The 72,089-nt window shown below is 37.4% G+C and overlaps 1 protein-coding gene across 1 annotated transcript; it reads right to left on the reverse strand.

Moving 5' to 3' along the window:
- Nucleotides 1–10,936: 10,936 nt before the first annotated feature.
- Nucleotides 10,937–32,453, reverse strand: MYCT1 (MYC target 1). The gene is made up of 2 exons (XM_001501630.3): nucleotides 32,253–32,453; nucleotides 10,937–13,508 (listed from the first exon to the last, which is right to left on the reverse strand). The coding sequence occupies exons 1-2, from the start codon at nucleotides 32,449–32,451 to the stop codon at nucleotides 12,997–12,999; spliced, it is 711 nt and encodes a 236-aa protein (XP_001501680.1). The 5' UTR covers nucleotides 32,452–32,453; the 3' UTR covers nucleotides 10,937–12,996.
- Between the last annotated feature and the right edge of the window lie 39,636 nt (nucleotides 32,454–72,089).

The following is a 72,089-nucleotide window of genomic DNA, read 5'->3' on the forward strand; positions in this document are numbered from 1 at the left end:
CTGACAAGAAAATTTTCACATTTTGAGGTACGTGGGGTGCTACTCTGGTTTAAAATTGATTCAGCTTCAACTAAAGAAGACTGACTTTGACCTATCAAGCATACATTATACATCTGCTTTAACCGTTAAAGAATGCATCAAATGCTATCTCAAATAAAAGAATGCGCTCTGTGAAGATAAGAAGGCATACTTCCCCTCCTACAATGTCAGTATCGGTAATGGCTGTAACAGTACTCCGGAAGATAAGTTCCCCTTCCGGGACATCAGGATCATGTTGACCTGCTAATTTGCAACTGAATACCTCTTTGAAACTTTGATGAATATGTATCCTGGGCGTGTTTACTGTATGTTCTTTATTCTTTTCTTTTTCTTATGTTCTTTATTCTAAAAGATATAAAACTGTACTAAAACCATGCTTCTCTGTAATGCTTTTGTCCTTTGTGGAGACTGCCTTCTTGGCTTATAGTCCTCAGCCTGACTCAAGTAAAGGTCACTTTATCTCTTTTATCTATAGAATGGTTATTGGTTATTTTGTGTCAACAATACAAAGATTGAAATTATGTCAATCAAATGTTAAAAAAGAAAATTCAACTGAATAAATTTAAAGATCTAATTGGCTTTATTAGGTGATTCATGAATGGGCAACATTCCATCTAGCAACTAGAAGGGCAGTCTGAGGGGTTCTACAAAATGGAAAGTTTTTATAGGGAGAAAGACGGGGCAAGGGAGCTATTAGCAAAAGAAAAGAAAAGATTATTTTTAGGCCAGGCTATCTCCTCTTGACAAAAGGGAGCAGCAGGGGTCTTTATCATGCAGATCGCTTCTTCTTCTGAGGCATAGAGAGGGCCTATGGGATAGAGGACTTTACCCATGCTTGACCAGAAAGTTCCAGACTGTTCAATCAAGATTACATTTCTGAGGGGCCAGCCCAGTGGTGCGGTGGTTAAGTTCATGTGTTCTGCTTTGGCAGCCTAGGGTTTGGGGGTTAAGAACCCCAGCGCCAACCTACACACTGCTCATCAAGCCATGCTGTGGCAGTGTCCCACATACAAAAATAGAGGAAGATTGGCAGAGGTCTTAGCTCAGGGACAATCTTCCACAAAGAAAAAAGAGGAAGAATGGCAACAGATGTTAGCTCAGGGCCAAACTTCTTCACCAAAGAAAAAGATTATGTTTCTGAGAGAAGTTAAAACTGCAATTAGATTAAGCATTAAATCTGGGTTTGGTATCATGGGCTTTAGCATGAGTGATGCCATTTTAGATTTTCTTTTTAACACAACACGTTTGATCTTGATGTTTATGTGGGGGACTGGTCTTGGCCATGCCAAGATATGTCTCTTTGGCATGAGGATTATTGGGCTGGTTGCTTTTGATAAACTGGGACAGGGAAGGAGGCTCTGAGGAGTGGAACTTGCTTGCCTTTTGTTAAGAGACATTTACATTGTAAAGGAAATCTCCATCTGTAAAAGTCTCTCCCTCTCTGTACCAGGAAGAAGAGGGGGATGACTTTATCTATAGAAACTCTTAATCAATACCAAAGGCAAGGATTTAAATCTGCATAATAATCTTATTTCTGTTTCTTGTAACCTCCTGTAACTGACTCTGCCCACCCCCAACATCCTCCTTTGTCTTAGCTGAAGATGATATTTAAGGTGGGGGCTTCAGCCATTTTGGTGAGTTGCTCAGCTTGCCTGACCACTCTCACGTATACATGTTATAAAGCTTTCTTTAATTTTCTCCTGCTATTCTGTCTCATGTGGATTTAATTCGTTCTCTGGCCAGACGAACCCAAAGAGGGTAGAGGAAATGTCTTCCTCCCCTACATTTATCACACATGAGCATTCCATGACTCCAAGACCTTTTTGGAAAGGATTTGAACAATAACTCCTCCACTTATCCAGAAGAAATAGATTTAATGAAGTGGAAGATTTATTCTGAAGAGTTGGAGGACTGAAAGCCTTGGAATATTGGTCCATATTTTGAAATTGAGATATGGTGTGGCATCAGTAGGCATCCCACATTCTATTCTCACAAGAGATTCATGGTTGGGGAAGGGTATGCCATTAAAATCCGTCAACTCCTTCCAAAGGATGGTCTTAACTCCCACCTGCTATTTCATGTCATAAGAGAAGTGGAGCCAGGAGAAATCACTGTGTTGACACAAATAATCCATAATCAATCTATAAATCAAAATTGGGGTGAGTTTATTATATGAGCCAATTTGAGGACTATAGCCAAGGGCTTCCAGAAGAAGCAGGGTATACAGAGTCATTGTATACCCTCTTGGAGCAAAGAACATACATCACATAAGACAGGAATACCTCTTTTACAACAGTGATGAGATGCTTTGCTGGCACAGCAGGTCAGTGGTCACAAGGTGAACACAGCAGGTTGGTGCTCAGCAGGTCAGTGGTCATGAGATGAGTTGAAGCAGGTCAGTAATTAATCCTTAGTTTCTGGGTAGAAATGCTTATCCTTAAAGAAATACTCATATGGGAGGAGGCAACATCTTTATCTTTAAGGGCATTATTCTTGGCTTTGGGACATTGTTAATGCTTAAAGTAGATGTGCAATGCATGCTCAACAGGCCATGTCAGGTCTTTCTGGAAAAAAGGTCAGGCCAAATTAGTTTTAAACCAAATGGATTCCCCCTATACTCCAATATGTCCTGTTATTTTTCACATATTCATCAACTACAATACTCTGGTGAAGGAACCATAGGCTCTGTTTCTAATTTTCAGGACCTGTACATTTTATACCAATAAACTTTTACAGCAAGATTGTCTAAATACCAAGATGTCAATAAACAGAAGCACTTCTGGAGTGATGGAATAAGGTCCTCTGAAAATTTCCTCCTTCATAAAAACAATGAGAACACTGGCAAAAATTATAAAATTTTTTCAGTACGCTGGAGTTTAACCAGAGTTGCAATAAGCCAAGGAGCATTTATTCAAGAAAAATATCTGAATCTTGGTGAGAATAGTGAGCTATGTGGCATTTGAACTTGCCTATTCCCAGCTTCTTCTTGGCAGCTCCATGGTAGTCTTGAATATCAGCAGCCTTGCAACCACCGTATCTGTGGACACCAACAGCATCACTGGAGATGTCAAAGTAGGTTTTGTGAAAGAAAAAACAGAGCTGGACAGTAGCTAAAGTGGTAAAAATAGATTTATTCAGAAAAACTATTGTCATGGGGGAAAAGAAACCTCGGTATAAAACTGAGCTTAATACCAAATAAAACAAGGGAAAGTGGGAATTTATAGCCAAGGAGCAGGGTGAGAGGGTCAGCAGATGGAAAATTACTAAGAGGGAACATCACGGGTAAGAGAGGATTCTGACTGAATTAGCATAACAAGATTCTTACCAAGGGCAGGCATCACCTGGGAGATGGGGGAGGAATTTGATCAGATATCAAGTGCCGTCAGATGATGAGGATAGAGGATTATGGCTAAACCACTCATTTTAACCTCTCCATCTGCCTTGTCCTGCTTCCCTCATTCATTTACAGGTATTTGTTCCTGAGAGCTCCCCTCGCAAAACAAATTTCTGAACACGAATCAGTATTTCAGAATCTGTTTCTAAGGGATCCCAACTTAAGATAGAAGCAGTAATAATACCATAGAGAGAAGGGATATTTGAAGCAGAAAAATTATTAAGAAGGCAAGAGGGGATGGAATTAAAAGCACTATTGGAGTATTGATGGAAAGGGAAATTTTGTTTATTTTGATAAGCTGAATGCAGGGGATGGGGATAGGTGGGGAACATTGTCACAATAAGACCATGACAAAGGGAAGAGTAGTTCCTTTAAGAAAATTAGGACGTTAAGTAAGCAAAAATGGAAATATGTGCTGGCCAAGCAAATAAAATATTTGTCCACTACAAGGGAAATTCAGGAGCACAAAAATAAATCTCAGAAAGGGCTGGAAGCCAGAGACCTCAATAGCTTTGGGGAAAACAGAGAAGATTGTCTCTTTTTCTGTCTTCTCACTTCGATAATCTCTTTTTCCTCTGGTAATCCTCTTTCCTTCCTTCCCTCCCACTTTTCAAATTTACCCTGGCCAAATTTATACCACCCACTTCATCTTTTATTTCTATATGACCTCTGGTTCTGGTGCCTGCAGTTTACTTATCACTCCCGTATGAGTCCTGCTTTGCTGTAGTTCGCTAGACTTATCTGTATGAGCATTTACAGAAGGTGACCAGCGTCTGAGTTCAGAGATGTGGTGATTTTGTTTGGAGTACAGGGAGCACTTTAAATTGGCACTTAGCTCCCTCTCTGCCTGTAAATTCAAATCGCACCTCCTCTCATCGGTCCACTGATGACTGGGCACCCGCCAGGTCAAGAGCACATTCTTAGCCCAATGGAGCTGTAGCTGGGTTTGGGTTTGGGGCTAGAGGATTTATTTTGCATCCTATTCAGTGGAGGCTTTTGTTTAATAGTCATCAGGCACCTGAGGAAGTTACAATATGAAATTTCATAGCCGTTCCCTAGAATTACTTTCCCAGGGGAAATCCTCAAAGAATACTCACATTTTACACTTATATGGCCAAAGAGTGCTTTGAAAAGTACATTTTCAAGGACACATTGGCCATTTTTATCTCTTTGTCTTGGAAATTACCTGATCCTTTGTGCATTTTTCATCGAGATATTAATCTTTTTACATTAAACAGTAGAAATTTGATCTATATTAAGGCTGTTAACTTATTGACATATAGACAGCAAACATTACTCACAGTTCATAATTTGTTTTTTAATGGTGTTTAATAGCATTCTCCCCACCCCCAGGGGACTGTTTTATTATTCTTCTTTATTTTATAAAAATAGCTTTAGAGACTTCTACCTTCAGCTGCAATAGATAAAAGGGATAAAATTTACCCTCTGACCACAAACAAACTTTAAAACTGAACAAAATATATAAAATAATTGTTTTCACATGTTGGGCAACAGGCAGCACATGAGTTTGATTCCTGAAAGAAGGAAACCAAATGCGGTAAGCCTCACAATCACATCAAGTTTCTTCTTGGGGACACATTCTGGAGCAGGATGAGGGATTCCCAGCACAGCACGCTGGTCTTTCCAGCTGGAGGAGAGAGTTCAGAGTCCAGGGGGCTGAGGTAGCTGCAAGTTCCTACACAGTCACTGCACAGCAGGACAAACGAGTTAAAAAGTCTTCTGATTTGGGGGTGGATAAATATCATAAAACATCAAAAATTGATAAAATCAATTTCATCAAAATTAAGAACTTGTGTTCTTTGAAGCACATATTAATAAAATGAAAAGGCAAGCTAAAATTGGGAGGAAACTTTGTTCCAACACACACCTCTGATAAAGGACTTCCCCCCCCCCACCCCCCCCCAACCCCCCAACCTCAGACTGGCTGCGATGTTGGCCTTTCCCATTCATTTGAAAGTGGGATGACTACCATTTCTGACAATGTTCAGAGCACGAGGTTTGTCTGTGCTCTGCTCGTAATCAAGTCAGCTCCCTCTGCTGGTGAAGCTGCTGGTTTTCATGGCCTGCCCGGCTCTGGTAGAACCACCAAACCAGAGGGGGCGGCAGGCAGGAAGGTGGTAGATGGAGTCGACCACAGGCTAATAATGCCACAAGCCCCACTCCTCTTACCCAAGGTTCAGTAGTATTTCTTGAATAAATGTTTCTCAAGTTTTATATGCCTTGGACAGATTTCCAGCATCCTGAAAATGTTGTTTTTGACCATTTTGCAGAGTTTTTTTCCTTTTTTTTCTTTTACTTTTTGATCCCCTTCAGTCATATCTCCCACCCTCCACCCCCTTCTCTGGAAACTATCAATCTGTTCTCTGTATCTATGAGCTTGTTTGTTGTATTTTTATTATGATTTTTAATTTTACATATAAGGGATATCATATAGTATTTGTCTCTTCTGGCTGACTTATTTCACTTAGCGTAATGCCCTTGAGATCCATCCATGTTGTTGAAAATGCAAGAATTCATTCCTTTTTATGGCTGAATTTTATATACACATATGTATATGTATATGTACATATGTGTATATAAAATCCTGTGTGTGTGTATATATATACATAATTTTTTTATCCATTCACCTATCAGTGGATGCTTAGGTTGTTTCCATATGTTAGCTGTTGTAAATAATGCTGCAATGAACACAGGGTGCATATATCTTTTCAAGTTAGTGTTTTGTTTTCTTTGAATAAATGCCAAGAGGTGGAACTGCTGAATCACGTGGTAGTTCTGTTTTACATTTTTTGAGGATAAAGCGTTTTTATCTAGATTGTGTAAAGAACTATCAAATTGCTATAAGAAGACATCATAGTTTTTTAAAAGTGGCACAATATTTGAGAAGATACTTCACAAAAGAAACTTTACAAATGGCCAAAATCACAAGAAAAGTTGCTCAGAATCTAGTCATCAGAAAAATGTATATTAAAACTACAATGAGGTAACAGTAAACACCTACTAGAATGGCTAAATTTTTTTTAAAAACCAGAAAATAATAAATAATAGCAAGAAAATGGAATAAGTGTAACTCTCATACATTGCTAATGGAACTCTAAAATGGTAGAGACACTGGAAAATAATTTAGCCATTTCTTACAGAGTTAAACGTAGATTTACTATGCAATAGCAATGTTATTCTTAGGTATTTTCCCGAGAAAGATCAAAATATAGGTCTTGTGTTGGTTTCCTATGGCTGCTATAACAAATGACCACAGATACGGTGGCTGCTACATCAGAAGCCTATTCCCTCATAGATCAGAAGGCCAAAAATTCAAAAGTCTCATCACTGGGCCAAAAACAAGGTGTTGACCCCTTTGCTTTCCCTCCAGAAGCTCCAGGGGAGAACCCGTTTCTTGCCTCTCGCAGGTTCTGGTGGCTGCTGGCGTTCCTTGGCTCGTGGCAGCAGTGCTCCAATTTTTAAGGCCAGCATCTTCAAATCTCTTGTGTGCTGTCTTCATATCACTGTCTCTTCCTCGTGTGCTTCAAATCTTCCTCTGCCTCTCTTATAGTGACACTTGTGATGGCATTTAGAGCCCACCGAGATAATCCAGGGTAATCTCCCCATCTCAAAGTCCTTAACTTGATCACATCTGCAAAAGCCCTTTTTCCAAATAAAGTAAGGTTTATAGGTTCCAGGGATAGGACCTGATATTATGGGAGCCTTTATTCAGTCTGCTACAGGTCTGTACAAAGACTCACAGAAATTTTATTCACAATGGCCAAATCTGGGAATAAAATGTCCAACAATATATTAATAAATAAACAAGGTGTAGTACATTCATTTAATGGGATATTATTCAACTATAAAAAGGAATCATTACTGAAACATGTAACAACATGGATGAATCTCAAAATACTTATCTTGAAAGAAGCCAGACACAAAATAGTGCATATTGTATGGGTCTGTTTGTGCAAAACTCCAGGACAAATAAACCCAATCTGTAATGATAGAAGCACATCCATGTTTGCTTGGAGCTGGGGAGACAGACTGAGGATTGACCGAAAAGAAGTATAAGAGAACATTTTGTGATGATGGAAGAGTTACATGTTTCGATTATGGTGATGGTAGCGTGGGTGTGTACGCATGTCAAAACTGATCACCCTTAAAATGCTGTGAATCTTATTGTATATAAATTGAATCTCAGTAAAGTTAAATTCAAATATAGATTTTAAATGATTAGGATTTGTTCATTTTAAAAATTAAACTTCAAAATTTAAAAAAAATCTCATCTCCCACTATCCAAAATCACTTAGAAAAATTATTCCCATGTAAATATTTTTAAATACTTATCTATTTTTTATTGCATGCTTTTATTTCATTTTAATATTTACATTTTTACCCATTTTGAACTTATTTTAAGACAAATGAGGAAGAGATTTTTCTTTCTGGCCATACTGTTTTCCCCAAAACAGTCACAAAATAATCATTTTTTCTCACTTATGAGAAGTTCCGCCCTTATCATAACTAATTTTCCACATATACCTGGTTCTATTTCTCTATTGTTTATTCTAAGTTGGTTTGTACATTACTTTCCTTGATTTTTTTGTTTGCATTTTTAAAAAATTATTTTAACCTTAAGAATGTTTTGGTATCTAGGAGGCCAAGTCCTCTCATTGTTCCTTTTTCTCAGAATTTTGATGACTTTGTTTCTTATCTTTTATTTCCACATGACTTTTTATCTTCATCTAAGTTAAGAGACAAATATATATACAAAAACAAAACGAAACATAATCCCCTTGGGTAAGATTTTGACTGAAATAATGCTGAATGTATAAGTTAACTTAGGTATAAAGTATCTTGAAATATTCAGCCTTCTTATCCATAAATAAGGCATGCCCTCCACATATATTCAAAAATTCTTTTACATCCTTCACTATGATTATAGTTTGTTTTATAAAGACATTTCTGGTTCTTTGTTACATGCTACCTAAGACTCAAGATAACTTATATCCTCACTGGAATTACATTCTTTAATATTGTAAAGTAATACCCTTTATCCTTTTTACCATGTTTCATCTCAAATTCAACTTTTTCTGATGTTGATAATGGGTATAGTCTAATACCCCTTTGCTAACCCTTTTACTTTCAACTTTTCTGAATCACTTCATTTTAGTCAAGATTTACAATTGATCTACAGTTGGAATTTTTTGATCCAATAGAACTTTGTTGTTTTGTGTGTATCTCATTTGTATTTAGTTTCATAAAGAATGTCATTGATTTCATTTTAAATCCGATGGCTTATCTTTTGCTTTCACTTTTTACTTTTTACTGTATTTCCCTTGTTTTCTACCATTTTCTATATCATCTATTCTTTGTCTACATGCCTATTTTCCTAAGATAGATACACTCTATTTAATTTTACTAGCAGTTGCTAATATACTTTCTAATAATATGCTTACACCATATTTCTCAATTTATGCTTCAGAAATAAAGCAGTGTATATTAAATACTTGTTTCGTTAGAAAGCTTTTTGGCAAGTTCTTGTAATCTAATCCAATTTGGTTTATATAAAAATGGGAATTTTCTAGAAAGCTATTGTGGTATCTAGTGGAATCCAAGAAAGATTCCATTACACATGCCATAGGAAGGAGAAGAATGTACACAGCCAGACTTCCGGAGCTACAGGGACTAAGAATTTCAAAGCCATTGGCACTTCCATTTTTTTCTATTTCTCTCTGTGGATCAGTTTAATTTCTTTGTTACTATATATCAGAAAAGAGCTTTAAAATTTCACTTCTTATGGTTTTAGCCATCCGAGAGATATTGTCCTGAATCTCTCAGGATGCCTCCCATCAAATTTTTTGCAAAGCGCCACCAGATTTGCTTGATCAGATACCTTCTCCTAGATCAATTAATGAGGTTACGTTTGATGCAGTGATTGCTCCTGCCATAATCAGGTAAGTAGATAGCCAGGGGAGGGAATGTGGTTTTTGGCATAGCAGGGATTATGGCAGGCAAAATAGTACGTCCTGTACTATCAAGCTATATAAGATAAGGAAACTATCCCTCTTTTGCCCCCATCACCCGGTAACTAACTAATTTTGTCAATTTCTGGCTTTATTTTTTCCCCCATTGTGTGATCAACACTTTTTGTCACATTATATAAAGAAAGAGAAGAGATGAATAACATGTAGAGAGATGCATAACATAAGAGAGAGAGAAGGAGACTTGGCATTTGGATCCATGATTGTAGTTTGTTTCATCTGCTTCCAAAGCCTGGCTGCCTTCCTGTTGGGATTTCCTTGAGATACTCCTCTAATCATCTGATATCTAAAAACCAGCTCAGAAGGATCACTGTTTAGAGCCAATATAGGGAAAGCTCTACCCAGATCTGCTATGTTCCCAGTTACAGTGTGGTGGAATCTCTTGTGTCCTTACATCTTTACTTGGGGTCCTTTTGTTCTTCTGCAGAGCACCTGAGATGGAGGGCAGAATGTGTAGGTTTGAATATTCAGTATGCCAAGTGGCTAGAGAGTGGGAGTCTGAAGTCTGAGTCTTGACTCTGCAGTTTCTCCATTAATTTGTGGAATTTCCCTCAACTGGCCAATTCTATCATGTTGGGAGATTCTCCTGCGTGTGTGGTAGATCTAACTTGGATTTCAGCTCAGCTCACTCCTGATGTTTAGCCAGCTACTTTGATGATAGGACATTCATATTAGAGGCAGATTCCTTAACTTCTGAAACTTTTCGTACGTACATATGTCTGTATATATATGTGTGTGTGGCTTATGGTTTTACTGTAAGACTATATATGCATTCCTAAAAAAACTCAGGCTCTACAAAATCAAGCAGTAAAATTAACACTGCTTATAGATAAAATAAGATTAGGGGCAAACTTCTCAAAAAGCCTAAAAGATCTGTGGAACTTTGTAACTAGAGAACTAACAAAAAAATAACAATCCTAATGATAATGTTGGTGCAGTTAAATTTCTAAACAGCATTTGCACATAGCATCAGAATGGGTCAATTGATTATAGCCTTAAGCATGAACCTTATGCTTCCTCATTCAGGATATAGTCTTGGAGGACAAGTGGTGTAGATCTGCGCCTGGGAACTGAACCCGGGTCACTAAAAGGGGAGTGCTCCAATCTTAACCACTAGGTCATGGGGCCGGCCCCTTCTCTAGTTTTAATATCACCTTTATTTAAAATGTTTGTTATCTAGAAAAGTTAATTAAATAATTCTGGAATTATTTATCTAGTGAGATAAGAATCTAAACGTTTAAAATAAATCACTTGCTTATCGTCCATCTGCATTAATTCTTTGAAAAATTCTGTTCAATTTATTTATTACATTACCCTTTTTCTATTAGATATTTTAATATAAAATAGGGCTTATGTCTCAGTAATAGTTTATAGAGAATGGTCTAGATTGGGTTAAAATACCAAAGTAAAAAGGAGATACTCACAGGTTATTCAATAAATAAACCATGAATCAAAATTGACATCAGTTTAATTTTATTTCATAATCAACAAAGCCTTTCAAATAAAAGAAATACAACTTTAAAAAGTCTCCAGTTTCTGCTTTAATTTCACATTTTGTACATTGTGCAATATTTACAAGATATTAATTTTGATCGTTTTATAACTTGAGGAGGGGGAGGCAATGATTCTGCCAGGTGGTCGAATATTCCAGAGGATTTCTGCTCTCCCTTTCCTAATCTGAGAGGTATAAAGCAGTTTTCACTCCTAATATAAATTCTAGATAAAAATCATAGCTGACTTCTCATGTTAAACATTCAGGATGACATGCAAGCAAAACATAGCGTTGTTATTAAATTAAGTTAATGCTCTCTTGAAATCTCACGTGGCTATATGACAATCTCTAAATTTGATAAAAACCAACTTACAACAAATTGGTTATCCTGTGAGCTTTTTTTTTTTTTTGCTTTCTTCCTCCTATCTTCCTTTCTTCCTTCCTGTTTTCCTTCGTTCGTTCGTTCGTTCCTTTCTTTCTTTTTTTCTTTCCTACTTTCTTTTTGGTATATTGCATTAGAGAGTACTATCTACAGACATGATTAGGAATAATTGTCCTTGAGGAATAATGGAAGATATAAGCTAAAAAAAATAATAAAGAAAATGTTATACGGCATCTCTTATTATGTAAAAATTATTACATTTTTGAGCCATATACAGACACTATTAGCTGTGATCACTGCACTGCAGAAACTAAAATGAGAGTACATTTTTCTTCACTGAAAATCCCAGTGTTCAGAGAAACAAACAGACAGCAACATAAGCTAAATGTTCACTATATCAGAAACGAATCACAGGCTTTTTGAGTAATACTCCAGTGAGCTCATGTCCTTAAAAGAAATGTGGCAGCCACAGGCATCTGGCCACTGAAGCTCTCGGGTACCCACATTTGAGGATGTACCTTCCTTTAAGAGGGTGGCCACCTATGGAAGTGGACGTCTGAGATAACAGCACAAAGGACCAATGGCATGGTTTAATCATTGTACAAAACTCTTCAGAGCATCTGAGGTTGAAATTCACAGGGAAGCAAACAGGGATAATGCCTGACGAGTCAATCCAGGAGGGAGAATTCTTCACGGTGGTAACATCCCTTTTGATGATGGCAGACTTTCTCTCCACTGACCCTTACTTATTTGTCTGTGAAGTGACATGAGAAGGTCCCTAGATAAAGTATGTTCCCAGTTGATAGATTTAAATCTAAGAAATAAAACTTATCCTTTAAGAAAAACATAAGGTCAGTGTTAAAGTTTGTTTTTAGGTCAAATCATTGGATTTGTTGTTGTTGCTTTTCTGACAACATAACACAACAGCAAAGAAAAGTTAAATCATCATGTTAGTAAATCAAGGGATTTTTCCTCAATGATGTGGATAACTGTTCTTGGGAAAAACAGACAAGGATCCTAGCTAGGAAAAAGAAATGTGTCAAATTGAAGTATCCTAAAATACTCATAGAGTTCAGTTTCTTTTGCTTGATTCTCACACTTCTCATAAATGAGCAAAATCAAAGAACTTTAGAATCTTCAATGTTCTATCATTTTGAGTGCATGTAATTCATTAAAATTCCAAGTTTGTAAATCATTCACTTGTCATTCTAAAGAAATTAAAATTCTTTAGGATAAAGATTTTGTTTAAAGTGACACAGTGATTTTTCCCCCCTTTAATTACTTTGAAAGTGAGGATTTTAAATCTCAAATATCTAAAGGTTTTATTTTAATCTAAAGTATATACACTGTATCACACCTGATTCTTAGATTAGGATCACTCTTTAATAATCCTCATGTTGAATACAAAATACATAAATATATAACTACTTGAAAAAAATATTACTTTTTGTGAGACACAAGGAAAAAAACATGTTTAAGAAAAGGTGTTTTATACAGTAATGTCCAACTTGGATGAGTATATTTCAGCTTGGAAACTCAATAGTTGTTTAGGCCATGTCCTCCAAATTCTGTTTAGCGTATTTGTGATTTCCTTTCCATAAAAGACAAGAAAAGAAACAAATTAAAACCCAAAGCACCCCACTCAGGAATCTGGGAATGCCTTTATGATGGACTCATAGGCAGGTGGGGGTGGTGTTGAAAGGCCAATTCGAAGACTGTTACTGGACCAGTGGAAATCAGGACGGCTCAGACTGTGGGATGTGTTGACGGTAGGGGAGGTATTGGAAGAAGGGAGAGTCATCAGCTGACTGTCAGTTTCCACAGGAAGTGGTGGGCTTTGCAGAAAGGGATGGAAAGTTGAAGCCCTGAAGCTTGATTTTCTTGGAAAGGAATTTGCTTGTTCCAGGGAAGCTTGTCGCTGGAAAGTGAGACTAGCCAAGCTGAGGTTGCTCCGACGTTCGCAGCCACTGTGGCGGTAAAATCCAGTTCTGTTGAGGCCATGGGTGTAAGAAGACCTAGGTCGCCGGCTTGAGCTCCACTGTGAGATGGAGGCGCTGGCCCTTCTTCGAGACAAACAGACAAACAGAGCCCAAATCAACCCTCCAAGGACGAGTCCAATTGCCATGGACACTGTGAAGGACATTATAAGATCCTCTGAAACAAACAAACAAAAGAAACAAATATGCAATTTTATTTGTACATAGGTGTTCAACTAAAAACACAGGGCAGAGTACAAATAGTAACTATGGAATACATGATTAATTTAAACAATTTTCAATTAGGGATAAAGAAGATGGTGCTAGGTGGCTGTGAATAAATGGAAGCTGACATGCTTCTATTTATTAAAGCAAAATAATATAAAATATCATGTTTAGCTGTAGCATTCCACATTGCCTTTGCTACTTTATCACCTTTCAGAAATAAGTAACAAAAACAGTCTCTGTTTTAAAAAGGCTATTCTTTAGCTCATGAATTTTTTATAGAGTTGCATATAAAGTCCAAAGATTGTTTCGTTTTGAATTACGGTAATAACCAATGTGCCAAAAATTGACAAAGAATTTCATAGTCACATCAGCTTTGCCTTTTCCTCTGTCTGCTTTCATCAACCTTCCTGACGTCTCCCACCTGCAGGCTGCACGATGTCTCACTTCCTGAGCTCATTCTGAGACTGGAAGTGCTAGGCTAAGACCATCTGGTGGACTGACTGATTTATGTCATATTTGCTGAACTCCTGGACTGTCACCTGTATCTCTGACTCATTGATAACATGACCTGTGCAGATGACTGGGCTCTTTCTTGGTCCCCAAGTTCCGGTTAATGCCGTTATCATAGTTTGTTGTGATGATAAAATTCCTGTCCCCTGAATCCCCATAGAATCTCTGCCATACATCAGTCTCCTTCAGTTCACAGAACTTCTTCTATTTGTTCAGATTTTCTGTCCTGGGAGAGGGTGGGTGGTGCCTTCCCCAGATGGAAATTCTACCTTATTGTTTCTTCATGGGAACTAAAAACATATTCTTGGATGCAGTTAGGTAGCAGAGCCCCTGCTTCGAATGGAAAGACACTCTAGATGGTAGAAGACCCCTCCAGCCTTACACCCACCACATTTCCCCACCCTCCACCCCATGATCTACCCACAAGCCATATTGATTTTCTCATTATGCCAAAACCTGTTTCTCTCTCAAACTCTGTGCCTTTCCACATATTTTTCGTCATAACTGGGTACAATTTTTAAGTTCTTGTCTGGAAAACTCATTCTTCAAGATCCATTTCAAGTACCACCTTTTGGATAAAGACTTCCAAATTTCATAAACAAGAATCCATTACTGTTAAGTGGAGAGGTAAGCTATCTTATATAATTGCTTATTTTAAGATTCTGTGTTGAGAGAACTATGGACTGGAAATTAGCTAATTGGTGTTGTGAGGCCAGGAAGAAAAAGAGGGGGGGCTGCCAAAGCTTTGAAGTTCCTCCCTGCAAGAGGAAGAGTCTGTTTCCCAACCCCCTGAATCTGAGCTGGCTTCACGACTTGCTTTGACGAATGCGATGCGATGGAAATGAAGCTGTGCAGGTACAAACCTAAGCTTTTAGAGGCCGTTCAGCTTCTATCCCTGATGCTCTTGGGATCCCTGCAGTTGCCAGCATACAAACACACCCAGGCCAGCCTGCTGGATGATGAGAGACATACGGCCCAGTTACAGCCCTGGCCAAAAGCCTACTAACCTCCAAACATATGAACAGGATCATCCTCGATAAATCAGATACTAGTCAATCCAAAACTGACTGTGACATATGAGAGAAGACCAGCAGAATATCCATCAAGCTGATCTTGGCCCAAATTGCCTACTCACAGAATTGTGAACTCAGTAAATGATTGTTTTAAGCCACTATGTTTTGGGGTAGATTGTTACACAGCAAAAGCTAATAGATTCAGGGTTCCAAACTCAGCTCTGCTCCTACCATATTGTACGATTTTTAAGAAATTTGTTTAGGCTCACTGATTTTACTTTTTTAAATGAAGGAGTTAGATTTTACGATTACAAAGGTTGTTTTCAGTTTATTGTTGTAATCTATGACAATACATAGAAAATCATAATGCAGATATAAAAAATGAGACCAATGTTAATAAATATATAAGAATAATCATTGCTCCTTAACTTTATATATATTTTAGTATCCTTCCACCTTATATTGTCACATTTATCTCCTGTGGAAAGACTATATTTGTGTGTCCTACTTTCACAATTATCTTCTCAAATGCTTATATCAAAATCCTCTAAAACAATTGCTTATATCTAAACAATAAATTCTTTATAATAGGAAGATGACTTCTGAATTACGAGATGATTTAGGACAGCTCTGCTAGACCAAGTATTGTTCTTCCAAAAAGTGTCTTATAAAAATAATACTGAGTCATAGCCTTAAAATGCAACCTTTAGAGACAGGGATTTCAGAGAGTTAGGCTCTATCCGGAAAAAGGAAATAAATACAGTCAGAACCTAAAATTAGCCTTATTGGTAATATAGTAAAATTCCAGATCAATTTGTCACTATCAGTGCTCCAAATATTTGGAACCTAAAAAAGGAGTTATAGGAATTCTGGGTTGCCCTGCCAATGGCAGTCATGTAAATCTGAACTTCCCAACCTTACTTCCAAAATCCAATAGAGAACAACAAGACGAACAAATACAACAATACAAAACCCACGTCTTCAATGAGAAGACACGGAACATCCAAACTTCAAGTTACCTAGAAATTGAACAATGATAAAACAGATTCCAATAAATTTTCCCTCATGCTTCTATCACGAGCTTTCATGGAGAAGAAGGGAAATTCTGGAAAAACGGAAAATAATGAAGAGATGTTCTGGTCCATGAGCACATTGACTATAGAAAAGGGACTTAAAGTGCAGAGAAGAATGTGAGGAGGCAGACTTGGAAAGTAATCTCTCCTGAGGAAGAAGAGGGTAAAGTATCCTGTCACAAAAGAGCACATCTTGGATGATTCCATTTACATGAAATGTCCAGAACAGGCAAAACTATGGAGATAGAAGATTAGTGATTGTCTAGGGCTGGGGGTGGGAGGGATGGAATGGGAGAGACTGCTGGTGGATACAGGTTCTTTTTGAAGGACAAAGTTTCTCAAATTAGATTGTGATGATGGTCACATAACTCTGACTAGAGCACAAACCATTTAATTGTACCCTTTAAGGGGTGAATTACATGGCATGTGAATTATATCTCAATAAAGCCATTAAAAAAAATAAAGAAAAGGAGAGGTGATTTTTGGAAGCCACACAATGAAGGAGAAAAGAGGCAAGACTGAGGGGAAAATTTAAGATCTTTCAAAACAAAAGAAAAGTTTTAAAAAGCCAAAGGACACACAATCCCTCCCCCAACTTTTCTCTTTAAAGACAAAAGTCAGCCAATAAAATCACCGTACTTTGCTACACTGAGGAAAGGAAAAATGCAGAATGAATCCTGGGATTCTGGCATGGGCCGGCAAGGGTGGATACTAGTGTCGTTCATCCAAACAGGCAAGAAATTTGGGACTGGGGATAAAGTTGATTTTAGGAAGACGTTGAGTTTGTGGGCCCCTGAGATAGTCATTTGGAATTCAAGCTTAAATAGATACGGAGCTTAAAAGAGAAGCAAAGTTGAGAAGTTACAAAAGAGTTTCAGCCACTTATAACAAGCACTTAAACAGAAATAAAAGAGTGTGTTTATAGAAGTTAATTGAGGGTAGACTCCCAGGAAAATCAGAATTTAATAGGTGACTGAAATAAACAACAAGGAAACAAGGACTAATGATTGGGAAGCTAAGTGCAGAGGACATTTCCTCTGGTGTTAAAAAAGTTATTGATGGAGAAGGCTATCTCTGTATCATATTTTTATTTTTGGTGAAATTGATCACTCACAAAATAAGAACAAGCTATATAATCTAAAAAAATGTTTATTATTTCAAACTCATCGAAGACCTAAGGTCTCAAAGAAACATAAAGAATTAAAATTTGAGAAATGCCAAGTTCTCTGAGGAGAGACAGAAACCATGGATATGTTCATTTTCAGCAGAACAGCAAGGAGAAGAGGAAACTACCATAGACATGTTAGGAAGAAAGCAAGTGAACTTTTGAGGATTTTTCAAGGATGAATGTACGCTGGTGTAAGAGTTCAGAAAACCTAAGGGTCCCATACATGGGGAATCCACACTATCTGCCAACTCCTTAACACAGGCCTTTCCTGAGTGCACACCAGAAAGACTGTTGGCCAGGCAGAACTGAGAGACGCTTCCAAGGGACAAGTGGCCGCAGCCTGTTGTGGTCTGAGGGCAGAGCAGAACTGAGGGAAACCCTCCCACACTCCAGACCTCATCCCAATGATGAGATGGCAGCAGGCTGTGACTAGAGATGGGGCCGGATAGCTGAGCGAGGCCCCTCCAAGGCACACACATGTGGAACCTGCTTAATTATGATGGCAGGAAGGAGAACTGAGAGAGGAAAGGAGGACTAATTAGGGAGTCTTGGAGGACAAGAAAGATTCCTAGCTCTGAATCAAAGTGAGAAGAGAATTGTAGGTAGAAGTCATTAGCAGTCAGATGTCCCAGAGATTTTATCTATTTATTTGTTGAACATACTGCTGCTAGATACCAAGGAGTGCTAAGTATTGAGACAGCAGGGAACAAAATGAGACCTCAGCCCTGGAGGAGTTTATAATCTAGATGACCTCAACTAAGGTAAGAAAGATGTCCTTTAAGCCACCAAGCAATGGGTGGGTCATTGGCCACTTGGCTCAAACTCCTTATTTTACTGATATTGAAACAGAGGCCAAGGTTTATGTGGTAAAACTAACACTTGATTTATTAATAATTTATATTGACAACTAGCACTGGTCAGGGGGCTGTTGCTTATGCTCATGTATGACACATAATGAGACGACAAATACTCACATTAGCACAGTATGTGCCCTTTCTTTTGTGTGTAAACTTTTGTGACCACTAGGGTGTGATTGAGAATTCTAAATATCTCAGGATATAAGCAGGTATCACAGACGAAGTTAAAGAGATATATTCACCTTATTGTTCAGTTGAGTGCACATACCATGAAAATGACTTCCTAATCATAAAGTCAGTCAAATATCTACTTTAGAAATCATAGCGCTAAATCTTATGCCCTTGCCTATATGTGCAGAATTTTTCAAATAATTACAAATGATAATAACAACATAAGAATCTCTAAGACTTGCTGAAATATGTGGTAAAAAGTTTATCTATCTTGTTAAGCTCCCTTAAATCCAAACTGCAAAAATAAGTATAGAAATGATCATTATAATACAGTCTGTTCCAGAATGTTCTTCTGTAAGGATTCTTTTGTTTAACTATATTTAATGGTTTTTCCGACCCAAACTGTAGAATCCAGAAAATATATAATGGAAACAGCATCTATTGGCCATACAGCCTTAATTGTTCATATACATAATTCCATTCTGGCAGGCTTTTGCAATAAATTTCAGGATCCTTTTTTAAAAACCTAATATAGGGGCCTGCCCCGTGGCCGAGTGGTTGAGTTTGTGCACTCCACTTCGGCGGCCCAGGGTTTCACTGGTTCAGATCCTAGGCGCGGACATGGCACCACTCATCAGGCCATGCTGAGGTGGTGTCCCACATGCCACAACTAGAAGGACCCACAACTAAAATATACAACTATGTACTGGGGGGATTTGGGGAGAAAAAGCAGAAAAAAAAAAGATTGGCAACAGTTGTTAGCTCAGGTGCCAATCTTTAAAAAAAAAGTTAAAAAAATAAAAAATTACATAAAAACCTAATATAGGGACTGGCCTCGTGGTAAAGCGGTTAGGAGCATGCGCTCCCCTTCTGTGGCCTGGGGGTTTGTAGGTTCGGATCCTGGATGCGGGCCTAGCACTGCTCATCAAGGCACACTATGGCAGCATCCCACGTAAAATGGAGAAAGATTGGCACAGATGTTAGCTCAGGGCCAATCTTCCTGAAAAAAAAAAAAAGAAACCTAATATAAAATAAAATGTATCTGAAAAATACATGGCACAGATATTCCTTTTTTGAGAACTGTTCGACTCCTTATTTCTCAGCAGTCTAAGAGGAGGAAAAATGAGCCATAATTTTACTTCATATAATTACAATATAATGCAATAATGAGACCAAAGGGTTACTTTTTAAAAATGCAGATCGCCCTTTGAAGGGAAAAGGAACAAACTCAAACATTAGTAGGGTATGCCATATAAATTAAGTATTGTTATCTTAATTTGTAACATGTGTCTATACAACTAGCAAGGGGCTGGCATATACATCCTCAGTGAATGAAAACTGTTATTACTAACAATTGTATTGCTTACCCAAGTCGTTTGCCTCTTCTTGGCCTAACAATAACAGCCAGTATAATGCCTTTCACTTCTGAGATTCTAATATTGAATCTGGTTTTCAGTAAATCTAATCAACACCTCAAGTTCTGTCCACTAGTATTAAAATTTAGTAGAGGTCACCATCTAGTGGCCTTGAACTGAATCGTTCCAATATCTCAGAAGTAATTTTATCAGTGTCAACAGAGCGGAACATTGGTCAATTCACAAAACCTTTTGCAGTTATAAGAATCATAAGCTCAGCTATTACCAAAGTAGGTCGTGCTGTTCTGGATACCCTAGAGTATATAGGAGGATGGTTCAGGCAATAAAAATGATTTTGGCAAAAAGTTTTTTAGAAAGGATAATATCTAGGACACAGAAAAGTTGATTAATTACAATAATTTAAACAAAGCGTAAGTATTTTCTGCGTCTATCTTATCTGCCAGAAAATCCCAGAAAGTCTGTTTTCGCAATATATCCAGAATTCAGCGCCTCACTCTCTACTCTGCTACCTCCCTCGTCCAAGTGCCCATCACCTCTGAGCTGGAATGTTGCAATCGCCTTCTGTGTGGTCGTCCTGCTTCTATCCTTGCTCCGCTCCTGCCAACAACACTCTTCTCAATGAAACTTTGAAAATGTAAGTCAAGTCACATAACTCTTCTGTTCTAAACCCTTCATTTCCCCCAGAGTAAAAGCAAATTCCTAAAAATGGCCTTAAAGTTCCAACTTGTTCTGTTCCCAGTTAACTGTGCTCCCCTCTACTCTTCCTCTGGCTCGTTCAGCTCCATCCGTGCTGCCATCTTTGCCGTTCCTTAAACACAGTAGATGTGATCCTGACTTAGGGCCTTGTGCTGGTTGTAACCTATTTCCCCAGCTATCTGCATGGTTAACTTCAGGTTTTTGCTCATACGTCACCTTCATTTAGGCCTACCCTGACCACCCTGTTTAAAGTTACATCCTGTCCCACCTCTGATGCTTAATAGGCACTCTTGGTTTTTTTTTTTTTCTCTCTCCATATTACTGGACACTAGACTCTTCAATTTATACTCTTAAAAAAATTAGATGAGATACATAGGTATCACAGGCCATAAGAGTCATCACATTTGAAAGATAGAGTAACCTGTATCTAGAATGGTTAGAAAAACCTTCATGAAAGAAATGAGATTTGAGATGCCTTTTTGTGTATAGGTGTGGGACAAAGAACCAAAAGGCTGGGGGATTTGGAGGTAGCTTTGACCAAATGCATAAAGCATAAGCCATATTCTGAATATACTTGGCCAACAGTATTGTTTGAGTAGAAGGTAAATTCAATTATGTTCAGAAGGAAGAGGGTAGTATACCCCTTTCTGTTTATGATGGACTTGCTTAGAGCAAACCACTGAGAACAAGACAACATACAGATTTTTAAAAATCTGTTTGAAGCCGCAAGAGACCTACCCAAACTGCTAACGTGAGGGAGCAAATTCCAGTAGAAAAGAAAATCTCATGCCACAATAATCTGTAAAGAGAGGCAAAAAATCTGAGTAGACTTCTGTGAAATATCAGTAGGCTTGGAAAACAAAAATTGGAGCTCAGGGGCTACCAGGGAAGATGGACTCTGGCAAACATTCCAGATGAGTAGGGCCCTTGAAGAGCCACTACCTAACGCCAAGAGCAAACAGGTAAAAGAGCAGACCTCACAAAGATAGAAATACAGGTACATATCAGATTATTCTCAGATCGTATTAAGGTAGTCTGCGCCTAACTAACTCCAGAAGGATAGCTAATCCTTTCTAGAAAAAAATAACCTTACTCAGAGTCTTAAATTGTTTCTACAATGCCCAAAACAATATTGGGCATAAATAACAAATTAAAAGGTATACCAAGAGACAGGACCAAATGAACAAAAACCAAGAGTGTGGGCTGGCCCAGTGGCATGCTCCACTGTTGGGGTCTGGGGTTTGTCGGTTTTGATCCTGGGTGCAGACCTACACACTGCTCATCAAGCCATGCTGTGGCAGCATCCCACATAGAAGAAATAGAAGGACTCACAACTAGGATATACAACTGTGTACTGAAGCTTTGGGGAGAAAAAAAATTTTTAAAAGACGAAGATTGGCAACAGATGTTAGCTTAGGGCCAATCTACCTAAAAGAAAAAAAAAAAACAAGAGAGTAAATATATAATGGAAAAAAATCCATGAATTATCAAGATATTACAGTTATCAGACACAAATATTAAAATAACTGTTAATTAATATGTTAAGGAAAATAAATAAGAAATTGGAAAATTTCAGCAGAGAATGGGAACCTATAAAAAATCAAATAAAAATATCTGATGAAAATTAGAAGCTATTTTAACTGCATTATATGAAAAATGAGAAATAACAAAACATGTGAAATGCACCTAAAGCTATGTTTAGGGGAAAATGTACAGATTTAGAGCCATACATTTAAAAAGAAGAAAGGCTGAAAAATCAATGATATGAGCTTCCATATCAAAAAGCTAGCAAAAGACAACTAAATCAAATGTAAGTAGAATATGGTAAATAATTAAGAGAAAGCAGAATTTAATGACGCAGGAAAAAAGCAAGAAGAAGAGAAATAAAGAGAGGGAATTATCAAAGCCAAATGTGATTTCCATGAAAAAAATAAGAAAATGATTAACTACCAATAGGAATGACCAAGATGGGAAGGGGGAGGGAGGAGGCAGGGAGAGAGAGGGAATGAATTATCAATATCAGGAATAAAAAAGGTGACATTAGTACAGGCTATATAGGCAGTGGAAACATGAAGACAGGATTCCAAGCAAGTTTTTGTGGACTGACCCTTCCAGGTGTAATGACTATAAACATTGGAAACAACCCTGTCCCTCCCCCTCAAAAGAATCCTACTTACAGGCACTGAAGAATGACCAAATGTACGCAGCTACTAGAGAGAAGTTGACACGTGGAAGAAAAGAATACTAAGCACTAGGTGAGTTTCCCAGTTTTTAAAACCTCTAGCCTGAGGACAGTTTCCAGTCTGAATTATGTGGGGCAGTTAAAACCTCAACTGAAAACCTTCAATATTTCCAGTCTGAAGAAACAAAGAACAATGATTGTGGCAACCAGAGCTGCTAGAAGGTGAGAGAAAAAAAATCCTCGAAAAGAGAAGCTAGAGAGGAGGATGCCCAAAATTTTATTTATAAGCATTTCCCATATCTATGGCTGACTCCTGAATCACAGTGCATATTCCAAACAGCACATGTAGAAAAAAAACTAACTAATCTAAACTGAGATTTGAATGGCCTTCCAAGAGACAGGCTTTATAGGTTTTGTAGTTTGAATTGAATGAAAACAAACTGGAAAAAAAAAACCCAACTCTTTACGGTAATAGAATCCAAAACTCATTTAAAATGTCCAGGATACAATATGAAATTACTTAACATATGAAGAAACAGAAAAATATAACCCATTCTCAAGAAAATAAAAATAGTCAACAAAGACAGACTCTAAGATGACCCAGAAGTTGGAATTAGCAAAGATTTCAAAACAACTTATATATCTATGTTAAATAATGTAAAGGAAAATGTTCATAATGAGTGAAAAGGTAGGAAATGTCAGCAGGAAAAATATAAAATCTAAGAAAGAACCAAATGGAACTGAAAATAATATCAAAACTAAAAAAATTCACTCAATGAGTTTAATAGAAAAATTAAGATGGCAGAGAAAAGAGTCAGTAAACTTAAAGATAAATTAACAGAAATTACACAATTTGAAAAATGAAGAAGAAATACTTGGTAGTTGTTGCCAACACAACAGAGCCTCAGGGACTCATGGACAATATAAAAATATTTAATATATGTGCAATTATAGTACCAGAAGCAAAGGAAAGAGAATGGAGCTGAAAACTATTTGAAAAAATAAGGTGAAAAATTTCAAAATTTGTTAAAGAAATTAACTTATAGATTTTCCTTAGCAGTAGCAAGCAGAAAATATATAAAGAGCTATGCACAGGTGCATCATAATCAAATAACTGAAGATCAAAGATGAAAAACTGAAAACAACAAAATCAAAAATAATAATGATAATGGAATATTAAATTCAGGAAAACAATTATTTGAATAACTACTGACCTTTAATAAGAAACAGTGATATTTCAAAGCGATTAAAAATCAGTCAACCCAGAAGTCTATATCCAGCAAAAATGTCCTTTAAGAATAACGGTAAGGTAAATATTCTTTCAGGTGAAGGAGAACTCTAATTCATCACCAGCAGATCTACACTGAAAGATAAGCTAAAGAAAATCCTCAGGCTGAAGGAAAGTGATATCAGATAAAAAATTTGAATCTTTAGGAAGAAATAAAGACCATCAGAAATAATATTAAGGGGCCGGCCCCATGGCTGAGTGGTTAAGTTCACACACTCTGGGGTAGGTGACCCAGTGTTTCTGCATCAGTTCGAATCCTGGGCGTGGACATGCCCCACCTCATCAAGCCACGCTGAGGTGGCATCCCACATGCCACAACTAGAAGGACCCACAACTAAGAATATACAACTATGTACCAGGGGGCTTTGGGGAGAAAAAGGAAAAAAATTAAAATCTTAAAAAAAAAAAGAAAGAATATTAGGGTAAATATGAAAGACTATTTTCTCTTAATTTCTTTAAAATACAAATTGCTATTTTAAAAAATTAAAATATTCTCTTATGAGCTTTGTAATTTATGTAGAGATATATATATAATGTTTATAATACAAAGGACAGAGGATAGGGTATAAACAAACCTATTAACTTGATTTTTTGTTATAAAAAATCCTAAGGATTCTAAAATACAACAGCAAGATGAATTAAGCAAATTTTCAGAATATAAGGCTGATGTATAAAAATATTTTATATACCAGTGCAAATAATTGGAAAATGCAATATTACAATAGTATGATTAAACATGGACTACCTAGGATTATTATTATTTTTCTTTTACAAAAAGCATGTACAATCTCTGTGCTAAAAACTTGAAAACCTTACAGGAAGAAATTAAAGAAGGCCTAAATAAATGGAGCGATATACTATGTTCCTGGATTGTAAGACAATATTATTAAGATGTCAACACTCTTTAAATCTACTTATAGATTCAACTTAATTCCAATACACAGGCTTTTTGTATAATTTGATAAATGATTATAAATTTTACAGGAAAATACAAGGACCAAGAAAAATCAGTGTAACCCTGACAACAAAGAACAAAGTTGAAGAACTTACCTAACTTCAAGACTTACTATAAAAATCAACAAATAGAATGAAATGGAATATAGTCCAGCAATAATAGGCTTATATTTATATGATCATTATATTTATATTGTACCTTGGTTTTCAACAAAGGCACCAAAGCAATACAATGCAGAAAGTCTTTTCGACAAGTTGTGCTGGAAGAGCTGGATATTGATATGAGAGAAACCCCTCAACTTCTACACTATATACAAAATTTTAATTTGAGATGAATAACCATAGATCCTAAACACAAAAGCTAAATTTTAAAATCTGAAAGTCCTTAGAGGAAAACACAGAATAATATGTAAATGACTTCTGGGTACACAAAGGTATCTTAGTTCCCAGAAAGCAACACTCACACTCACATACACACACACACACACACACACACACACACACACACAAAGATATGGTATCTAGACAGATGAATGGATTAGAATTCTTCTTTTAAAATCTGCTCAGCAGAAGACACAAAGAAAATAAATAAGCAAACCACAGACAGGTAAAAAAACATTTACAAATAAGTATCTGACAACAGACTGATAACCAGAATATATGAAAGAATTTTCCACTCAATAATAAAAATACGAAAAAAAGAAAAAAGAAAAGAAAAAATAGGCCAAAAATCTGAACTGACACTTCACCAAAATATCTATTTAAAGGCCAATAAGCACGAGAGGAAATGTTCAGCATCAGAAATCAGCAAACTTTTGTTCTGTAAAGGCCCAGGTAGCAAATATTTTAGACTTTTCAGGTCAAATGTTATGGAAACAACTCTGCCATTGTAGCACAAAACAGCCATAAACACATAAACAAATACTCCAATAAGACCTTATGTATAAAGACAGGTGGTGGATCATATTTAGCCCGTGGACCATAATTTGCCAATCCCTGCTCATCATCATTAGCTATCAGGGAAATGCAAAGAAAAACTACAATAAGATACAACTAAATACTGATCGGAATTGTTAAAATTAAAAGAATTGAGAATAAAAAACTGGAGACAAGGATAGAAAGCAAATGGAAGCCTCATATATTGTTGGAAGAAGTATTAAACCGTACAATCACTTTGGAAAAAGGTCTGACAGCTTCTTACAAAACTGAACGTACATTAACCCTATGACCCAACTTCCACTTCTAGGAAGTTACCCAAGAATAATGAAAACATGCATTAACAAAAAACTTTTACAAAAATGACCACTGCAGTTTTATTCTTAATAGCCAAATTGTTCATAAGCTGAGGTGTCCATCAATATGAAAATGGATAAATAACTTGAGATATATAATGAATACTACTCAGCAATATAAAAAACTACTGACACACAAGAGTATGAAGAGATATTAAAAATCTTATGTGAGGGAAAGAGGTCTTACCCAAAAGAGTAAACTCTGTATGATTTCATTTATATGAAGTTCTGGAAAAGGCAACACTAATCTACTCTAGAAAAAAAATCAAAATAGTGGTTTCCTCCTTGTAGACGGGGATTGACTATGAAGGGGCATTAGGGAATTTTCTAGGTTGGTGGCAATATTCTATATCTTAATTAAGGTTTGGGTTATTCAGATGTGTATGTATTTGTCAAAATTCAGCCAATATTCAGTTATGATCTATGCATTTCATTTTTGTTCATTTTACACATTTCATTGTACATACATTTAACCTTAAAAGGAAAAAAACTATTAAAAATATTGAATTCCTGTTAATGACATACATGCTGCAGTAATTGGGGAGAGGTGTACTGATATCTTCAATTTACTTTGAAATATAAACTAATAAATTGTTGGGTAAAATGAGTATTGTAAAAGTGTTGATAGAATCCAGGTTGTAGGTGTATGGGTATTCACTGTAAAATTCTTTAAACGTTTCTGTATATTTGAACATTTTCAGAATAAAATGTTGGAAAACATATGAGACAATATCATGAACAACTTTAAGGCAATATATTTGGAACTTTAATTCAAAGGGACAAATTTCTAAAAAACATAAACTATCATAATTAGTAGAAGAATCAATGGAAAATCTAAGGAGTCTACTGTCGTTAAAAATATTGACTTTGTCACTTAAAACCTTCCTATTAAAAATACTACAGATAATTACACTGGTGAGTTTTTCTAAACATTAAACAATAAACAATGCCACTCTTACACAAGCTTTTCCAGATAATAGAAAAATAGGAAACACTTCCCACCTTGTTGTAGGAGACCTGACATTAATACCAAAACCTGACAAGGCTGTCACAAGAAAAGACTATTACAGGCAAATTTCTCTCTTGAATGTAGATGCAGGATTTCTAAGTCAGGGACCTACCAAAAAGTATAGCCATCTAGGTTCCACCTTATACCTTCTGAATCATCATCTCTGAGCATGGATCCCTGTGAGAGATGAATTTTAAAATTCTCTCTACATAATTTGGAGGCAGCAGTTTTAAAGACAAGCATTTGTAAACATTTGTTTTTAAGACTTTCAAGGTAACAGAGAGAAGAGAGATAATTAGTAGGCTGTTAATATGCAATGATGCATAGATGTCCAAGAGTATCTAAAATACACATTAAAAATATGCATTTGAAATACCGTCAGTATTTGTTTACTATTCAGGAAGATGGAAGATAGAGAACATTGTTGAGGTGCATGTCCAGCCCATAAGCTCGTTCCCTCCTCAACTTCTCTGGGAATATCCTACTTCCATCTGTAGGGGTAAAGCTCTAAGAGTCATATTTTTCTACAGCATAAGGAATAAAATTTTCAGCTAAAAACCAAAATTTTCTCCCTTTGACACCACTTGACCACCAGCACATCAATTCACAACCCTCCGTCTCTTTAGTTGGAGAGGATTAGGACTATTAGCAAAGATGCACAGAAAAAGAAAAAGTTGATGCTTAGAATTACTAATAGGATTATTAAAGCATGTAGAATAGTCTTGAAAACTTGTTGTTTTACTGCAATCGCTAGATGCTTTGAGAGAGACAAGAATATTTCATTTTTTTGTTTGTTGCACTTTCAAAATGCTAAGAGCCTAAAGGACTCAAGAACATATTTTTTTACCATAAAGAACAGTATTGGGAAAAATAAACCATGGCTTATGAGTCACGTCCTTGTCAACTTGGGCTGCCGTACAAAATACCATAGACTGGGTGGCTCAAACAACAGACTTTTATTTCTCACAGTTCTGGGGGCTAGAAAGTCCAAGATCAAGGTGCCAGCATGGTCAAGTTCTGGTGAGAGCCCACTTCCTAGTTTGCAGATGACCACCTCCTAGCTATGACTTCACATGGGCTTTCTTCAATGCATGTCTGTAGAGAGAAGGAGAGAGCAATCCCTCTTCACTTTCTCATAAAGCCACTAATCCCATCATGGGGGCCCACCCTAATGACCTAATCCAACCCTAATTACCTCCCAAAGGCCCCATCTCCAAATACCATCACATTGAGGGTTAGGGCTTCAACTTATGAATTTTGGGGATGGTAGACATAAACCTTCAGTCCATAACAAGTCAGAAGCAGTGTAAAGAAGAGAAGATTTGGACAGAGAAGGAAAAGAGCTATAAAGTATGTGACCAGGAAGGGTTTTGGAAAAGGGACCATCACTCCATCTCTGCCTGTGGTGAGCTACACATTGATTTAGGGAATCCTAGAGAAATTGGTATCCATTCCCAGCTTCCTGGGGTCCAGATGGGGAAGATGACAAGCCCCTCTGAGAAATCCTGGGTGCCTGAAAGGCAGAATAGGAATGGGGAGGGGTGGACATTTGTACATCCAGATCCAGGGCCCTGATACACAGCCCAACCTCAAGAGGCTCCTGCAGCTCCAGGGACAGCATTCAACATTGTTCTATACCACTGAGACAGATGGAAAACTACCTCAATAAGGACCCATAGACCAGAGAGGATATAAAGAAAATAAAAATCATGCCATTAGCAAATGTTGCATAGACCATATGATCCTGATTTTATGATAAGTGTCTTCAGCAATGGAGGCAAGGAAGAGAAAAGTCAATGCCCCAAAAGCATTCGAGAAATACACATCAGTAGATGTCAGCAGAGACCAGAATTTGATCAAGAACCAAAGACCCTCTCCTTCCAATACCGTTGATAGTGTATAACCCCCACCTCCATTTCATCCCCTTTCCAACCTTGAGAAAAGCCCTAGGGAAGACAAGTGTGGGGAGACATGAAGTCACTAAATTGAAAATTGTTAGGTTAAATCAGATCAAACTTTTACAACGATATTCAAAATTTTACACAAATCTGCCTCAAGCTATTCACTTCTCCACCAATATGGCTTGTGTGTTTTTACTTCTGCATATTTGCTGATAACGTTTCTCCTGAACTTCCTGAAATTATCCAACTTATTTATATCACTAACACATTGTTTAACATATAATGGGTGGTCAGTCAATGCTTCTGAGTAAACTAATGAACTAGATAGATGAATGAATGAGTTAGTAAGTTAATGTAAGAAAAATGAATGACTGAAATGTCCTCTCTAGAATTCTCTCATTTGAGCCTTATCTGACTTATAGGCAGGGGTAAAGCCTCATTTTCTTCTAAGAAGGATTTAGGGACCATTTCTGAAATACTTTTTTAAACTCATAACAATCATTGCCAATTTGCCATATATTACCTCGTATTATTCCATAATAATATAAGCAAATATTTGCATATGTATGATGCATAATCTCCTCCAAGAGTGTAATCTTGAGAACACACATTATAGTTTGGGTGAGGATTAAATGAAGTGAATAAACGTAATCTCTTAAACCAATAACTTCCCTAACTTTTCACAATGCTAGTCAAATGAGAAGAAAATGCATGGTAGGGCATGAAGTATAAACAAAACTAAGTCTTCTTTAGGAGTCTGAGTAGCAAGAGGATAACCAAGTTCAATGATACACACTTGCCTACTGTTTCATTAAAACAAGGCACAGCCAGCTTTCACTGGTTCTGTTTCCTGCTGGTTTCATGGGGAATGTTTACAGAGAATGAAAATGCATTAGAGAAAGCAAAAGGGAGAAATGCAAGGTGGTGGTCTTCAGCTGTATTGTCACTCTCAGACCAAATTTATTGCCTACCCTTGCATTAATTCCTTCAATGCTTGAACAACACTTAGTAAGTTTTAATGGGTGATTACCATGAAAATGCAAATTATCCGTATTGATAATAACCTGATATCATTATGTTGTTTTTCAGCCTTCATTAAGGTCAGCAGGAAAATTATATTTGGAAAACAACTTTTTATACAGCTTAAGTGTGTTAAGTCTGGAAAATTTATTTGGTTCAATGTACAAATTTTGCTTTTCTAAGCTGTGCTCTGAATTCAAAATGCTGAGTAGACAATTGATTTTGGAAGCAATAGACAATGCATTGCATTGCACTTTACTGGATTTTCAAAAGAATATTTTTGTGGAGTCAGTGATCAAAATAGACATCAATTTAGATACAAAAAAGAAATGAAAATAAAAAAGATTGACATTAATATTTTAGGAAGTTTTTACATTTTATATATTTACATGTACATTTTTGCATTTTATACTTAATATTTTACCCCAGGAGAAATAATGTGATCTTTCATATATTTTCCCCAAATCACTGAAGTATTATCTGCTCAACGTATTTACATTGGTTTTGTTAGTGCTTATCAATGTAACACTCCCCTTCCTGGTTTTCGTTATTTCCATCTATTTTCCGTTGTATTCACAAACTAAGACAAAGAAACATGGGGAACTATCCTTGAAACAATAAGTTTGAATTCCTTCTCAGGCACAGATTTCTGTATTTAAAAAAAGAATATTTTTAGAATTGGTAAATAGACTTCAAGTAAACATTTTCTTATTAATTCAGGTTTATTTTAGGATTATCACCCATTGTTAGTGGATAATGATTTCTTTTTAAGTGAACCTAAAATTTAATTTTGAAGTCTGAAAAAAATAGATCTGACTTTTACAGATTAATTTTTGCAGTAAGAATTACTTTGCTTTTGAATAATTTATACAGTTTCTTATTTTTGTAATGATGAATTTAGTGTAAATACAGTCTAGCTATTTTTCAGCATGCATTTGGCACATTCGCTTTCTCTCTAAATGAGGACAGCAAATAGTATTGTAACAAACATAAATAATTAAGACTCCCACAAATTCAAATAAGGAAGAACTTATTACCAAAGCCATTCTTTAGAATATGCAAGCATAATTTACTTTCTTCTTAATTTTTTTCATAATCATATCAAGATGTTCCCTAATGTCCCTCATTTTCAGGTTTGAAGCAAACATAGATGGTTGATGGTAAAAAGGAATTAATTCCTTTCATGCAAATTTCTGTGATGGTGGACAACCAGGTAAGTCAGCTCTGCTGCTGACTTCATCTGATAGTTCCCAGAACCTCCCATTGATCACAAGTAAAAGTCTGAAATAGTTCTCTGAGAGGATTAAAGACTATTCTGGTGTAATAAATAGGGCCATTGATCTGTTCATAAACTCCATTTAAAGTAAACTCCTTTAAAGGTTTTTTTCTGAGTTTAACTCAAATTTCCCCCTTTATTTTTAAAATTTCTCTGAACCCAAGAATACAGTCAATTTTACATCTTAGCCCTTCTTCCCTGTTCATCTAGCCTAAAACGACTGGTAGTTTTGCCTCAGCTCCATCCACTTGTTGTTGCTTGACTAGCAGCTGTGTCTGAACTCAGCCTAAAAGGACTTTTGTATTGTTCCTTCACTCCCCTGTGACGGACTTTCTTTGTAATGTTATATGTGATGTTATTTCCACTTAACTTTTTCTATTATGGTTTTTCCCACTAATTTCATAATACGATTAATTATTTTATCTATGTCGTCACACTTCTTAAGTACAGATTTGTTATTTTGTTTCACTTTGGAAATTAAAGAGTATAACATTGACAATGTAAGTTAAAATAAGATCTATAGAAATTCTTGGTTTCGTTAAATAAAATACATAATCTATAACTGTGAGACAAATAAAAGTTAATTTTCCAACAAAATCCACATTATCATATTCCAAAGAGCAATTACTTCCTCCTTCTGTTCTCATTTTTGTTCTCGTTATTTTTTAATTATATTTTGTAACATCAGCCAAAGTCTACACTTGTTGCCCATATTCCTCTCGAATGTCTTCACACCCACCTGAAAAACATTTTATTTGAACAAAGTTTTTGTAATAAATCTATGAAAACTTTAAGTAATCAGTACAATAAATAAATATCTCAGAGATTTCCGATGTTTTCATAAATCATGCAGTACATTTCTCTGCATCCTAATTTTAAATTAAAAACAGTTAAAGAAAATATCTTACCCCAAAAGTTTTCTGGCCATGAAATGTCTAAACTTGTTGTGTTATTAGCCATAATATCCACAAGAAATAGAAGAGAGAGAAGGAAAAAAGAAAAACAGAAAAGCCAGTCTGTCCAAAAGAAGCACTTTGATTCTGTGTCTTTGTGGTTAGTGAGAGAAAAATAATTTTCACACAACCCCTCATATACTTGTGTTTGCATAAAAGGAAATAAGTATATCATGTTTCCTGCTTTTATACTCAAATTAGCAACTGTTTTTCTTATCTTGAAATTCCACATGGTTCCTGAGACACGAAACAATTTCCTTCTCGTCATTTCCTCAGCTAAATTCCTAAATACCCTCCTCTCGGCCACCTCCAAATTGCTTTTGGGATAAAAGCTCTTTTCTTGTTCTTTCCCCATCTCCTACACACATGTAGGAAGAAGATTCCAAACTCTCAGCTATGGCACTTTGGGTTGAATTTATATAGGAGAGAGAAATAGACTGCTTTCCAATGTTTGAAAATTATATTTATATAGTAAGTTATGGGGAAACTAATATTTCTTCAGAAATATATATTCTATTCAAGTACAATTAGTTTTATCTAATACCTATTTCTTTATAAATCTCAGTGACTTATTAAAATTCTTAAGTCTCTTGCTCTATTTGGTATGTTAATTTTGAAAATTTATATTTCTTTCTAAAGAAAGAGTATATTTCTTTCATTCATTTCATAAATATTTATCTAAAATGTAACATATTTAATTTTTAAATTAAAATTAGTATTTAAATATTAAGAAAAGTTTATACACTGAAGGAACTTATTTAAAATCAAGTAAAGGAGACAAATTCAAACATTCAATTTCAACAGAATATTCAGTGCTATAGCAAGGAGTACAGTAACATAGTAATTTCTTCTTCAAGGAGAGGTGTGAGAGAATTGATGACTTTGGTACTGTGTATGAAAGTGTGAAAATAATTTTATCAAATGGAGAGAGAGTGAGAAGGCAGAAAGAACAAGAAAAATAAAGGAGGGGAATCATTGCAGTTCACGCTGGGGATATTCTGGGTGTGACTATAGGCTGTGGAAAGTGCGGCTATGAGAAAGAATTACATAAGGCTTTTCAGGAGAGGTAGGTCAGCTAAAATTTCAAGAGTCTTTGTCTGTAAACTGTATTAGTTAAATAGATCCTCTAAGCCTTGGGCAGCCATTGGAAATAGCAATAACAGTGTTAAATGGTGCTTAACAACTGCACCAAACTGCATTCAACAATCTGATTTCCTCCATCTTTGACTAACACGAGCATTAACTCTTGCATAACTTGCATCCACCCTAACTGTCATTAGAATATGATTTAGTGTGAATCAGTAATCATCTTTGTGAAATCTGTGATATATTCCTGAGTGGCTCTGGGAAAATCTGAAAAAAATAACATGAAGTTTATCCCATATTGATTTTTGCAGTTCTAATTCCCTAAAAACTAGGTTATTTCTGCTCATTTTCTTAATTTTGGTAGATTTACCTTAACTGTAAATTTATTGCAAATTAAAATATAGACAACCTAAAGGAGAACCATAGAATGTTACAGAAAATTTAGAGAATTCACTGAGAAATATGAAGACTCATCTTTATAATATTCTTGCTAAGGCCTATTTCCATATAATCAAGTAAGTAAAATACTCATATTATTGCTTAAGAAAGGGCTTATATTTTAATAGCTACCTTTACTTTTCAGTATTTTTTGGCAAACTTTATAAAAATAGAAAATTAAAAGACTATCGTATTTCTGAAAAAGTATAATCTGGATGAAAGTATATTGAAATACTTCTAAAGTCTCCTAGAAACAGAGTTAGCTGCTTCAATTACTATATGTATTTTTAAATACACATTCGGTTGTATTCTAGGTTACCTGATTCAATGAATACTAATTTCAAAAATGGATACGTTTTTATAAAGAGTTATATAGAGTGCATTTGCCCTAAAACAACAAACCAAATGAGTGGAATGAATGAGTCTAGTTTTGTCAAAACTGCCTTCTGTGCAGTAACAGGGCTCATTCCATCTCAGGGCTGGGATACAGGCTGAGACTTCCTTCTATTGTTCCCTGTTTAATTATCTAGATTTTCCTCCAATAGGTTTTCATTTTTGCAGATGGTCCGAACCCAGTCAAAACGCTGAAGAAAACTTGTTTTCTATCAATTTATGACCTAGGAATATTTTTCTTTTCTGTTAACAACTTGTTGACAGCATTAGTTCTTATCCTAAAAAATGCACGTAATTTGCTTGGTAACCATACTTTTCCTTGGCACAGAGCCATATAAGTGAGTATTTGTGTCTATGTGATTTTCAAGTCCCGTGACTTGTAATGCCAAAACAGGAAGTTGATTTTTATCTTTACCAAAATGTTAGGTCTGCTTTTCTACCTCTCGTTATTTCACAAGTTGGGTGTTTAGATCTGGATTCTCCAGCGGTCATAAAATACATTTGGAGCTTTGTTCTTTCCTCAAATCGTCACAGGACTTACTTCCTCCCTTCCTTCTAGTCTGTCTCTTCACCAGGTATTCGCTAATCACCTTGTCTGAAGTGATTCCCCCTAAATGACTTTCTCTCCCCTAACCTTGCATCACCATTTTCTTCAGAGCGCTTATCACTCTCTGACATTATGCTGCACACGCTCTTGCTTTTTTGTCTCTTCCACCAGAAGCTGAATTCACTAAAGACAGGAACTTTAGTGATCTTGCTCACATCTGTGTCTCCTGTGACTTATATAGTGCTCTTAATAACATTTGTTAACGTTATTAATAAATAACACAACAGGCTCTTACTAACAGGCTGTTAATAAACATTTATTCAAAAAGGGAATGAAATAGTTCCAAGAGATCTGAAGCTGAAAATATTTTAGACTTTCCAAATCAGGGTTAATAAAAAATGTCACTAATCGCTTAAAAACAAAAGTTAAAAATGTCTGCTAGTAGGCATACAATATTTTAGAAGTCTGAAATAATTTGATATGAGTGATTCAGAAGAAATTGTTACACTTAAGAGAAAAGAACACATTTGACATTAAACTTCCTTTTTAGCCTTTTTAAAAAAACTATCATGGGTTTTGCCTTCCCTATGTTAAATTGATCCAAACAATGTAGCTCTTAGAAATAGAGAACTTTCTCTGCCTGGAGTTGAACAGATGTGCTGGAAGAAAGGCAGGAGAGATGCAACCAAGAGGAAGTCAGAGAGATCTTAGACTAAGGATTTAACATGTTGCTGGTTGTGAGGTGTAGGTGCCCTGTGCAAGGACCAGAGAAAGGCTTTTAGGAGCCAAGGGCCGCCCAGCTAATAGCCAGCAAGGAAAGGGGGAACTCAGTGCTGCAACCACAGGGAACTGAATTCAGTCAACAACCTGAAGGAACTTGGAAGCAGCTTCTCCTCCAGAGGTTCCAGATAGGGATACAGGGCTGTTGACATCTTGACTTCAGTCTTATGAGACCTGGAGCAGAGAAATTAGCTAAGCCCCACCCTGGCCAGATTTCTGACCCATGGAAACAGATTACTCACAAAAGGACCTCAATTTTTCTAAAAGCTGGTATGTAATGGTAACAGTGAAAACCAGAAGATGACGAAACGTGATCTTCAAAGTTCTGAGAGAAAAATATAACCTGTCTGCCTAGGCAGCGGAGGATACAGTGAACTTATCTTTCCAAGATAAAAGTGAAATACAAACATTTTCAGGAAAACGAAATTTATCCTAAGTTAATTACTAAAGAATTAAGGCCAGAAAGAAGGAAAATTATTCCAGAGAGAAAATTCATTGTAAAAAGCTGGTAAATGTGTGGGTCAATCCAAATGTTTATATTATGAAAACGATAACAATAGATTCTAAATTGCTGGAATTAAAAAAATCAAGACAGAGCTAAAAGTCAGTAGGAAAATACAGCTTATAAGTAAAAGGTACAGAATAAATTAAAGCAACCAGGTGTGTTAACAGTTCAGAAAGGGGATAAAGATATTGATGAATAGTTATAGTCTGAAGAAAGAATGGGACTTCCTTAACCTGAAATATAGTATGAATTAAAAAGAAATTCAGCAAGTATCATAATCATTGAAGAAATATTAAAACATTTCCTCTATAATTCCTTTAAAACATTCCTTTTAGAAACAAGACAAACTTGACCACAATCGCCATTTCTATTCAACATTGGATGGTACAACCTTGCCAGTACAATAAGAAGAATAAATAAATACACAGCATAAAAGCATTGGAAAGATAGAAATGAGGGGCCAGACAGGTTGTGTAGTGGTTAAGTTAGCACACTCCACTTTGGCTGCCCAGAGTTCGCCAGTTCAGATCCCAGGCACAGCCCTATGCACTGCTTATCAAGCCATGCTGTGGCAGGCATCCTACATATAAAACAGAGGAAGATGGTCACAGATGTTAGCTCAGGGCCCATCTTCCTCAGCAAAAAGAGAAAGATTGGTGGCGGATGTTAGCTCAGGGCTAATCTTCCCGAAAACAAACAAACAAAAAAGGTAGAAATGAAACTGTAATTTGTTGTAGATGGTGTGATTACAACAAACAATAAAATGTACAAAAAAGAAGTCATTAATAGATACAAACGGTAGCAAACAAGAAAAATATTTTAAAATGTACAAAATATTTATGGAAAATGGTAACATTTTCTTGAAGACGTGAAAAATCTTTTAAAATATAGTGATATGTTCGCGGATGGGAACACTCAATACCGAAAAGACGTCAATTATTACGGACATATTTGTTTTAATTCCTAAAAAATTTCTAACAGTGTTCTTCAAGAAGTTTGGCAAGCTGATTCTGAAATATATATGGAAGATTAAAGGGCCAAAAATAGCCAAGACACTTAAAAAGAAAAACTAGATTAGGGGACTTAATTGATATTTTGACTCATTGCATAGTATTCAGTACAGTGTAGTTTTGACTCAGGGGTAGATGAGCAGATCAATGATGCACAATAGAGAATCCAGAAATGGATCCAGGATAAATGGAACCTTGATATATGAAGAGTAACTATTGCCCACCTATGGGGAAAAATGGTCTGTTCAGAAAACGCAGCTGTTGTGTAGTTGTGCACCCATATGGGGAAAAATGTATCCATTTGTACCATGCAAAAATAAGAGTTCCAGATAGATACTTTTAAACAAAACACAAACCTAAAAGAGAAGATTAAGTAGAATATATTAAAATAAAGAACTGATGTCCATCAAAATCAGAAAGTGAAAATACAAGCCAGAAACTGGTATAGAAATTTAATTGACTTTTTTTTTTTTTTGAGGAAGATTATCCCTGGGCTAACATCTGCTGCCAATCCTCCTCTTTTTGCTGAGGAAGACTGGCCCTGAGCTAACATCCATGCCCATCTTCCTCTACTTTATATGTGGGATGCCTGCCACAGCATAGCTTGCCAAGCGGTGCCATGTCCGCACCCAGGATCTGAACTGATGATCCCTGGGCCGCTGAAGCAGAATGTGCACACTTAACCATTGCGCCACTGGCCCGGCCCCATAATTGACTTTTGTATATTGATTTTATATATTTGTATATTTTGTGTATTGATCCAGCAAATTTTGTAAGGCTCTTATTTCTAATAATTTGTCAATAGATTTTAGAATTTTGCAAATACATTATCACTCCTTGGGGAAATAATTGTTTCATTTTTCTATTTCGAAAGGCATTATAGAATATAACAGAATCCCATATGTCAGGTGCAAGATGTAATAACTCTTCCTTTATCCTGGAAGCAATATTCCAGCCATAGCTCACTTTGTGGGGACTGAGGAAATCATTGCTATCTACTGAAGGGGAGGAAGACATTTCCTCTACCCTCTCTGGGTTCGTCTGGCCGGAGAACAAATTAAATTCACATGTGACAGAATAGCAAGAGAAAATCAAACAAAGCTTTATAACATGTATACATGGGAGAGGCTCAGGCAAGCTGAGCAACTCGCCAAAATGGCTGAAGCCCCCACCTTAAATATCATATCCAGCTAAAGACAAAGGAGGATGTTGGGGGTGGAGGGGGAGCTGATCATGGGAGATTACCACACAAGTACAGTAAGCAAATGCAGATTTAAGTCCTTGCCTTTGGCATTGATTAAGAACTTCTAGAGATAAGGTTTTCCCCACGAATTCTTCCTGGTACAGAGAGGGAGACAACTTCACAGACAGAGATTTCCCTTACAAATGTAAATGTCTCTTAACAAAAGGGTAAGTAAATTCTACTTTTCAGTTGCTTTCCTGTCTGCAGTGTATTAAAAGCAGCCAGCCCCAAATAATCCTCATGCCAAAGAGACATATCTTGGGGCGGCCTATTCCAGGCCCCCACCCTACTCTTGCCATGGTGTTGCGGGCATTGCAGGTTCCATCCTCACGGAACCTAGACTTGGCTTTATTTGATAGATTCTGGGTCTAAGTCTGGCTCAGGTCTGGAAACCAAGGGAGGGACCATGATTTTTCAGTGGCAGATATCACAAGAAAATTAACTGTTAAACTCTGAAAAGCAGTAAGAGTGTTTGATAATTTTACTGAATAAAACACCAACAGGTACTCCTCACGTAGAGCCACCAGTTGTCAGCATCTGCCACCTTTGCTTCAGCTAATTGAATTAATTGCAAATATCATGACACTTTACCCAGAAATATCTCAAAAGAACAAGAACATTCTCCTTTGTAACCAAAATACAATGATCAAAAAATTTAACATTGACACAATATTATCTAATATACAGCCTGAAATGCAATTTAAATTTCCCCAGTTATGTCATTTTAAACTGTTTGTTTTTGATCCAAGAGCTAATCCATGATCATGAATTGCATTTACTTATTTTTTAAAAATTTTTTCAACTTCATTGAGGTATAACTGACCAAATTGTATATATTTACAGTGTACAGTGTGATGATTTGACATAGGTATACTTTGTGAAATGATTGCCACAATCAGGTTAGTTAACACATCCATCACCTCACATATTCACTTTGTGTGTGTGTGTGTAGAATGCATGCAATGACAACTGGTGACTCTAGGTGAAAAGTATCATTTGAAGGCTTTTGAGCAAAATCTTAGAGCAAACTTAGAAAGTGTCTTGAACTTAGAAACAAAAAATTCATTAAAAATCATTTTACTTCACTGTTTGCTGTATACACTCAATACTTCTGTAATTACAACCCATCAGCTAAGAATTGCTTGTATCATGTTTCCTCTAGGTAACTGTACACCTTTTACAGAGTGCGAGCCAATGAAATAATGGAATGGGTTGGGCTAATCATTCTCGGGATACACTTGTGTTTTATTGCTTTTTGAGGGGAATGCGGAGGTGGTCCTTAGGTGCAGAGAATTATATTGGTATCGTCCATTTATGATACCCTTCATCATCAGTCTATGCTTTCTAACTTACTTTTGTGTTTCTTTTCACTTTTGTTTATTATTTATCTGATTTTATTTATTTCCTCCTTTTCATCCTCAGTGACCACTCCTATTTTCCTCCCTTCAACAACATCCATTACCTGGCTATCATTTATTTGGATGGACCCTTGTAAAACATATAGAGTATTTGAGTGCTTATGATTTTAATAGGAAGCAATGTGCTCTAGGCCTCATTCTGTTTCTTACCTTTTCGCACACAGCACTATGTATTTAAGTCCAATCCATTTTGCTGTGCACACATCTGGTCTGCTGTATAGCAGTCCACGCATTATAGCACTCTGCCAGGAGCACCTCCGCCTTTTACTTACTCATGAGGAACACACTTTGAAGGTCTCTCTCATAGACACACACTAGATAATGTTTACAGCCCTTTGTTCTTTGCTCAGTGTTTATTCTGTCCTTTGTTTCTTTAAACATTTTATATGAAATATTTTGAATCTCATTGATTCCAAGTTCTTAGAATCTAAGTGTATTTTTGTTGTTGTTTCAGTTCAGTTACGCTCACTCGGGTATTTGGGTTTTTTTTTGTATTGTGAGTTTATAATTGGCAGAAGAAAATCTATGGGAATCTGGAGAGGTGGGATTAGGCTGCTTTTTTCTAGAACAGGTTTGCATTTTTTTTCTGCTGGGCAATGCAGGTACTTCCAAGGTGGGACAACTAGAATTTTTATCATGGTGTGGGATTTCCCCAAAAGCACTATAAATTTTAACCCTATTCATACATGAGGGGAGGTCAATGATTACAAATTCTGTGTTGTCTCTCTTGAAACCTTGGAGCTAGGCCAAGGCAGACATTTTTTCTCGTCATCTTTCTTTGCCCACAGGCAGATTTCTATTTTTAACTAATCCTTTTACTAAGGTGTAATCCTTTTAAGAGTGGCACCTTTGGGGCTGGCCCAGTGGCATAGTAGTTAAGTCCATGGGCTCTGCTTCAGCAGCCCAGGGTTTGCAAGTTCAGATCTTGGGGGCAGACCTAGCACCACTAGTCAAGCCATGCTGTGGTGCCATCCCACACATAAAAATAGAGGAAGATGGACGCCGATGTTAGCTCCGTGACAATCTTCCTCAAGCAAAAAGAGGAAGATTGGCAACAGATGTTAGCTCAGGGCCAGTCTTCCTCACACACACACACACACACACAAAGGGGCAGCTTTATGAAAGGATGTCAGGCTTTCCTCCTCCAGTTAAGTGTGCCCAAGGCCCAGTGTTCTTTTTTCTCCTTAGATCCTAAACCACAAAGTGTGATTCCTGGTTTCAGCATCCGCCCAGGCAACACTAACTTTAGAGTTTGCTTCTTTCCCCAATCTCTATTCCATACTATTTGTTACGTTTGTCATTGTTGCTTGTTTTCATTTTTGCCTTTGGACGTGTCTCTTACTTTCCAGAAAGCTCAGAAATTCATTTAAAAGTATCGATTATATTTTTATCCTTAGAGAAATGTCCATCGATTTGAAGGAACAAGGGAGTGAAAAGAGTGTGTGTGAGGGGGGGATGAACATAATTTCATCTCAGAAAGATTTCTTTGTCTGCAGAATGGAAACTGGATCGAGAGGGAGCTGAGGACAACAGGTAAATGATTTAAGAGGCTATGGTGGTAATCCAGGAAAAGTATTATGGTAGCTTGTTATGAAGTGATGGCAGTAGAACTGTAGAAAACTCATTCAAGAGATTTTTAGCAGATAAAAGTTGAGAACTGAGTGGAGTTGATAGAACAGGATTGCTGCCACATATAAATGAAATCTGAATGAAGGCAGATTAGTGGGAAGGACAATGGTTTAATTTGGGGTAAAGTGACTTTGAGATGCCTCTGAGATATTCAAGTTGATATTTCAATTAAGCAATTGGATACAAAGTCTAGAGTTCTGAAGAGAAGTAGGCGGAGGACATAAACATGTGTGAATCTTTTTTATTTGGGTTTGGTTTTTGATGGTCTTTGAGGCGATCAGTGTTGATGAGTGCACCTTTTGAAAGGTATTGAGGGAGAGAAGGAGAGATCTCAGGCTTGAATCTTAAGAAGCTTTAGTATTTAACACCTAGGTAGAGGTGTTGCAAAAGAGGAAATCAGAATTACACATTGTTATGGAAGCTAAGGAGAAGGTGTGTTTTAAAAATAAAGAGAAATTTAATATAGTAAGGATCTTAATTCTCTCCAAATTGACGTATAGGTTTAATAAAATGCCTATCAAAATCCCCGAAAGGTTTTTGGTAAACATAGCCAAGCTTATTCTAAAATGTATGTGGAAAGGCACAGGCTAGAGAATAGTTAAAACAATCTTAAAAAAGAATAGAGAGGAATCACTCTACTCAATATTAAGGTTGACTATATAGCTACTGCAATCAAGACAACGTGGTATTGGCAAAGGACAGACACATAGACAGATGGAATAGAATAGAGGACCCCAAAATAGAAGCATGCAAATATGCCCAATTGATTTTTCACAAAGGTGCAAAGCAATTCAGTAGAGGAATGAGAGCATTTTCAACAAATGGTGCTGGAGCCATTGGATACCATAAACAGATAAACAAAAGAAACAGAAGAACCTAAGGACCTAAGCCTTACACCTTATATAAAAATTAACTGAAAATGAATCACAGACTTTAATGCAAAACTATTAAGTACATAAAATATATTGCTATAAAACGTAACAAAAGAAAACATAGAAGTAAACCTTTGGAATCTAGGGCCAGGTGGACAACTCTTGGATTAGACATCAAGAGCAAAATCCACAAAACGAAAATTTATAAATTAGACCTCATCAAAATTTAATACTTCCACTCTCAACAAAACCCTAACAGGATAAAAAAGAAAATATAGGCCTGTAGAAAGTGTTTACAAAACACATATCCAACGAAGAACTAGTATCTAAAATATATAAAGACTTCTCAAAACTCAACAGTGAAAAAAAAATCCAATTTGAAAATGAGCAAAAGACATGACCAGGCATTTCAACAAAGAAGATATATAGATAGAAAATAAGCACATGAGACAATGATCATCATCATTATTCATTAGAGAAATGCAAATAAAACCACAATGAGACATTACTACACATCTACCACAATGACTAAAATTAAGAAATACAAATAGGGACAACGCCGAGTGGATGTTGAAAAACCAGATTGCTGTTATATGGCTAGAAGAAATGTTTAGTGGTACAGCCATTCTGGAAGACAGTTGGCAATTTCTTATAAACTGTAGGGGACGGGCATTGGCCACCCCAAGATATGTCTCTTTGGCATGAGGATTATTTGGGGCTGGTTACTTTTAATAAACTGGGACAGGGAAGGAGGCTCTGAGGAGTGGAACTTGCTTACCCTTTGATAAGTAACCTTTACATTTGTAAGGGAAATCTCCATCTGTAAAGTTGTCTTCCTCTCTGTACCAGGAAGAAGGAGGATGACCTTATCTCTAGAAACTCCTATCAATACAGAATGCAAGGACTTAAATCTGCATAATAATCTTATTCCTGTTTATTGTGCTTGTCTGGTAACCTCCTGTAACTGACTCCCCCCACCCCCAACATCCTCTTTTGTCTGTAGCTGGATATAATATTTAAGTTGGGGGCTTCAGCCATTTTGGCAAGTTGCTCAGCTTCCCTGAGCCTCTCCCATGTATAAATGTTATAAAGCTTTGTTTGATTTTCTCCTGCTATTCTGTCTCATGTGAATTTAACTTGTTCTCCGGCCAGATGAACCCAGAGAGGGTAGAGGAAATGTCTTCCTCCCCTACAAAACTAAGCATGCAACTACCATATAACCCTGCAATCACACTCTTAGTCTTTATCCCAGAGCAGTAAAAACTTACGTTCACATAAAAACCTGTATTAGAGTGTTTGTATCAGCTTTATTTGTAATAGCCCCAAACTGGAAACAACTCAAGTGTCCTGCAAAGGATAAATAGTCAAACAGACTATGGTACAACCATACCATGGAATATTATCCAGCAAAATAGGGAACAAATCATTGCTACGTGCAGTAACTTGAGTGAATCTTATCTTTTTATTTTTGAGGAAAATTAGCCCTGAGCTAACATCTGCTGCCAATCTTCCTCTACTTTATATGTGGGATGCTTGCCACAGCATGGCTTGTCAAGCACTTCATAGGTCCACACCTGGGATCTGAACTGGCGAACCCCAGGCTCCCGAAGTGGAACATGCGAACTTAACTGCTGCGCCATCAGGCCAGCCCCACTTGAATGAATCTTGAGGAAATTATACTGAATGAAAAAAGCCAATCCAAAAAGGTTACATACTATATGATTCCATTTATAAAATAATCTTAAAATGGTAAAATTATATATAGAGAGAACAGATTAGTGGTTGCCAGGGGTCAGGGATGGGGGATAGGGGCAGGATGGAAGAAGGTGTGGTTACACAAGGGTAAGAATTTTTGTGGTGATGGGACTGACTTTTCTGTATCTGGACTGTGGTGGTGGAAAAATGAACCTACACACGTGATAAAATTGCAAAAAAATAAGCACATACTCACAGACATATGAACGCGTGTAAAACTGGGGAGATCCAAATAAGATTGATGGACTGTTTCACGTCAATATCCTGGCTGTGATGTTAGACTACAGCTTTGAAAGATGTATCCATGGGAGTTACCTGGTAAAAGGAACAGGGGATCCCTCTATATCATTTCTTACAACTTTTTGTGAATCTACAATTATCTCAAAATGAAGACTTAAAAAAAGAGAAGGAAGGGAGTATACATGTTCACAACAAAAAGGGATACACGTTCGGATTTAGGAAAAGAAATTTCAAAATTTTCTGAAAGATTGAAGCAAATTATGGAGTGGTGGCTAAAAATAGGAAAAAAGACGTGGGAAGAAGTCTCTAGGAATTGAGTCTCTCTACCTTGCCAAATCTCAGAGAATCTTGGGACTTGAAAATGCCTGGTTTGAGTAAATGTATGAGAGATGTGGGAATGAAAGTAAGAAGATTAACTATAAGTATGTACATTGAGCAATCCACTGTCCATTTCCTCCACCTAAGAAGCATATCTGGCAGCCAGATAACCAGGCATTCCCCACACCACCTTGCAACCCCCAGTCCCCCATCACCACTCCCCACCCCTCCCTCCCACAATAAAGAGGTTCTGTGAAATTTCTGGGGAAAAGTAGAGCACCTAGTCTGGGAGTCTATGTTCTAGAGCAAAGCTTGTGAACGCTAGTATTTATAGGATTTCACAGAGCATCTGTCATCTTCCTGTCTACTCCTAGTCAAGGGAAGGTGTTATGTATAAAATGGCCATTCTAATATTTGACATGCATAGTTATGGTAAGAATTAAGTAAGAGAATGGATATGAACATACCTTTGCAACATGTCATAGCTTATGCAAGATTTGATTAATAAAAGTACGACAACAATAATAGTGTTAAATTAATTAAACAAGGACGCCATTAGACTGAGGTGGTTCAAACACCTTAGCAGCCTATGTGAACAAACCAAAACCTGAGACTAAATGCTTCAAAGCTAAGAAATCAAAACTTAAGGACAACCAATCACAGACAGCCAACTAGCCTTTTCCAAATAAGGCAAATGCTTAAGCTTTAGCCAATCAAATAACTTCCTTGCTTTGGGAGTGCCTCTGCTCTATAGAAGTCTTTCCCCTTGGGGCCAGCCTGGTGGCACAGTAGTTAAGTGTGCACGTTCTGCTTTGGTGGCCTGGGGCTTGCAGGTTCAGATCTCGGGTGTGGCATGGCACCACATGGCAAGCCATGCTGTGGTAGACGTCCCACATATAAAGTAGAGGAAGATGGGCACGGATGTTAGCTCAGGGCCAGTCTTCCTCAGCAAAAAGAGAAGGATTGGCAGCAGTTAGCTCAGGACTAATCTTCCTCAAAAAAAAAAGTCTTTCCCTGAGCTCCTGTCAGAGTGATGTGGGCTCAGTGAGTCAAGCAGTCAAAAGAAAGATTTCTTGGACTCTCAAGGTCTGGCAGTAGTGCTCCTTTATTCAGAGAATAGCATGGAGTAGCATGGGGACAGGATCCATGGACAGTGAAGAGCTGCAATGTGTTGAGGGTTAGAGCTAAATTTATAATGCATAGGTATGTGAGTTATTTCTTTACCAGACAAAGGAAAGATCATGGAAAAAATCATTAAAATGGTATCAGTGCCGGTGGGGTCTGTTTATTGGGTGGTCCTATAAATTTAGATAAGAATCAGATCGGATTAAGTCAGGACATCCTATGCTTCCCAGAGGATGATATAGATCGGTGTGTAGTGCAGGTCACCTTGGGCTACTCCCTGGGGCAGGCCTGGTCCTCATCAAGAGGAGCACTACTGACCACTTATAGTGTGGTGCTCCCAATTCAAATCGAGTTTTGCTCAAACTCTTAAAATTTTAATATGCCTCACTTTGTCTTTTGACAAATCTAAGGAATAAAGAGCAAAATGGAGAAGAGGGCTGAAGATGATAGGTGGGAGTTTGGGGTGTGGTATTGAGGTGATTAAGGGGCTGCCAGCTGTCGGCTTTTTTGTTCAAAGAAGCACCTCTTGCTCTACCCCCTCTATCCTGGTTCAAGTTTTCTTGTGGCCACAACACACTCCGTGGTCTCACTTTCCGCTGGGACTCACAGGCAGAAGATCTCCTGCCCAAATTCTTTATCTGCTAAGACATCAAAGCAGTAGTTAAAATTAGAATCAGGAAGCTCATTCCTGCTCTCAGATAATTGGAACATCAAAAATGACTCTACAGACTGAGGGACATAAGCATTCCCTGATTTTCACACCCTTCCGTAAGCTCCTCCTGCCAGACCCCAGGCTCTGATCTAGACTTTCTTGTCAATATTCAGGCACTAAAGGAGTTACTTTGTGACCTTGGCCGAGTCACTTCACTCCAATGAGCTTTTGTCCTAACCTCTAAAATGAGATCCAACAATTTAGCCTAAAGCCGGTATATCTAAATTCAGTTTGCCCTAAAACCTTATTTTACATGATAATCCATTGGCCAAGGTCAAAAGGGTTGAACAATATAACATTCCTGTCAGAAAGCATGGAAGCTTCATTTCTCTCTCTCAAATCATTCCTAATTTGTTATATTCGAAATTGTATTTCTCCTTAAATATAACATTTAAATTCTTTCATTAATGAAAGCTAAAATTTGCATTGTCTCATTAATGTGTTTTCCAGTAGCCTATCACTTTTTATTAATTTTCTGTTTATAATTTGTATCCCGTTTATTGAGTGAGTGCTTTCCTGTTTTAGGAACTGGCACGTGTCTTGCCTATCATGTGTTGACATTTACCAGGTTGGCTGTTTGTCTATTGATTTCCTACTTCATTCCTTCCATACTTTCCTCTGTTCTCCATCTCTGAACTTAAATTTCTTCATGTGTTAATTATAATGATAATAACACTCATCCCACAGAACTGAGAAGTGATTTAATGGAAGGATCCATGTAAATCTTTAGATCCTGAGGTCAATATATAATAACTATAATTAGTGCCCTATTACTAATGTCTTATAAAATGACTTGGGTTAGAAAAATCTCTAAGAGCCAGTCTAGCTATTATTTTAATCTAACTTATAGTGATTATTTCCTAATTATAATGAGTTCATATATTATAATGAGTTCTCATTTTTTAATGTCAGGCTACTAATCTGAGAAGATAATAAAGCAAAGTTAAAATGAAACAATGGCAGTGGACTTCACCAAGGACTAAAATAGGTTTATCAAGTATCTGAAAACATATTTTTATAGAAAGAGCATTCATGTAAAATAACTCAAAAATTAAATAACTTGTAGAAACAAAAAAGGGAGGCAGTGAAACAAGAGTAGAAAATATTTGTCATTGAATATTAAATCTTGAATATAATTTATTATTGTTTCTTACATTGTAATAGTGGAATGATTTTACAATTTTGAAAAGTTAAAAATAAATTTTACCTTGAAGAAATGTACTCAAATATTAAAGCAGAAAGATAGTTTGTATTTTTCCAAAGGTGGAAAAAATATCTTCAGCACATCCTCTTGTCTCAAGGGAATTCATGACACATGGAAGCTTAATGCTAACCACCTCAAATAAATTGTCCAGAGATGAAACATTCTCAACAGTGTTCTCTACCAAATCTACTTTGGTATAAATAAAATGCTGTCAAAGCTTTGGAACGATGTTATTTTATTAAGAGAAATATAATATTCTAAATAAATTTTTTCTCTGACTTTTCCTTCTATCAGCCTCTTTTCTTATCTCTTACAGGTCATTAAAATTTTGAAAGCAAAAAGCAAGCTAGCACTGGAGTTGTTTTTAAGTTTTATTAAAGACTCATTTCCTCTTACTTGGTTCACACCCGAAGAGAAGAATTCCAGGGGAGGAGACAGTAGAGAAACGTCCTTGAAAATCTATGTATAATCAGTGGAATTGTATTCCACTGGGAGTGATTATTTCTTTTATCACACACAGTTTACATAGTGGATAACAAGCCTCTGTACGTCCAAAGTTCTCAATGCCCAAAAACATTCATCTTGTGACTGAGCTTTGTTATATACTCTGAAGTACAAACTTTTGCTTGAAACAACTCTGTTTTTTCAAATTATTATAACCTGAATTGGCCCTTATCAAAATAATTTTAGATGTCTCATACATAAGCAATAGACTCTCAAAAAGATAATTATAATCTATTTTTAATAAAACACAGGAGTCCTTTTTTTTTTTTTTTGCTGAGGAAGATGCCTGAGCTAACATCTGTTGCCAATCCTACTCTTTTTTAGCTTGGGGAAGATTAGCTCTGAGCTAAGATCTGTGCCAGTCTTATCCCACTTTATACATGAGTCACTGCCACAGCATGGCTGACAAGCGGTATAGATCTGCACCCAGGATCAAAACCTGTGAACCCAGGCCCCCAAATTGGAGTGCACTGAACTTAACCTCTATGCCATGGGACCAACCCCAGTAGTCCATGATTTAAAGGAACCTTTAGAGCATTATATTGGTAAAATAGTGATTAATTTTATAATATAAAAAAAGTCAAACAATAATGATACTTTAAAAATAAAATAGAGATGTATTACATGGACCCATATTATATCTTTACATAACTTTAAGGTTTTTTATTCATTTCAAACAGATTTTATTGTATGTTTTAGCTTGTTCAATAAATATGTTTTGTGAGGAATATCTTTAAAAATTTTTATGTGAATAACAGCTTATCCCCAATTCATTTTGAGCCTTTTAAAAATGTTTTGGTACCTAAATTACATGGCATAGGGATGAGACCCCATAGCGTGGCAGATAGAGCCTCAGCCTCTTTGCACCTTAAATACTAAATACTTTAGTACAAAGTACACAGAGCACAAGAAATGATGCTACACAGCAAAGAAAAGAAGCTGTGAATTAGTGGTGTTAAAGGAAAACTTTCACATTACACACGGAAGCTAATTAAGTCCCAATTAAAGACAAAAGTGTTAAGTTTTTAGCATTCGTTGAGAAGAAGCTAAGCAAGAGCAAAGTTATATTGTGATGTTATAATACTTTTCTTAGAAATTAACATTTAAAAATCATTTCCACTAACACAAACTACCAAGATCACAATCAAGAACTCAAATTATTTCCTTTGCCCTTTTCACAGTGATTTCAAAGTCCCCAAATGGAATAGAAGACCCAAAAGTGGACAAGTGATGTTGTAACACTGGACAAGAGGAAACAATTGCAGGAAAGCTTGTACATTCTGTAGCCACACTATCCAATATGGTAGCCACATTTAGCTATTTAAATTTAAATTAAGATTAAAGTAAATTGTAAATTCAGTTTATCAGTCACACCAGCCACATTTCACGTGCTCAATAACTACATGTGGCGAGTGGCTGCCATATTAGGCACCACAGATAAAGATTTCCATCATCACAGAAAGCTTTATCAGACAGTACCCTTCTCTAACTGCTAGATTTGGAAAAGTATCCCTGAAAATACAGATTATGTTCAAATGTCTTTGGGGTTATTCTAATTTTATAAAGTAGTGATGAGATAGTAGAAATACGCTTCTGTAGTATTAAAAGGTCATATAATCTCGTGAGAAGAGCACAAAATTTGGACTCAGATAATTTTGAATTCCAATGTTACCTCTGCTGAGTGGCTGAGTGACCTTGGGCATATTACTTTTAGTTTCTGAGACTTTGTCCCTTTATTTGCAGAATACGGCAATAGAATAGTTGCCTCATGAGAAGTTTATAAGTATTAGAAATAAAGTACGTAAAATGCTTCCTACAGAGCCTGACACATAGTAGGTATTCCATTATTGTTTTTATTAATTAACCAATGGGAAGAGAGTAAAGCTGTTAACAGTCATACACAAAGATCACACTTTTGAATAAAGCGTGAGTCTTTATTTGCAAGAAAAAGTATCCCTTATGAGGCCACAGTTTGTTTCAGAAGCTTCACACCAAACGTGTTTGTGGTCATGCTAATCACAGAACAGCGAGGAAATAAGCAAGCCAGGATAGGAAAATATAGAACCACAGAAGAATCAGTGAGTCAGGAAGAGGATAACAAGAAAATAAACTGGTCTGAAGGGGAAAAGGGAGAGATGATAAAAGAAAAAGGGTATAGATACACAGGGTAGGAAAGGAAAAACCAACCTCAGATGAAGTTTCTCTTGGACGTATAACAGAAAGAAGTGTCAAGCATAATGACATAATCAAATAGGAAAGGAAAAATCATTTCTCACAAGACTGTGAGGAAACAGCTTTTCTATAAGACTATTTCTCCTCTGCAAGAGAGGCAAAAATGTCTAAAAGATTCAAGAGAAAAAAGATGGCAGATGTCCTGAAGAACATCTACTCTTAATGTGCTTTATAACCTGAAGCAGGTCGTTCTAAACTGATATGCCACTGTTTTGTGATATACAAAATGCATAGGGTGGACTAGATGATATTTCATCCCTGCGGATTCAATACATAACATTTACGGTAAGTCGCTGGGTTCTGACAACCAAAATTTGCATTCTCTCAGATCGTTCATCAGAAAGAGGCATCCTGGAAAAGGTACGCGGCCCACCTTCAGGGGGAATGTACGTGAAGGATAGCACAGTAATGGAGACTAGAACTGTCACATGTCACTGTGGCCAAACCTTCCATAACACAGAATAAAGGAGTCAAACAGATCACATTTCAGAGCTGGAGAGAATCTCAAGCCTTGTCTGTCTATTCCATGGGAAAAACATCAGGTGCCTGAAATTAACCTGGACACTGGAAGAGAGAAGATATTTGGAAGAGGAAGCAAATCATTCCTTTCAAAGAAGACCGGGGCCCTTTAACAGTCAGAGAAGTAAGAATATGTTGGAGGAAACAAGAAACAAGGTGAAGAACTTAAAAAATTGTGAGATAACCCAGAGGCCTCAGACTCAGGAATCAATTTCCATTTGATCCTGAAAAGTAAAGTCAAGACTATATAAAGACAGTTACAAAATCTCATATTCAAACAACAGATAACAAATAATAACAAAAACTGTTATTCAACATGGATATACTGAATACCCTTATTGTGCCATAGATAGAGTGAGGTACTAGGGTTGCAGTGATGAACAAGACAGTCACAGTCTCAGCCCTTTGGAACTTAAAAACTGTCTATGTCTAAAATTAGGTAATTTGACTTGTCACAATTTATACGGTTAATTTAATAAACACATATATTTGTATCAAGAAAGCATTAGTGTAGAAAAGTCAGCCATGTTAAGAGTCTATTGCAAAACCTTATCCACGATCTGATTCAGTACTGCAAGGAATTGATGAAACTCACCAGAAGGTGGCAATATTACATAACTCCATGTCTCTCTGCCATTAAAATTGCTGCACCTGAAAAATTAGAGACTGCTTTTGTTTGGCCTATAATATCTCCATTACAACTGCAAATAATATTTTTGGTTTCAGTCGTTTGCATTAGGCATGCTGTGTTTATTCTCATCACCAAGCAGTATAGATCTTGTCAGGCTTATAGGTTTTACTGATGACCGGGTAGCTACAAGGTCCAATGCTGTAAAGACCTCAGATCTGAAGGCCCCTAGCAAGACACCCCTTTCATGTCCTTATTCTCTTTATCCTTTTCCTATTTTCAACAATTTACATAGCAAGAGTCATGAACATAAAATAGAATTCTCCTATCAAAACCACTTGTTTTTTACATTTGAATCTTTAGCCTTAAAATGTATTTATTGTTTTATAAAATTTTTCAAGTATGTTTTATTTGTTCTGAAAAAATTCAAGTTTTTACCAATAGTTATGCAAAATAGGTTTTCTTCTCTAATTGAAATTCAAGATAAAACTATTTCAAGTTTACTTACTCTACTTTTTTTTTAATGGAACAAGCTAAAAATTCAACGGCCCACTTTTAATTCAGTTGGGTTCTACTTAATCTGGATATAGAACTAACAATTTAAAATTATGAGAGTCACTCACATTCATAAAAATGTAAGAGAAACTTGCCATCCATTTGAGCAGAGTAAGTATTACCACCCTGGAGATCTAAAAGTAGTTGAAAAATAAAGATTTTTGTTTCGGGCCAGCCCTGTGGCCCAGTGGTTAAGTTCACACACTCCGCTTTGGCGGCCCAGGGTTTCGCTGGTTTAGATCCTGGCCACAGACATGGCACTGCTCATCAGGCCATGTTGAGGCAGCATCCCACATGCCACAGCTAGAAGGACCCAGAACTAAAATATACAACTATGCATTGGGGGTATTTGGGGAGAAAAAGCAGGAAAAAAAAAAACAGAAAAAGAAGATTGGCAACAGTTGTTAGCTCAGATAACAATCTTAAAAAAAAAAAGATTTATGTTCCATTCCAGTTGATGCTGTGGTTGCTTAGAGTTAATCCTCTGATAAAAAGAAAGACATAATAAAAACTGAAAGTTTGCTCTTCCTGAGAACAAAAAGTCCATTATAGCTCCCAGTCGTACTAGGTCAGAAGACTGATTGTCAAAAGTAAGCACTAACGTTCAGGCTTAGGAACTAGAACAGGACCAATTAATCAAGCAGTACCTGCTGCATTCTTGCTAAACATCGCTAAAACATGTAAGAAGACTTTAAAAAGCCAAAATCATAGGACCGAGACTCAAGCAACTTCCAAAATCTAGGAGGAACTGTAAAAGTGATGGAAATGAATAAGAAATGAAATCAGTGACTAAGCCTTGTTCTGCCACACTGAAAACAGAGAGAAGACTTATTCTCCCTTCTGTAGTAACAGAAGCTCTCCCCCTTTGTGGAGAATCCAGAAAACAAGGGGCATTAATAATGGGTGTAAGAGTAACAATGAGAAGAAAAATGCACAGCTTTGAAAAATCTCAACTAGGTAAATTAAAGTGCATATTTTTACAATTTGTAATCCAGATGCTCTGATTTTTATTAATGTGGTATATACGCTTGGCAAATTAAGAGTAGGATTTTGTATCTTGAGGGTCTGCCAATACCGCCTCTAACGAGCAAAAATCGCTGACTCCTTTATGGTTTCCCATCCAAAAACATTTTCAATTATAATCTGAATCCATAAATCTTGGCAAATTTGATTAACAGTCTCTATCAGTCCTTTAATAAGACCTAATAAATCAAATTATGTAAGTTTAAGGACATTGAATATACAAGCATAAACACTAAGAAAAATAACAACTAATGTTGATATGAGTAGGGAAGGCAGGGGAAGGAAGAAAGAGGAAATATACTAAACAGACATTGCTCATATTTAAGGATCAATCGATAATGTCTAAATATACAGAGGAGGTGGAGATACTAAATTGAGTTAGGAATAGGTGTAGGTATAAAGACAACCACTAAAATTAAAATACAGTTACCAAATTAACAAATGAATCACACATGCATAAAAAAAAAGGAAACCAAGCTTTATAACGAAATATATTAAAACACACACACCGAAAAACAAGGAGCACAAGAAACTGTGATGACGGAATTAATGCTGAACACAACTATCACATCAAGAAATACGAATGAACTAAACTCACTCATTAATAAAAAAGACTTTCTGATTGGACTGCAATGCAAAACTCAGCTCTTTGCTGTGTATCAGAAATCTATCTAAAATAGAATGACTCTGAAAGTTTAGAATATTTTTAAATAAGATTTAAAAGTTCCAAGAAAATAGCAGCAGCAGCAACAACAGCAACCACCACAAAAATAACAGGCAACACTCTCAATATCAGATGGAGTAAACTAAAAGCAAAACCAGCATTTAAAAAAAATTTAGAGTGTGAAATGAACAGTGAAGTTCTAATAACTATGAATATCGATCAACTAACAGCATCAAAATTCATTAAGCAGAATGTAAACTACAGGAAATGCAAAGAAAATAGAAACACATTAGAGATGGAAGACTTTAATTTACCTATTTTATCAGTTTGAGCCAAGTCAATAGGCAGAAACCCACAAGCTATTTTAACAAAGAAAACGTATTATAAAAATTTCTTAACTGATTATTTGTTGAGATCATCTCCGCAAATTTGGTTCAAATGTCAACACTGATGCTACCCCTGCAGCCTCCCAACCCCCTGACCTCCCACAACAAAGTGGATATGCAAAGTTTTATTTGCATATCGCAAATAAATATTCCAGGCAGATCTGAAAAACACATGAGAGAACAGGGACAGGAGACAGGCTTGGGGTCCTTATTGGGGTTAGAGGGTGGGGTGGGGCCAGGGTGAGGGTTTTCATGTGGGCAGCGGCTTGCGTGCTTTAAACTGCCCACCAGAACGAGAAGAGAGAGCACTGGGCTTCCTCATTAGTTTGCCAAGTTTGAGCAGAAGGAGAAGAGAGAAGGGTGACAAACATCAAAATACATGGAGTCAGACTATTTATTACAGTATTAAAGAACCGTATGGCCAAATAGAACACCAGAGAATTACAGAGATGGTGACTTCAGGGAGTAGCCACCACTCCTAGAGCTGGAGAAACAAAGGGAACAGGCTGGAATTATTAAGCTTAGATGCTTCAAAGAGGAGCTCTATAGAGCTAAAATTCAGACTCTTAGTAAGGCACCCTCTTGGCTAGTGCTAGTAACACCAAGCGTGATGGAGGGGTCCCATAGGGACAGTACAAGATCTCTAAAACATAAATAGGAATGTGCTAGGTCTCAGCACCCTTGAATTTCTCAGTTCTGATGGCACGGTCCAAAGGGGTACAGAGCTTACCATTGTGATAAGAAGAGGAAGTTTCAGTGGTTTCTACTTAATTTTTCCTACGAGAAAAGGCCCTTTCTCCATAGGTCAGAGAGCCAAAGTGTGGGTCCACCTGTTGATGCATATGTTTATTCCAATTATGCATTCCAAAAATGGGGAACTAACCACAAGCTGGATAAATAAGCCACTGTGATTCAAATTTGGAACAAAACTCCATTCATCTGATCACCACAAGCCCTCACTTTGACTGGTGGAACAAAATAGCATTTGAATCCTTAGACATTAACATCAATTTAGAACTAGTGTCCAATAATCCCTGACAAACCAGAATATTTCCTTTTTTCCCCAGTATACAATCACTCTAGCAAATGGCTTGGGGGAAGACTTATCATATAATCTTGTGTCAGTTGTGCAGCATCCTTTCTCTAAAGAACCTGACCCTCCCTTCTCAAGAGACTGAATGTGGTGATTGTCTTCTATCTGGAAAACAGACTTGGAGGTTTTTTTGTTATTTGGATCTAGAACATTTAAATAGGCTGTCACTCTATTTCAATTCTAAGCACACTGTGATCAAATAGTCCCCACCAAAGATCCCTTCAGGACAACGCATGCTGGCATTTTGAACCTGTTATCCATTAAGGTAAGTGTGCCCACCTTGTTCTTGGTGATTAAGAGCTGCCACAGCCTGTGTTACTCAGTTGTCCCCAGTGAAATCAACAAGCTCATCTCTCGCCATCATATCCAGTAGACGGAGGACAGCCACCACAGAGCTTTGTAAGGATGCTGCTCTCCCCTCACAAATGTATTTCTCAGTGGCTTAGTAGGTCCTCTTACATTATGTCAGGGGCACTCAGGCAGCTCAACCGCATTCAATGAAGTCACCACTGAACCTAAGTTTTAGTCAACCAACCAACTAAATTATCAGAGAAAAGTGGGTTGCAGAGTTAATATTTATATTAAGTACTTCGAGGAACGTTCAAGAGTCTTTTAAGAAATAATAAAATGCCTTCTTCAAAACGCCGCTAGAAAGTCAACTAGATCACTACCAGCCTCAAAAATATTTTGAAGATCTTATTTTTTCCCTTTGTTTTGAATATGTTGAATTCAAAAAGTAAATACTGCGCTTTCCCCATACATAATGGCCTTCTTAAAAATAAGCAACCACAACAAAAATACGGGTACTATTAGGGATGCCTTGCTCCTATGTTCCCTAAGAGATTCAAGATCACAAATCCGAGTATGGGAGAGGAGGTCTGAAACAAAGATAAATAGCTGATGAACTGATAAGTCTATTTCGGTCCATGATAAATCAAGTGGAAAAAAATTAGTAAGGTGTATCAGTTTCCTGGGGCTGCTGTAACAAATTGCCACTAATGGGTAGCTTAAAACAACAGAACTAATTTATTCTCTCACAGTTCTGGGGGCCAGAAGTCCAAAATAAAGGTGTCAGCAGGGCTGGTTCCTTCTGAAGTCTCTGAGGGAGATTCTATTCCATGCCGTTCTACTAGCTTCTAACAGCTGCCAGCAATCTTTGACAGCCCTTTGCTTGCAGACTCATTACTTCAGTCTCTGTCTGCGTCTTCAATCACCTTCTTCTCTGTCTCTGTCTTCTTCCATTCTTGTAAGGACACTTGTCATTGGATTCAGGGCCCACCTGGATAGTCCAGAATGATCTCATCTCCAGACCTTAAACTTTTACATCTGCAAACACCTTGGTTTCCAAGTAAGGTAACGTTCATAGATACCAGTGACATATTTTCAGAGAAGATCACCGTTCAATCACTACATAAGTGTCGTAGAGTTCTGTGTTAAGACGAGTAGGTAACTCAGTAAACTAAAACAGTAGAAGTAAATCTAGCAATGTCCTCTTCTTAAAATGTAATCACTTAAGTTCCAGTACTGTTATGGGCACGTAAGCTCATTGTGGTCCATCCTTTCTGCTAATTACAACTAAAAATTCCTGGTAAAATACCTACCTTCCAGAGAAAGCAACCAGCTGAGGACCATGAAAAACACGGAATAGAGAAATTAGAAACAGAGAGGAACAAGCAGAAAACAAAAAACAAAATGGCAGACTTAAATCAACGCCTCAAATAATTACATTCAATGTTAATGCTCTAAAAGATCACTGCCGGGGCCGGCTCCGTGGCCGAGTGGTTAAGTTTGCGCACTCTACTATGGCAGCCTAGGGTTCGGATTCTGGGCACAGACAGGGCACTGTGCATCAGGCCACATTGAGGCAGCGTCCCACATCCCACAACTGGAAGGACGTGCAACTAGGATATACAACTGTGTACAGGAGGGGTTTGGGGAGATAAAGCAGACAAAAAAAAAAAGATTGGCAACAGTTGTTAGCCCAGGTGCCAATCCGTAAAAAAAAAAAAAAAAAAAAAAAAGAAGGAAGATTGGCAACAGTTGTTAGCCCAGGTGCCAATCTTTAAAAAAAAAGGAAAAATAAATAAAAGAACACTGCCAATAGAAATATAGTGTAAACCACTTTTCTCATTTACAATTTTCTAGCAGCCACATTAAACAAATAAAAAGAAACCCATAATCCAAAATATTATTGTTTAAACATGAAATCAATATAAAAAGTTATTAATAAAATATATTCCATTCTCCTTGGGGGTCTAGCTTTAAAATCCAGTATGTATTAACAGTTACAGCACATATCAATTCAGACTAGGCACATTTCAAATGCTCAGTAGCTACATGTGGTTAGTAGCTACTGTATTGAGCAACAAAGTTCTAACATGCCAATTAAAAGGTTGAGATCCATAGAGTGGGTAAAAAAGTAAGAGCTTGCTATTGACAGGTGCTTTAAAAAGTTAAAAATATACCTACAATATGACAAAAAATATTCCACTCCTCTGTATTTACCCAAGAGGAAAGGAAACATATAGCCGCCCAAAGACTTTTACAAGAATATTCATAGCAGCTTCATGTGTAATTGCTCAAACTGGCAACAGCCCAGATGTCTATCAACTGCTGAATGGATAAACAAATTTTGGTACATTCATACAATACCATGCTACTCAGCAATAAAAAGGAACAAACTATTGATACAAACAATCATAAAAATGAATCTCAAAATCGCTGTGCTGTGTGAAAGAAGCCAGGCAATAAAGATACATATCATATGATTCTATAAAATTCTAGAAAGTGCAAACAAATCCAGAATGACTAAAAGTAGGACAGTAGTGGCCTGGGGAGGGAAGGATGGATTACCAAGGGGCACAAGGAATCTTCCACCACAAAGGGGGTAATGGAAATATTCTTTTTCACATGTGCATAGTCAGAACTGATCAAAGTGAACATATGTGAACAATATGTGAAGTTTATCGTATTTCAATTACACCCCAACAACATTTTTAAGCAATAAAACTAGAAATAAATGGGGGCCGGCCGTGGGGCGCGGTGGTTAAGTGCTCACGGTCCACTTCAGCGTCCCAGGGCTCGCCGGTTCGCATCCCGGGTGTGGACATGGCACCGCTTTGTGAACCATGCTGTGGTAGGCATCCCACATATAAAGTAGAGGAAGATGGGCATGGATGTTAGCTCAGGGCCAGTCTTCCTCAGCAAAAAAGAGGAGGATTGGCAGCAGATGTTAGCTCAGGGCTAATCTTCCTCAAAAAAAAAAAAAAAAACCCTAGAAATACATGATATTTCAGAAATCAAAATATCTTACCATTGACTATTTTAATACTCTCTTAAACCTGTCAGAGGAAAAAATCTATATGGAAATTGCAGAAATCTAAACAACAATAATTTTTACAGAAACAATGACAACCACTGGACATGACTGGAGCACCAAATCTTTACTCTGAAAACTGGAAACCGAGAAGAAAAAACTAAATATTTGTTCTGTTTTTCCTGAACAAATTGTATCCTTGGGTAACCCTAGCTCAAGAAGCAAAGGTTTTTCTACGGAAAATTCTCAACTATTAAATGTAAAAGAAATGATAGATTTAAAAAAAAAACCCACCACTTTGCAATGTGTAATGAAATAACTAATTAAGCAAAGATCATCGAGTAGCCCCATCAAAGAACAGACTTAAAGGCAAGATTACAATAAAGATATCAGACTGTTGTCACCTGAGCCCGCCTCACATGCCAATAGAGGTTTGCTAACTTGGGTACTATCTGTCTGTTTGCCTAGGACTGAAGGGAGGTTGGGGAGAAGGGAGGAGAAACCTTCTAGAAACTTTATGGTTCTTCCTATGGAATTTTAATGGACCTTCTGGAGAAAGCTAGAGCTTCTACCGTCAATGTTGGTGCCAGAGCAAAGTTCTCCTCAGTCTGGTAATTCGTAACCTGCTACTGGGCAAGCACTCAACAAGAGTGATGCCTGTTAGATGGCACACAGCCCACCCTTCCCCGCACAGAACTCCCAGTCAGAATTATTAGCCCTCCTGTCCTCTTTTCTAAGTGTAAACAGATGCCTGAGGATTGCCAGCTGTATGAGAACTGGCATTATAAAGTGGAAACAGCGTAAGTAAACAAACAAGCAAAACTGGTCTCAGAGGAAGCAGAGATAATTCAGGAAGACAGATTAACATGCCAAAAGAGATTTAAGAAGTTATTACACACATAGATAAAAACAGAATGCTATAAAAAGCATAATATAAGAAAGAAAACTTAAAGATTAAAATTGTGATTGTTGAAATAAATTTTTTTATGTTTTATGAAGTTTGCATTTATTTATTTTTATATTGGTAAATTAGTTTATAACATTATATAAATTTTGGGTGTTCATCATCATATTTCGATTCCTGTGTAGATTACATCATGTTCACCACCCAAAGACTCATTACCATCCATCACCAAGCACACGTGCCTAAACACTCCTTCTGCCTTCCTCCCTCCTCTCTTCCCCTCTGGTAACCACCAGTCTAATCTCTGTCTCTATCTGACTGTTTGTTGTTGTTTTTATCTTCTACTTGTGAGTGAGATAATATGGCATTCAACTTTGAAATAAAAATTAAACACCAAAAATAAGATCAAGATAATCTTCCAGAATGTATAATAAAAAGAGATTTCAAAAATATCAGAGCAGAGGTAAGAGACAGAGAAAGCCTATCAGAAGCTTCAACAGTCAATAAATACTCTCCCAGAAAAAGAGAACAGAGATAATGTAGACAATAAAAATTTTAAGTAAGGAAATTTTAAATGAAAAGTAGAAGAGAATTCTCAGAAATAAGAAAGACATAATTTTTTTTCTAAAAACTAGCCGTAAATAGATACTTTGTCCTACTAAAATTTTAGGATATTGAGGAAAAAGAAAAGATTTTAAATGCTATTTGAAAGAAAAAATAACCCCTACAGGGAAAGAAGACTCAAACCAAGACTCAAGTATCATCAGATTTCTCTTCCATGACACCAGAATCTTGAAGACAATCAATTTCAAAATTCTGTGGAGAAATGACACATATAGGAGGAAAATTCTAGATGTATTTGGCAGAAACATAATTCAAATTGCTGAAGCGGGGATTCACAGCCTCTTACTTAGTTCTCAAATCTAGACCAGTTTGCAAACTCTGTGCCCTTTGAGGGGAAAAATAGGTTTCTTTGGAGGAAGGGCCCTGCAAATTGGCCAGAAGTAAAAACTGAATCTTTCCCTGAGCTTTCTCCAGAGAATCTGAAGCTATTTACTGGGGTTACTGAAGAAAAGGAAATACTCCATCCTTCCAGAAGTGATTTGATTCTGTCCCGATTCTGGGAAATCTCAAAGCACCTGTCCGTAGTCAGTGCAGAGACTTGTGGACCAATGAGTCTTGTTCAAGTTGGTCTTCTAGGGCATGATGGATATAAGGGAGTTCTCTCTACTTCTGTATACATTTAAAACCTTTTCTAATAACATATTTAAACACACAAATATTATCCCATGGTTATTTTCCCAGTTCCAAAATGTTCAGTGGAAATAGATATAATTAGTACCCGGTATAGAATTTCTAAGTTGGTTCCGTGATACATGCAGTGAGGTCCATTCTGGAAGAAAAGGCAGGCTGGAAACCTCTAGAATTAAATAGTCCCCCATTATGTCCTCCACCCTCCTCCAAGATAGTAAACAATATGCAATGTCACATAGCTGGGGATTTGTTGAGATAAGCCCCACCATCAATGACTTGCAAAGTACAAGGCTAGTGATTCCTACCATATCTTCATTTAAGATATCTGTGTTAGCCGAGCAGAAGCCAGATGGGCTGCAGAGAATAACAGTAGGTTACAGCAACTATAATCAAATAGTGAAACCTATCACTATTGCATTTCCAGATGTGGTATCTCTGCTGGAGCACACAAAACCAGCCCCTGGTACTTGGCATGAAGCTGTTGGCCTGGCGATTTTTCCTGTTCTCATCAGTAAGGAAAATTAGAATTAATTTGCATTTACATGACAGAACCCAAAGTATACTTTTAATAGATTATATTTATTCTTCTGCTTTCGTAACGTAGTTTAGGGGAACTTTGATCATTTTGATATTCCACAGAACACCACACTGATCCATTACATCGATGACATTATTCTAACGGGACCTGGTGAGCAATAAGTAGCAAGCACCTGAAATTCCCTACTCAAATATGTTAATTATCCTGAAATGGAACATAAATCTTCTAGAAGTTCAGTGGCCTACCTCACTGGTTAAGGTTCTACGGGTCCAGTGATAAGAGGCATATCAGAATATCTCTTCTAGAGTAAGGACATGTTGCTGTATCTTGCACAGGCCACCAGTGAGCAAGAAGTGTAATAAGTGTTGTGCCTCCTTGACCACATTTAGAGGTAATACACACCACATTTGGCCAAGCTGCTCGAGCACATGTACCATAACCCGTAAAGTTGCTAGTTTTGAGGAAGGCTCAGAGGAAAAAGGCTTGGCAGCAGGTCCAGGCTGTGGCAGCTGCCCTGACCCTTGGGCCTTATGATGTAACAGGGAATAGAAGTATATAGGGCAGACAGAGATGCTGTATGGAGCCTCTGAAAAGCCCCAATAAGAGAATGATAGGGCAGACACTTAGGGTTTGGGAGTAAGGTCATGCCCTCTTCTACCAGCAATCATTCTTGATTGGAAAAGAATTTTCTAGGCCCTGATAGAAACCAAACACCTGACCATGGGACCAGAGGTATACTGAGTTGTAATAGTGTCCCCCAAAATTCACATCCTCCTTGGAATCTCAGAATGTGACCTTCTTTGGAAATGGAGATGTGGATGGAGATACAATTAGTTAAGATGAGGTTATGCTGGAATATGGTGGTCCATTAACTCAAATGACAGGTGTCTTCATAAGAAGACACAGAGACAGATGCAGAAGGGAGAATGCCATGTGACAACAGAGGGAGAAATTGGAGGGATGCGTCTACCAGCCAAGGAATGCCAAGGAATGCCAAGGTTTGCAGCAATACCAACAGCTAAGAGAAAGACATGGAACCAATTCTCCCCTGGAGTCTTTAGAGAGAGAATGGCGCTGCCAACACTTTGATTTGGAACTTCTGGCCTCCAGACTGTGCGAGAATAAATTTCTGTTGTTTTAAGATACCCAGTTTGTGGGTACTTTGTTCTTGCAGCTCTAGGAAACTAATACAATAGGTGATGGCACAATCTGAGTTACATCACATGGGTATTACATGATCTCTAAACCACAAACTTGAGTGTACCCTGCAGCATCCCACTGTACAGTGGAAGTGGTATCTGGGAGGCCTGGCCCCAACAGGTCTGCAAGGCACAACAAGGTGCATGTGGCTCAGACTCTCATTTCACCTGCCCCGACTGCTCTGCTGCCCTCATCCTTCACCTATGACGTCATGAGGAATTTCCCATGACTAGTTAAAGAGAAAGCTTGGGCGTAGTTCAAAGATGAATTCCTGCTGTGCCAGCATGGTTGAAAGGAACAGATATTGTACTAAAGGCCACTGAGGGGTGTCTCTGGAAAAATAGCAGCGAAGGAAAATCCTCCCACTAGGCAGACTTTGGAGTGGTGCATATGCTGTACACTTTGTATAGAAGGAGAGATGGCCTGAGCTATGGGTCTATGATGACTTATGGACAAGTAATATGTTGGTCAGCTGGAGAGGGACTTGGAGAGAACAAAATCAGAAAACCGATTACAAGAAAATCTGGAGGAGAGCTATATAGATGGTCCCCTTCGAATAGCAAGAGAGTGTGAATGCATTTGTTTTCCACCTTAAATGCCTCCCAGAAGGCATATCTGGAGAGGAAATTTCTCAATAGTCAGGTGGACAAGATTACTTTTCCTGTGGATGTTAGTCAGTCTCTTTCCCCTGCCATGTGCTTGTTTAAGGGGCCTATCTCTGTACAAAGTGATTGTGGTGACAGGAATGGAGGTCATGCATGAATGCAACAGCATAGGCTTCCCTCAATAAGGCTGACCTGTTCACTGCAACTGCTGAGTGCCCAGTCTGCAAACAGCAGCCAACTCTGACATCTCTGACAGCTCTGGCGTAGCACCTATGATCAGAGGACACGACCGATAGCAAAGAAAACTTGATTGTTAGTTCATAACCACGAAATCCATTGATCTTAAATGTGCTTCATCACCCAAATGTGGCTGTCTTGCTCAAACAGTGATGTGGAATTTTAAAGTCCAGGCAACACCCTGCCAGACCAAGGTATTGTCTTACAGAATGCAAAGTACGTCTTAAACCAGAGATCAATAAATGCTGCTCTCTCCCTCGTGGCACAGCCAGCATGCACAGGTCTGGAAATCAGGGCTGGCGGAAGAAGAAGCTCTCCTTACTGTAACATCCAATTGCTACTGGAAGAATTGTCACTTAAAGTCCTCACAGCCTTAGACACTGTGGGTTTGAAGGTCTCATGGCCTAGAAGAGAAATGCATCCACCAGGGAACCTGGTCTTCATTCCAATGAACTGGAAGTCGATACTGCCTACTGGCCATTGTGGGGTCCTCATGGCTCTGAAACAACGGGCAATGAAGAGGGTATCTCTACTGAGCGCTGTGACTGTCCCAATTCCAGGAGGAAACTGAGTTGCTATTATTCAATGAGACATGAAGAATTATGATTGGAACCTAGGGGATTTACTGGGCTGTCTTTACTACTCCTTTGCCCCGAATTGAATACTACAGCAATGCATGACAGACAAGACCACAAGAACTGAGATTCTTCAGGAATGAGGGCTGCGGTCACTCCACCATGGAAAAAGCCAGCCAGGTGAGGGGCTGGCAAAGGGAAACAGCTTAGGTTTCATGACTGTAGCAGTGTTTCCTTAGGTTTCTTTCCCTATTTTTACTCCTCAGATACTTTTTTAAAGAACACAAGACTGGCTCACATTTTAAGTTTCAGAAGTGTGTGACTAAATTGACATTACTCCACAAAAGCACGATGACTGGTGGGCTATCTGATTCGTTTGTCCATACTGAAAGGAGATTTAGACGATTGGCAGGGAAATATCTGGAGGCCGAGGCTGTGAATGTTTCACAAAGAATAAACTAAAAAAATAACAAGAAGTCGTTATCTCCAGGGAGACCGAGGAATTGTACAGGGAATGTCAAGCAGTCACAGCATAACCTGTGGTTCGACTGTGAATTCCACTCACCTGGTCATAAGACTGTAAATATTGGATCTTTATTAAACTAGAATTATGATTAAACTCTATAAGGAACACGGAGGACAGGATGTGTATGTGCATATAACGGAGGCGGAGGGGTTATTTTAGTACAGAGTTAAACCACTTGTCTTCCACGGTGAGACGTCAATAGATCATGCCTAAGGTATCAAAATCGAGAATTAGCAATATAAGCATGCTATTTAAAGATATGGAGGTAAATAAAATTAAGCACAGCTATAGGTATTCCAATTTGATGCCTCTGGGGAGGGAAAAATAAAGAGAAGTCATACCTCTGAGTATTTGAGTTTTTCTTTTGTTTTGCTTTGAAGAACAAAAGACATTAAGCAGGAGATAAACATATCTTCAGATTGTAAGGTGATTTGGGTGGTTACCCGCACATTCAATGGAATCAAATATTGTGGCCAAATCATATGCAGTTGGAATAATGTAACCAGATTCTTAGTAATTGTTTGGCTTTCTAAAATTTTTTTTGAGGAAGATTAGCCCTGAGCTAACATGTGCTGCCAACTCTCCTCTTTTTGCTGAGGAAGACTGGCCCTGAGCTAACATCTGTGCCCATCTTCCTCAACTTTATATGTGGGACACCTACCACAGCATGGCGTGCCAAGCAGTGTGTAGGTCCGCGCCTGGGATCTGAACTGGCAAATTTGGGCCCCCAAAGTGGAACATGCGAACTTAACTGCTGCGCCACTGGGCCGGCCCCTTGGCTTATTCTTTATGCATGTTTGGACACTGTAAATTTTCTTTAAATTAGCACAACAGTATTCATTTACATACTTCATTTTTAATTTGCTTAACAGGTTGGCAGTATTTTTGTGTAATGAAAAAATTAAAACGATTTGTAAGATTTATTATCAATATTAATTCTAATTGTAAATTCCTATATAATAGTAGTAGAAGTGGTTAGATTGTCTTAGAAGTGAAGTTGGGACTTATTTATTACCTTTTATCTTCAGCACCTGAACAAATATTTTTGTATATCTTCTGTGACCAGAATTTTCAAAATACAATGAGAGGGTATTTTTACCCACATGCAATAGTTTTTCATTTTTTGTTGTTTTGTTTTATTTTTGTCTGTTTGGGAGCAGAGATCTCAGTTTTTACTCTATTAGCAGGACACTTCTTTCCTAGAACTACCTATCGATTGTTCCATTATGTCAACTTCAAATAGCAAAGTCAAGCATTTTGCTAGACTCATCAGCCATTTTTTGCTGGAGGAAATTGCAACAGTGCCTAAACTCGTCGATCAGAACCCGTATTGCCAGTATTCATCTCTCATGTCAGCCACAGAAGGTATAGTTGTTCTCTTTGAAACTGGTTCCTGGGTGTCAGGATTTCCTGAGTTTAATTAAAGTACAGATTTCCATGCCTTATCTCAGACCTGGAGAGTCAGAATGTAGGAGGTTGGGGTCCAAGAAATGTATTTTCAGCAAGCTCCTCAGATCATTCAGATACAGTGTTAGGAAAGCATTGATATTACATAAACCTCAAAAACTTAGAAAAATAATACAATTTCCATTATAATCTATTTTCTAATAACTGTCCATAGACTTATCTAAGCCTTGCCTTTTTATAATCTCCTATGTGGGTTCCCTCATTCCCGAGTGTATATTAACCTCTTCATATTTTAATCAGTACCACTTTGGGGAATTGAGTTCCGAAAGCACATTGCACCATGTAATTTGTGTAAAGTAGTACTTCTTTATTTGTATTATGTTTCCATCCTTCAAAATAAATGGGCTTTAAAACGATTTCTTTACAAGTTCACTATCAAGCAATAACTGGGATGTAATCATTCTTAAGGCAATAACTGAGACCAAATAATAAATGACAACAGAAATAGGTGGGGTGAAGCTTAGCTAAGAAAAGCAGGTGAACTAGTAAACAGATAAAGCAATCGACAGAAACAAGCGCAGTGTCTGCAAATGTAAGAAGAGGACAGAAAAGGGCACAGTGGGAGTGACATGAAAGATTTATTTCCTGGAATTGTCTTAAGGAAGATTAACCTGGCGGAGAAGGTCAGAATTTCTGCTGCAGCAGCAAACAGGAGAAGATGGGAAGTAGAGAAAGAAAGAGAAGTGGAGGTGGCAACTAGAGAAAATAAATGAAGGGCAAAGTGAGAGAAAAATACACGTATAAAAAGGTCCTATTTTTGTTTAAGGACAATATCATTCCCCTTGTCACTCAGGCTCAATACTTGTGATTTATGTCTCTCTGTGGGCTTCCATATTCAACCAATTGCTTAGTCATTGCAGCTTTTACCTCTGGAACGTCTTGCAGATCCATCTTCTTTTCCTTTCCACTATGATCAGTTTAGTTCAGATCCCACTTTCCTCCCACTTAGAAACTTACAATGCTATGAATTCTTGCCTCTGATTTCATACCCTTATGTTACAGACTGAATTGTCTCTCCCCAAAATTCATATGTTGAAGCTCCAACTAATGTGACTGTCTTTGGAGATAGGATCTTTAAGGAGGCAGTTAAGGTTAAATGAGGTGTTAAGGGTGAAGCCCTGACCCAATTTGATTGATGTCCTTATAAGAAGAGGAGGAGACACCAAGGATGAGCATGCATGTAAGGACACAGTAAGAAGGCTGCCGTCTGCAAGCCAAGGAAAGAGGTTTCAGTAGAAACCAACCCTGCTGGCACCTCGATCTTGGACTTCCAGCCTCCAGAACTATAAGAAAATATATTTCTGTTGCTTAAGCTATTCAGTCTGTGGAGTTTTGTTTCGGCAGCCCCAGCAGATTAACACATCCTCACACTAAAGTTGGATAAAGCTTTTAAAACGTAACACTCATACTATACTCCCCTCCTCACAAATTGTTAATGACTCCCCATAGAGCGTTTAAAAGCATTCTTCTTTCATTTACCTTTCACCAGCCCCAAGTTTCAACAAAACAGGACTCCTCACCATTTCTACACATGCCAAATAATTTCTTACTTCCATGCCTTTCACAGCCTATGCTTCTCTATCTGGGAATGCACTCCTGTTCTCCAACCCCACTGTCAGTCAGCAGTAGCAGAAAGCCTGTCCAAAGAAGTCCCAGGGAGCCCCCTCCAGTATATACCCAGTGACCAGGCTGACTGCATCATCAGATAGTCATTAGAGCAGCAGCTGAGGCAGGAGAGGCTGTGGAAGCCCCAAGACAAAATTGCCTTCCATAGTTTATTATTGGCCTTCAGGTCCTGTTAGCACTTGAGTCTTCAAGAGACATAAACCTCTAGGTGCATCGTTTCAGGGTCTTAACTTGCCTGGCTTTCAGTTACGTAATCTGCTATACTCTCCAGATGGATTTAGTCTAGTCCCCATCTCTGAGATCAGCCCTGGCTTAGCAGAGGGAATATGAAGAGTCCGAGGGCAATAGGTCAATAACTAAGCATCAAATTGCTTATGCTCTTGCCCCAGTTCCAGCATGCGTGTCTCAGCGATGTGTTGGTGTCTTGATTCTCTGTAACTAGATCTCTCTCTGAACCAATGAGTTGCTGTCTTGTTCCACATGATCAAATTACTCTCCAATACCCAAAGTCCACCACAGTCAAAATGATCACGGTACATGCTCCTAGGCATCTCTGGTGCCTCCCTGATCACCGATATAGATGTCAATCACTTCTTATCAGCCGTTGTTACCTCACCCTGATTCACTCTGGATCTTACCCTGGGTTTAGAACCTTTGTTATTCCATCCATCCTGAGTGGTCGAGAATTCCTCTTGTTAATTCCTCCGTAAGAATACCCCACTTCCAATTTCAGACCTGTTGGAACTCAAGTGTTTTCATGGAATCCTTTGGAAACACTCTGCTGGTCTAAATATCCCAATGACTTTTCTTTCACGAGCCACAGCCAGTCTGCCAACAAATCTTACAATCTCTCACTTCAAAATATATTCAGAATCTAGTCACTTCTCACCACCCACATTTTCACCACTTTAGTCCAAGCCACAATCATCTGTCACATATCTTATTGCGATGGCCTCCTAATTGGTTCTCCTGCTCTTGCCTTTGATAATTCAAGCTACTATCAACATAGTAGCCAGAATTTTTAAAAAAACACAACTTGCATCATGTAATTCCTATAGTCAGGACTCCCCAGCAGATTCCTATATCACCCAGAGTAACAGCAAAGTCCCAGTAATGACTTACCAAGACTAAAAGATCTGTCCTCCATGATTACTTGCTGTTTCTCTGACCTCATCTCCTATGGCTCTCCCCATCACTCACTGAACTCTAGCCACTCCAGCTTCCTTCCTATTCCTCAATAGAACAGGAAGTTTTCAACCTCAGGACCTTTGCATTTGCCCTTTGCTCTCCCGGGAATACTTTCCCCAGATAACCCTATCACTTCCTGATTTGCTTCCTTCAGGACTCTCAGAACTTACATTCTCAGTGCTGTCTTCCCTGGCCACACTATCTAAAATTTCAGCTATTTACTGGACACAGCTTTTGTCTTTTCTCTGCCGTTTCTCCCCTTAGCAGATATCATCATTCAATATAACATATATTTGTACGTATGTTGTTTATTATCTACTTTCCTCCCTAGAAGATAACTTCATGAAAGCAAGGATGTTTTCTGTTTTGTTCACTGCTCCAAAAAGCACAAAGGGCATTGCTTGGCATGTACATGGTAGGCACTCAGTAAATATTGAATGAATGAATGAATGAACCCTAAATCTGCTTATCTTCCTGGATTTTGAGTCTTGCCTTTTCTAGTCTAGCCTATCATTCTATTCTTGGGTCTCTGTCATGATACATGAAGGTTGGAGAGAAATCTGAGGCCCCTGCTGTGTAGTGCAATGCCTTGACCATCTGAAATACTTAAAGCTGGCTCTAAATGGACATGAAAATACAGTCCATTGGCCTTACAACCACAACAGCTGTCACATTGGTAGTCATCCTTGGGACACATTGTAGTTCTGTGCTTAGAGAGGCAAAACTAATTTTTTATACCCATTTATACCCTGTTGTTTGCCAGATTTACCTTAGAAAATAGGCAGAGGAATCCCAAAACTATGCACAAAGATATTCAGAAGGTAAAAACTTTGGGATTTAACTACTGTCAAGAAATTCTTTCTCTATTTAGTCTAAATATTTTATACTAACAGTAAGTTCATTTTCCCTTATTTTATGATAGGTAATACAAGGTCTCTCTCATCCACATGATAATCTTTCACATGCAAAATATTTTTGTCTAGGAATTTTTTCTAGAAGTTAAGCAATACGTCCCATCAATTAATTAATATTCTTTCTGTAGCTATTGCTATATAGGATGACAGTAGAGATGGTAAATTAAGATAAATAGCTGGCCCAGGCCTTTACTCATTGGGGTAGGAAAATACCCATATACATATAATGTGATATTATAGAGGCTTTGTCTGTCTTTTGAAATAGAACGTGCTGCCCAAAGTATCTTTAGTCTCTAGTAAGATTAGTGAGTAAAATGCTCCTGGCCTGTAGGAAACAGTGGCCAGGACTTTTTATCCCCTCTCACCTTCCTCACAGTACCCAGTACCCTGCACACAGTGGTTGGTTGGGAGGTGGATGTTAGATACATAAGCTAGTCTAATTGGGGTAAATTTTAGGGCCTTTGCCTGGAACTTTTAGATCCAAGTGCTTTCTTTCTCAATGGGTAGACCAAGAAATATGAAGTCCAATCTTTGCTAGTAGCTATCCTACTACCATAAGAGGAATCAGCCTTAGAATGAAGCCAACATGTGGGTGGCAGAACAGAGAGGAAAAGAAAGAAACCAAATCCTTGATGGAAACTTTGGGTGAATCCTGAAACTTATCCTTTTGGACTTTCATGAGCTAATAAATCTTATTTATTGTTTGCCAGTTTCAGCTGTCTTTTCTGCTGTCTGTATCACAATGAATCTGAACTAACACAAGTCCATGCAGAAATTTGATTCTGATGATTTCTCACAAATTTTCCAGTTGGAAACAGATAAGGGTAGTGAAAGAGACCAGGAAGAATAAATTCACAAATAACTATCTCTTTTCCTTTCTCAGATATTCCTTGAAGTATTTCCAAGTGGCCAATAAAACTGTGTGTACCAGTGAGCTCGCTCAGCCATTCTGGAACACTGTTTGTAGGAATCCAATTAAGAAGTTCTTCAATCCACATGATCTCTTCCAATTGCAAACTCATCTGCAACCTGATGTCATTACTGGCACAGTTATCTTGTAAACAAAAGCTCAGTTCAAAACAGTATGTAGGAAAGTCATTGTACACAAGTGAGGCAGAATGGTGGCTGCTTATAAAATTAATTAGTGAAGTATCCAGAAAATGTTAAGATCCTTTGAAAAAGAAAGAAATGAGAACAGAAAGATGATAGATGATATTAATATATGATGAAGAATACAGAAAAGACTCCAATATAGTCATATTGTGACACAGACCCAAGGGAACTGAGAAAAGAACACAAAATCTCAGAAGTGAATTTATCAGGGGATTTCAGAAATGTCTACTTAGCAAGAGCCATTTCAGGCATAAAACTAGATATCCAAACAGAGCCAAAAGTACAGTGAGAGAAGTGCTTTGGAGTAGTTACAAAATTGTGAACCAAGAAGAAACGATAAAATTAAGAGCTGAAAAGAAAGAAAAATATAGGGTTTTTTTTTTTTTACCACTTTACATCATGAAACATGGAATTATCCTGTGTTGATGGCCCATGGAGGATCCAGATGTCCTGGAGGTTTGGCTAACCAATTTCCAGTGGGTTTGACCATAACATAACAGTATAATTGATGATATGTAAAATTCCATAAGGTATAGTAAGATTGGTACATTATTCATTCATTTATTCAACAAATATTTATTGAGTACCTTTTCTGCCTCTGTTTTAAATGCTGAGAATATAAGAGTTAATAAACAGACAAAAATGTCTGCCCTTTTGGAGCTTACATTCTAGGTGTAGACATAAAATAAACCAGATAAGGAAGGAAATATACACACAATGTTGATTTCAAGTGCTGGAGAAAAAAATAAGGTGGAGAAGAAGGGCAGAAAGTTCAAAGTAGAATGGAGGGTATTTTAAAATTTTACATAGGGCATGCAAGAAAGAGTTCACCAAGAAGGTGATATTTGATGAAAGAGCTGAAAAAAAGTTAGGGAGTAATCCCTGTGAATAATTTTCAGAATTGAGTTTCTTGGCAGAAGAGATATTATATGAAAAGGCCCTGAAGCAGGAGCTTGCCTAGGAACCTTCAGGAACATCAAGGAGTACATGTGACTGCTGTGGAGGGGGTGAGGGGGAGAGTTGTAGTTGAGGCTAGAGAGCTAATGGGGAGGAGGGAGCAAATCATGAAGGGCCTTATAGATCATAAAGGGACTTCAGTCTTCGCTCTAAGTAAAAGGGAATGCTATTGGAGGGTTTTGAGCAAAGGCGTGACAGCACCCTATTCACGCTGTAATAAGACTTATCTGGCTGTTATACTAAGAACAACCTGAAGTCAAGAGATGACGGTCCAGGGTTGGAGCAGTGGAGCTGATGAGTGATAGATTTGAGGTATATTTGTTGCAATCTAGAGAAAAGTTTCAAGAATATTACACAGAACTCTCATATACCTTTCAAACAGATTCATCGATTGTTTACATTTTGCCCCATTTACTTCCTCTAAATATTCCTTTTATCTTTCATCACATTATTTTTTCTGAACCCTTTGTATGTTGAATACACCATGCCCTAC

The sequence above is a fragment of the Equus caballus genome, chromosome 31 (assembly GCF_041296265.1).
Source record: "Equus caballus isolate H_3958 breed thoroughbred chromosome 31, TB-T2T, whole genome shotgun sequence".
Classification (NCBI taxonomy): Eukaryota; Metazoa; Chordata; class Mammalia; order Perissodactyla; family Equidae; genus Equus; species Equus caballus.

Excerpts from the sequence above, each read along its gene's own strand:
- MYCT1 (XM_001501630.3), bottom strand. The coding sequence starts at position 32,451 with ATGCAAACACAAGTATATGAGGGGTTGTGTGAAAATTATTTTTCTCTC. Across the intron at positions 13,509-32,252 it reads ATGGCCAGAAAACTTTTGGG|AGGATCTTATAATGTCCTTC; the intron begins GTAAGATATTTT and ends TGTTTGTTTCAG.